General features: G+C 33.3%; 5 protein-coding genes across 9 annotated transcripts in view; 3 read left to right on the top strand and 2 right to left on the bottom strand.

Moving 5' to 3' along the window:
• The window catches only part of LOC124848455 (uncharacterized), a 20412-nt gene extending 1489 nt beyond the window's left edge, over window positions 1–18923 (bottom strand). For 2 of the 4 annotated variants that reach the window (XM_047326133.2, XM_088091775.1), the window contains exons 1-17: window positions 18805–18923; window positions 18644–18687; window positions 18478–18541; window positions 16970–17084; window positions 16643–16716; window positions 16274–16371; window positions 13884–14055; window positions 12699–12918; window positions 11911–12034; window positions 3742–3851; window positions 3570–3662; window positions 2502–2630; window positions 2224–2357; window positions 1612–1701; window positions 1433–1504; window positions 994–1033; window positions 1–52 (exon numbers count right to left, since the gene is read on the bottom strand). The exon at window positions 1–52 is cut by the window's left edge and continues 199 nt beyond it. In XM_047326133.2, coding sequence (XP_047182089.1) covers window positions 1–52; window positions 994–1033; window positions 1433–1504; window positions 1612–1701; window positions 2224–2357; window positions 2502–2630; window positions 3570–3662; window positions 3742–3851; window positions 11911–12034; window positions 12699–12918; window positions 13884–14055; window positions 16274–16371; window positions 16643–16716; window positions 16970–17084; window positions 18478–18541; window positions 18644–18687; window positions 18805–18870 — 1697 coding nt within the window. In that variant the 5' untranslated portion in view covers window positions 18871–18923. Of the gene's footprint in view, window positions 53–993; window positions 1034–1432; window positions 1505–1611; window positions 1702–2223; window positions 2358–2501; window positions 2631–3569; window positions 3663–3741; window positions 3852–11910; window positions 12035–12698; window positions 12919–13883; window positions 14056–16273; window positions 16372–16642; window positions 16717–16969; window positions 17085–18477; window positions 18544–18643; window positions 18688–18804 lie in introns of those variants that run through there. The other 2 variants (XM_088091770.1, XM_088091774.1) reach the window with 2 other exon arrangements.
• A 1713-nt stretch (window positions 18924–20636) lies between these two features.
• LOC124848454 (Nop53 protein) lies at window positions 20637–24591 on the bottom strand. Of its 2 annotated transcripts, XM_047326131.2 has the most exons (12): window positions 24284–24590; window positions 23366–23538; window positions 23158–23194; window positions 23040–23065; window positions 22850–22930; window positions 22641–22751; window positions 22409–22500; window positions 21776–21895; window positions 21571–21693; window positions 21306–21372; window positions 21134–21207; window positions 20637–20825 (listed from the first exon to the last, which is right to left on the bottom strand). In XM_047326131.2, the coding sequence occupies exons 1-12, from the start codon at window positions 24450–24452 to the stop codon at window positions 20819–20821; spliced, it is 1080 nt and encodes a 359-aa protein (XP_047182087.2). In that variant the 5' UTR covers window positions 24453–24590; the 3' UTR covers window positions 20637–20818. The 2 variants fall into 2 exon arrangements, with proteins under 2 accessions (XP_047182087.2, XP_087947886.1); XM_088091760.1 differs by lacking the exon at window positions 20637–20825 and having other exon boundaries at window positions 21130–21207; window positions 24284–24591.
• Window positions 24592–31732: 7141 nt separating this feature from the next.
• Window positions 31733–36401, top strand: LOC124848452 (uncharacterized). Its single transcript, XM_047326129.2, has 3 exons — window positions 31733–32266; window positions 32843–33923; window positions 35923–36401. The coding sequence occupies exons 1-3, from the start codon at window positions 31899–31901 to the stop codon at window positions 36211–36213; spliced, it is 1740 nt and encodes a 579-aa protein (XP_047182085.1). The 5' UTR covers window positions 31733–31898; the 3' UTR covers window positions 36214–36401.
• Window positions 36402–41405: 5004 nt separating this feature from the next.
• LOC124848451 (ubiquitin-activating enzyme E1 1-like) lies at window positions 41406–48858 on the top strand. Its single transcript, XM_047326127.2, is given in 8 exon segments — window positions 41406–41598; window positions 41829–42199; window positions 43157–43374; window positions 44525–45319; window positions 46361–47226; window positions 47331–47763; window positions 47990–47996; window positions 47999–48858. Coding segments are annotated over 7 exon segments (3264 nt in total). The 5' UTR covers window positions 41406–41598; window positions 41829–41841; the 3' UTR covers window positions 48586–48858.
• A 2762-nt stretch (window positions 48859–51620) lies between these two features.
• Window positions 51621–53164, top strand: LOC124848453 (uncharacterized protein At5g39865-like). The gene has a single exon (XM_047326130.2). The coding sequence runs from the start codon at window positions 52121–52123 to the stop codon at window positions 52925–52927; it is 807 nt and encodes a 268-aa protein (XP_047182086.1). The 5' UTR covers window positions 51621–52120; the 3' UTR covers window positions 52928–53164.
• Window positions 53165–72089: the final 18925 nt, after the last annotated feature.

Genomic DNA, 72089 nt, shown 5'->3' with positions numbered 1-72089 from the left:
ATAAAATCTTCAAAAACAGCATTTGGATTTGCTGCTTTAAATGCTGACATGTCTAACATTATCAAAGCAAATTACTGTTTCGTTATATGACATTATTATCATATCTAAGAATCCTGCATTCAATATTATAGCAATTCTTTTCTAAAATACATATTTATAGATACAGTCTATTCATAACAAAATAGGGTCAAGAGAGGATTTCGTGAGGACGGGATACACTGTCACTAACATCACACCAATTAAAAAGATTTTACAGAACCTTTCCTTGCCAAAAATACATTGAAAACCAATTTTGTTCGTTAGTTTATCTTAAAAAATTAACATGCAACAGTTGAAAATGGAATAGAAAATGAATGATTTCATTCAGTCTTAGAAATGCGCAAGTTGTCTTAAATTGGTAGATATGATCCACAAATAATACGTGTACTTCAATATTAGGTACGTGAATATCTTCTTCCTTTGAATATATTAGAGATCTCACGTCAACTATATAACAAGTGAGTATAATCCTCACCTAACAAACCGGTTTTACAAGGATGAATTAAGTTCAAACTTACAACCTAATATAGTATTAGAATCTGTATTAGCTGAGGTTTGATGGCCTATCAAACCACCACAATTATCTAGTCGGTTTTGTGAGAATAAGTTAGATTTAGAATGACTACCTTGTATATTTAATGATGATGGTAGATCAAATCTTTACAGAAATGTCAAAGCAATCATCATCAATTATTCTAAGCATTTAGATTTTTTTGACATATCATAGCTCTAAATCCAGATTTGACATTTTTTTCTCGAGAAAAATATATCCGTAACATGATTATAAATTATAATAACTAAAATAATAGTGATTTAAAATAAGGGGACAAGCCTGCCCCCGTGATTTAACTCCTAATCCAAGCAGCTTACATGACAATAAAAGCAATCAAAAGTCATTTGATTCTATCCAATAATGGATTTTAAAATTAAGTTAGACGCCCTTATTACAGTTACCTGAAGCTAATGTGTCCCTTTCCACCAGGGTAGAGAAATTCTGCAAAAAGAATAACAGGGAATTGTTAGCAACAATGTAATATACGAAAGGTCGAATCACATGTGTATGGCATCTACTTTTTGAATCCTGAAGTGTGTTCTCTTTACTCCTAAAACTGAAAGCAAAATATGCACAGGAACTAAGTCACTACTCACAACATTATCTATACAAGTGTGTGCTTAGATGGGTGCTCATAAAACTAATTTTATGATAAAAGAAAATTAGTATTAAAGTTCCGAGTAATTCTTCTTATCTAATACAAGCAATTCAAAGTTGATTCAACTCGGAATCATTTCTGATTGTCTTCCCTTTGAAATATGTAATAGGAGGTCTTTGGTCTACCACTCACATTTTAGAGTTAACTAATATTATAGGCATTGCATAACAACTTAAACATACCAATGAATCGCTTAAGTCTTCAACATCCTGAGGGCACTCCTCATGCATGTCTTCTGTCATAAGTGATGCTTCCTGCGGGATAGCAGACAAGATCCAAGATATCATATTAAAAAACTGTGAAGTAGAACACCACACAAATTCAATCTAACTACAAACAACAGGAAAGCAAAGTTTGTAACCTCAGTCATATACTCAATTTGATCTTCACTACCAATACAATCTTGATGATCTTCATTCATTTCGTACTTCTTCTCAATGCATACTGCAAGCTGAATAGCAAAGCGAAAAACAGAATCCCCATCTTAGGTATATCACCATGTATTCCATACAATACAAACACTAATATTTAAAAGCTCAAAAAACATTTCTATTTGACCTAAAAACTACATCGAAGGTAAAATAGAATTTCAATTTGGCCACATCACTAGAGAAGAAGTATGAAGCAGGGAAGTTAAGGATAAAAACTACTCAAGCTTTAAACCAAAATTGTCAACGACTAAGGCTTTCTGTTTATAATACACAATAATTAACGATGATAAAAGAAAAAACAATAAATTGATTAAAAAAATGGAGCCCATATTCAGAGCAAGTAAATATATAATTTATCGTATTAAAAAAATGCACGGCAATTGAAGAGAAATAGTTGATACAAATTGAAAAACGGTAGTTAAGAATGTTCTAGGAAATTAAGATTTCAAACAAAATTTCACATTAAAATATATGTAAAATAAACAAGAATACGTGAAACATATTTCATCAAATATCCTTAGAGATTATTAAACAAAAATTACCATCTGAAGTTTTTGGTTAATCAAGCAAGTGGAAAGGTCAATTGAACCATTTGCTGGCATTCGAGGGATTAATTGTGACTCTTCCCAACACCTCCTAACCTTCCGTACAAACTCTATCCATAGGACAGCAATAGCTGATATACAGACCAAAATGAAGTCATGCAACTGAAAATATACAATACAAGCAAGATATCTCAAAAATTCAATCCAAGCATGGTGGTCAGAATTTTGCTAATTTTTAAGGTTAGCACCAATAAAACTCTCACTCTGGTACATACCTCTAATGTTGCAGTCACCAAACCAAAGAGAATGTAAACAAAATTGTGCAAAGAGTGATTCAAGAGGTGCGCCTTTTATAGCCCCCAAAGTCTTATTTACCCCATAAGCAGAGTCTGTGACCTGTACTCCTGTAGATATTATGGAATCAATTTTATAACAAAATAAACAGTGATCTACTTTGAACTTTAACATCCAAATAACCCTGCATGCCATGTTAGGTATCCCAAGGATACTTGGAAAATGCAGCAATCAGATATAAATCAAAATCCTGAAAATAAGTTTCATGAATCATATGGTAAACAAAAAGAAGATGAAATAAGAAAACGCACCAAAGTGTTCAATAGATTGAAATATTCTCTAACTTTTTATGATCTGCATGTAAAACAACCAAGGGTTGTTTTCAAGAACTTCAAATATAGCACTTGTAAATTTCTTAATTGTTTGGTAATGAATTCATAATATCCTTTTGTATATATCTATGTAGCAATAGTGGCCCTATTGACTACTGCAACAAGTTGGATAGAACAAAGCAAACAGCAATCCAGTTCCTATGCAACAATAGAATCACTAAAGTAGCTTTGAAACAAGAACAACAAATTTCAATTTCATTTACCTATCCATACACGATTTTTTTTGTAAACCTTCCCTGTATTACTCAATCTGTTTTTCATTTCTGAGAAAACACTCTACCTTCTTAATGATGATGTATCGAAATACCAAACAAATTAACTACCTTAAACACTACTAAATAAAATCGTAGTAAATATTCAATCTTCTATTATTCAAGACAAATCAGCACAGACCATAATCAAAGGAGAATTTGACATGCCTAATGAAAGCTACTTTCTGTCTGTTCTCCTAGTATAATTTGTGCTTGAATATGATAAAATATCAATTTGGAGGTGAGTTCTACTGTGCTACCATGGCATTCGCACCTTGCCCTGCTGGCAGATTTAGGTGCAGAATTTATAAACTGCCAACAATGCAAGATGCAAGTGAAAATGGTGCTCTGAAGCATTCATACAAATGAGAAACAAAATATAGAGGAAGGGGGAAGAACTAAGTGCCTTCTTGAAATAGCTCTTTCAGCACTTGATCGCTGACAGTTGGTGGCGGTATAATCATTGAGGAATGCAAATTCTCAGAACCAGAGGTATCGTCTGCCACAGGCCAGAAGAAAGAAAATGTTGAACTACTATAGCAAAATATACTAGTATATACACCAAAACAAATTCAAACCTGAAACAAAATTTTCCATAAATTGGGCCTTGAACGACGTTTTCAATGCATCAACTAGAATATGCAACTGGGATGCAAATCCAATTTGATTCCATTCAGAACCTTCAGGCCTGTATGATTGAACAAAATATAATAATAACTAGCAAAACCTATTTAGATCTCATTCAATTCAGCTTTTATTTCAAAGAAAAACATTCTTATTTTGAAAAAAAAAAAACTTTTAAAATATTTGTGTTTTTCTAAACTTTAAAAAAGCCAGAGTAAAAAAAAAGGATTTCTGATTATTGAGAAGTTATGTCAGGAACCAAGAATTGAAAAGAGCAAGAAAAGAAAAGCTTTTATTGAATATAATGAAAAGAAGAAATAGGAGAGCACCTTGCCCTTCAAGGACTTCCCCTTCGCAAAGAGCTAAAGCTCAATCTACAAAATCTCACCCCCTTTCCCTCTCCTCTCCTTCTTTCCTACTTCTCTTCTCTGTGTATCCTAACCAGTTACTTGGAGTAGCTTCTTAAAAGAAGTTGTGATTAACTAATTATAACTAATATTTTACATAAAAAAAATGTTTTTACAATTTAATCCAACAAAATATAGCTTCAACTTCCCATAAACTATCTCAGAACAAATCACATTTTTTAAAAGCTTGGATATATGAGCCACTGAGAAGTATTAGAAACTGATCAGATTTCAATAATAAAATCCATTCGTAGTTGCGTGAAAAAAAAAATAATAAATTATATCTATGTATTGTCAGTTGCTGCTACCAAATATTCTTGTTTTTGCTTAATCGTGCAATTCTGCAAGGAACCATAGGTAGTGCTCTAACATAGAGGAAACGAAATTCACGGATGGTAACAATTGCCTCGTACAATTACAAGTTATAACAAAAAACATATGTAGAACTACAACTAACCTATCCATTATAATTTTACAAGTTTGTAATATTGATTCATATGAAGGAAAGTGAAAATTCTGAGCCGATGTATTTTTATTTAAACTAAGTTTATCAGGAGGAAGCAAAAATAGACGAAAATTTATACTTGTACATCCCTGGTTTTATCAGAACTTGACTTAAAGTTAAGTAGAATGGAAAGAATGGAATGGTTGTGCTCAGCTCTCAAGATTAAAATCAGGGAGGTTACATTACAGGTCAGAGACAGGAAAATAAAGAACAAGTAAAAACAAAGAAAAATCTCCCTCCAGGAAAGTTGAAACTCGTGACTCTTCCTCTATTTTATCCTCCACAACTGAACCAACTTTCTCTCTCTCTCCTGTTGCTAAAACTTAACTAACTGACAGAATCCTAGTTGTCATTCAACTGACAACTGTATTAACTAAACCCTCTAATTCCCTCTACTGTTTAATCCTTTCTAGTATACAGTATACACTCTCTTACGTGGGGTCTGGTATCCTGGTGGCGTGAGACCATGCTAGATGAACTAAGTACCCTAGAGAATAGTGGAACTTGGGAGCTCGTCCCATTACCGTCTGAAAAATCTGTTGTTGGTTGCATGTGAGTTTTTGCTGTCAAAGTTGGTCCAAATGGTACTATTGATTGCCTCAAAGCCCGTCTTGTGGCCAAAGGTTACACAAATTTTTGAGTTGGATTATGGTGATACTTTTTCTCCAATGGCAAAGATGGATTTTGTTCGTTTATTTATAGGCATGGCTGCTCTTCAACAATAACCTCTTTATCAACTGGATGTCAAAAATGTGTTCCTTAATGGAGATTTGTAGGAAAAGATTTATATGGAGCAATCTCCAAGATTTGTTGCTCAGGAGAAGTCTTCTGGATTGGATGTCGTGTTCGCAAATCTTTATATGGCCTAAAAAGGTCACCTAAGGTCTGGTTTGGAAAATTTATCAATGTTCAACAATTTGGTATGAAATGGTGTAAGCCAGATTATTCAGTCTTTTATCATCACTCAAGTGCTAGATATGTCTACGAAATAATATATGTTGATAACATTGTTCTTATAGGCAGTGACAACCATGGCATCTCCCAGATGAAATAATATCTGTCACTATTTTCAAACCAAAAATCTTGGAAAACTCATATATTTCTTGGGTATTGAGGTAGCACAATCTAACGATGGTATTGTTATATCTCAAAGAAAGTATGCATTGGATATTTTGGAGGAAATTGGGTTGATGAATTCAAAATCTGTTGACACACCCATAAATCCTAATACCAAACTCCTACCAAATTAGGGGGAGCCTATGTCAGATCCTAGGCAATATAGAAGATTAGTTGAAAAATTAAATTATCTTATAGTTACTCGTCCTAACATTTCCTTTGCAGTCAGTGTGGTAAGCCAATTTATTAATTTCCCATGTGAAGATCATTGAAATGCAGTCATCCGTATATTAAAATACATTAAAGGATCTCCTGGAAAAGGGTTGTTATATGGTTCCAATAATCATACAAGAGTTGTTTGTTATTCAGATGTTGATTGGATAGGATCTCCTTCTGATAGAAGATCTACCTGTGATATTGTGTCTCCATGGGTGGTAACTTGATTTCTTGGAAAAGCAAAAAACAAAGTGTTGTGACAAGATCTAGTGAAAATATGGAGCTATGGCCTTAGCCACTTGTGAACTTATTTGGCTTAAGCAATTGCTTAGAGAGTTACAATTTGGATATGTCACTCAAATAACACTTATATGTGACAATTAGACTGCTCTTTATATTAGTTCTAATCCTGTATTTCATGAGAAGACCAAACACATTAAGATTGATTATCATTTCATTCGAGAAAAGATTGTAGCTGAAGATATACTTGAGATAAAAATATGTTCTCTTGAGGGCTTAAACACCTCTACACTTACATTTATAGAAAACAAAGTAACTAACCACACTCCTTTCCAACTCACTCTTAGTTGGAACACACTTGAACACAACTCATACACAATAACCAATAATTCTAACACTCCCCCTCAAGCTGGAGCATACAGATTGTATGTACCAAGCTTGGAACAAATAAACTCGATCCGAGGTCCCCTTAATGACTTAGTCAACACATCTGCGAGTTGGTCATTTGATCCAACAAACTCGGTACATATTTCTTTTCACAATAACTTTTCCCGAAAAAAATGACAATCAATTTCTATATGCTTAGTCCTCTCGTGAAACACTGGATTTGATGCAATGTGAAGAGCAGCTTGGTTATCACAATACATCTTCATACTCTGGATGTCACAGAAGCTAAGCTCTTGGAGGAACTGTTTCACACATATAAGTTCACATGTTAGTGACGTCATTGCCCTATATTCAGCTTCCGCTGTTGATCGAGCCACTACATTTTGTTTCTTACTTTTCCATGAGATAATGTTTCCTCCAAGGAAGACACAATATCCAGTAGTAGATCGTCTATCAATAGGAGAACCTGCCCAATCGGCATCACAATATCCTGATACCTGAAGCCTTCCTTTTTCTTCATATAACAGCCCTTGCCCGGGAGCCTTAGAATGCGAATGATAGCATTCCAATGGCCAACACATGGAGCTTGCATGAACTGACTAACCACCCCAACAGAAAAAGATAGATCTGGCCTTGTAATAGTGAGATAGATTAGTTTTCCAACTAGCCTCCTATATCTCTCCGGGTCGGAGACTAACTCACCTTCTTCTGTTGTTAATTTTTGATTTGGGTCCATGGGACTCTCAACCGGTCTACAATCAATCATGTTTGTTTCTTGCAAAATATCCAGAGCATACTTCATTTGGGAGATTACAACTCCATCTTTTGGCTGAGCTACTTCAATGCCTAAGAAGTATTTGAGGCTTCCAAGATCCTTGGTTTGGAAATGTCTACACAAGTAGTACTCCTTCAATTGAGATATTCCAGCAGTATCATTCCCTGTAATAACGATATCATCAACATATACAATTAAGTAAACACATTTCCCGAGAGACGAGTGATAATAAAAGACTGAATGATCTGCTTCACTGCGTTTTAGCCCAAATTTCTGAACAATGGAGCTGAATTTTCCAAACCAAGCACGTGGTGATTGCTTGAGCCCATATAGAGATCGGTGCAATTTGCAAACCATACCAGACTCCCCCTGAGCAACAAACCCAGGAGGTTGCTCCATATAAACTTCCTCCTCAAGATCACCATGGAGAAAGACATTCTTGATATCCAATTGGTGAAGTGGCCAATGACGAATTGTTGCCATTGCAAAGAACAGACGAATGGTAGTCATCTTGGCCACGGGAGAAAATGTGTCACAATAATCAAGGCCATACACCTGAGTGTACCCTTTTGCAACTAGCCAGGCTTTGAGCCAATCAATGTCACCATTAGGGCCAACTTTAATTGCAAAGACCCATCGACAACCAACAGCCTTTTTGCCTGGGGGAAGTGGCACAAGCTCCCAAGTATTACTGTGGTCAAGAGCCTGCATTTCAGCAATCATGGCTTGTCGCCATCCAGGATGATCAAGTGCTTCTTTCACATTTTTGGGTATAACCATATAGGACACACTGAGGATAAAAGGGAATAAAAGGAGGGCGACAATCTGTGATAGCTAAGAAAATTATAAATGGGATGAGGGTTTCGAGTGGAACGAGTACCTTTTCTGAGAGCAATGGGTCAACCAGAATCATCTTCACCAGGAGGCGTGGCAGGAGGCGATGAGGGAGAAGAATCTGAAGGAGGAGATCCACCATTTTCTAGAAGAGGACTACCCATCAGGGTACTGTGTCGGAAGATGTCAATATGTGGAGAGGAAGGTTCGGGAGGACCTTGAGCATGACTTGGATTGACATTGACATTAGAGATATTGGACTCAACTACTGGAAGAGGAAGGACCTGTTGGAGGATATGGACATCTTGAACAGATGGAGAGAAGAAAGGTGTGGAGAGAAGAAAGGTGTCTGTTCAAAGAATGTAACATTGGCAGACATGTAGTACTTCTTGGTTTCAGGAGAGTAACACCGGTACCCTTTTTGAAGCCGAGAATAGCCCAAAAAGACACATTTGATCGCACGAGCGGAGAGCTTGTCTAGCCCTGGAGACATGTCGTGAACAAAACATACACAACCAAAAACCCGAGGAGGGGTGTGAAAGAGAGGATCATTGGGAAAGAGAATGGAGAAAGGGACTTTATTATTGAGAGAGGAGGAGGGCATCCTATTAATAAGAAAACAGGCGGTTAAGATGGCATCCCCCCAGTGATGGACAGGTATATGGACACCAAGCAAAAGGGTACGAGCAGTTTCAACTAAGTGTCTATTTTTTCTTTCGGCTATACCATTTTACTGGGGTGTATGAGGACAAGTGAACTGATGCAAAATACCATGGGAGCTAAGGATTGCAGAAAAATTGGATGAGAAATACTCTTTAACATTATCACTTCTTAAGATTTTAATCACTTGACCAAATTGGTTCTTGATTTCATTCAAAAAGGATGTGAAGATGGGTAACAATTCAGAGCGATCTTTCATTAGATAAACCCAAGTACATCTAGAATACTCATCAATAAAGGTAACAAAGTACCTAAAACCAAAAGAAGAGACACGACTAGGTCCCCAGACATCAGAATGAATAATAGAAAAACTAGAATTACTCATTGATTGAGACTTTTTAGGAAAGACAGATCTAACATGTTTTCGTAGTTGACAAGACTCACATTCTAAAGTCTGAAGACCACTAAGTTCAGGACACATCTTTTTTAACTTTGACAAGTGAGGGTGGCCAAATCGGTCATGTAACACTTTAGGGGGAAGAGCTGCAACACAGGATACCCGTGGACGAGATCCAAAATGGTATAAACCTCCAGCTTCATATCCTTCTCCAATCTGTCTCCCCGAGCCACGCTCCTGTATAACAAAAGATTTTGAATTGAAAGTTATTGAACAATGTAACATTTTGGTTAAGTGACTTAAGGAAATTAAATTGAATGAACAATTAGGGACAAAAAGAACAGATTTCAGAGTTAGACAGAGAGACTTGACTGACTCCCTTTGAACAAGTTTTAGAGCCATTTGCAAGAGTAATGAAATGGGGTTTTTCTTGGAGGGAAAGGGTTGAGAACAATGAGGTATTACCAGAGATGTGATCAGAAGCACCCGAGTCAATTACCCATGAATTTTGACCTTCCATGGATTGAGAAATGCAAGTTGTGGATGTACTTGGGGATTGAGATGATTACGCCAAGTTGTTAGACTTTAACCGCAGATACTCTTGATACTCTTCCTCAGTGAACTTGGAGTTGGAAGTGGGAGTTTCAGCCTTAGAGATATTGGCTGTTTTTGAAGGAAAACCATGCAAAGAGTAGCAGTTTTCTTGGGTGTGACCCATCCTCTTACAGTAAGTGCACTGTGGATGTCCCCTACCTCCACGTCCTCCTCCTCTAGTGCCCCGTCCTCCTCTTCCCCGCATAGAAACCATGATAGATGGTTCCATTGTTTCAGGAGCTTCCTGAGATTGAGGCACTGGAACACGAAGAAGACGTGTGGTCAAGGCTTCCAAGGAAGGGACCTCATGACTTGTCAGAAGTCGATCTCTGATATGATTCAAATCAGGGTGTAAAGCACAAAGGATCATCACCATATAATACTTGTCAAGCTTCTTCTTGATGTCTTTCGAAGATTCCACTTCCAAGAACATTCTCAACTCTTCCACAGCTGCTTGGGCTTCAGTCATGAAGGAGACCATATCATGGTCTGTCATTTTGAGACATGCAAGCTTGTTTGCTGTATCATAGAGACGTTGAATATCATTAGCATAAATGCTTTGAGCTTTCTTCCAAAAAGAGTGACATGTTTTGAAGGCTCTAAGAGATATCAAAAGTCGGGGTTCCACAGATTGCCACAATAGGGCACACAATTGGAAATCTGCTTGTTTCCATTGTTCAGCTTTTTCAGAAGGTACTTGGCTTCCATCTTGCTCAAGGTAGTCATAATGTCCTTTACCGAGAAACCACATTTCCACGGCAGCAGACCAAGAGAGGTAATTCTTTTCGTTTAGCTTTTCGGAAGTAATTGAGGGACTTCCAGAGAAAGAAAGAACACTTCCAGACGCCATTGTTGATAAAAATAGGAGAGAAGCCAGAAAACCGAGAGGAACTAGAAAACCCTAGGGTTTTCTTCAAGGGGAGCTTCTGGACCTCACTGAAGCAGGGTTTTGAGGGGCAGAGCAGAGAGAGGAGGTCCAAGCGACGGCTATGGAGGTGTCGCGGTGACTTTCCGGCGGCCAGAGGGCAGCACGTGAGCTGCACGCGCCTGTTCGCATCGCACAAAGAAGCGGCGCGTGGCGGAGCGTGGGGAAGAATCAGACGCCGGCACCGGTGGGGTTGGTCGTCGCGTGAAGAGGCGAACCAGATCCAGTGGTCGCCGGACGGAACAGTGACGGCGGCGGACGGCAGCGGACGGTGGCGGACAGATGCGAGATGGCAGAGAACCAAGTTGAAGAGCTTCAAACTGCAGTTGACAGCAGTTGACAGCTGCAGACAGTGGCAAGACAACCGCGGACGGCGGCAATGGGCACCGGACAGATGCAAACAGCAATGACAATGCTGGTGGACCACTTTAGGACAGAAACCAGAGCAGGATGAACCTGCTCTGATACCAACTTGAGATAAAAATATGTTCTCTTGAGGGCTTAAACACCTCTACACTTACATTTATAGAAAACAAAGTAACTAACCACACTCCTTTCCAACTCACTCTTAGTTGGAACACACTTGAACACAACTCATACACACATAACTCATACACAATAACCAATAATTCTAACAGATATATTAAGTCTTTATGGGGACTGATAATTGATTATATTTGTTAGATATATTATCTTTATTTTTTATTTATCTTTTATCTTTAGATAGTTTGTTATTATTTCTTAATAAATATAAAATAAAGATAATATATCTAATAATATTTATAACAAACTTGGTACATACAATTTATATGCACCATACAATTTGTATGTACCAAGCTTGAGGGGGAGTGTTAAATATCTTATATTTACATTTTATCTTCAACTTATCTTCTGTTACTTTGTTATTATTTTTTAGTTTATATTTTGAGTTTAATTCATATTTCCTTTATTATAAATAAAGTACCCTATGTTACAGAAAGGAGATTAATCTCATACATAATATTTTAATACATTCAATACTTAGTATTGGAATTTTGGTTATCCGTATTCCAGTGAAAAAATCGTACAGTTTTGGAGCACAACTCGGAGAGATCAACCACTTCTCAGCTTCATAAGGTGAAGCATTTTCCAGTTCAGCCATTTCCAAAGAGCCTTCAACCATCTTTGACCATATCGCAATCAGCTCAAAACCTGTACGCAACCTATTCCTATATTAAATGGAAGTGGCATTTACATTTTACAATAAAGAGTGACATGGAAAAAATAAAATGAAGCTTGCATAGCTTTTAATAATTAAAAACCAGAATGAAATTTTGACATAAAAATTACAAAAAGACAGACGTAACCAAACAATATTGGGGCAAAAGTTCTCATTATAGATAGACATGCATAAAGAACAAAGTAGATATAAATAAATATGGGCTTTAAATTAATACCGGGTACACTGGAAATGGCAAGAAGAATCACAAGAAACTTATCTCAGTGATGAGAATTTCAGGTAGCACATGAAAAAGGCACATTTTCAGGAAGGCTATTGGAAAGAGTTAAAAGCATTTAATGTACTGAATCTTTTTTTCTCGTGTATGAAAATAATCCCATCACACCTGGGCTTCTGTGACTAACAGTGTAGTCAAAGACACCAAAAGGCCATTGGGCTTCTCTGGCTCATAAGTGCGAAGATATCCAAGAGAATTAAGGGGGCCATTCCCGTTATATTGTGGTTTTTTCTATATGCTAAGCGGCACAAATATTTGAAAACTTGTTTTAGTCTTAAAACGTGCTGTATCTAACAAAAGCATCCATGCAATGACCTAAAACTACTTCTACCTACATGTTCCCAATCCCAGGGATTTACCTTTAACAGGATCTTCTGCAGAATACCACTCACTCCAAGGACAGTCATTATCCCACAGTGTTTCATTGAAGGTTTTACCAGTAAGATTTTCTCCAGAATTTGTATTTTGAGCATCGATGGCTTTCATATTGTAATCATCATGAGCAAGCATTTTATATGTTAGCCTCATTGCAAATTGCACTTTGAAAAAATTAGTTGGAAGATCCAATGTGGAGTATACCTTCAGTATCAAATGGAAATTAATTACTACAGGGAAAGTTCCAGCGACACTGCTGATTAGAGTCAATTCAGCATAGAACTTATCACCTCAACATTTAAACAGAAAATAGAAAGGAGAAAGAGAATAGATTGTTAATTTCGTACAGCAGACTGTTAATTCTTTCATGCAAATATAAACATAAAATAAAACATTAATTAAGAAAAGTGTAGCATTACCAACTAAGGGTGTTAACTCTTGAATGATAGATATTTCTTCATTTATTGATATACCCATTTATCATATTTTATCTCTAGTTACCCACTCCATGGCACAGGCCACCCTTGGGAGAGAGTTTAATGAATTGGTAACAGTTACAAGTCCCTCATTGAGTAGGAACAAAAAAAATATATATACGGATACTTAAACAGTGAGGCTGTCTCACTTAATGAACTAGTCTTTTTAGGTTGGGTTCTACTTATGAACTCTAGTCATAGCAGTGACCCACTTGTTTCGGATCAGTAATTATGATAGGTTTCTGATAAAGAAACCTTATCTCTCACCCAACTAACACACGCAACAGAGCACAAGTTCTGTATAACCTCTGACTTTATTGATCTCCAAGAAAGAATACAAGAATGAAGTAATCTGAGAGCCTAATCTCCCCCAACAAGACTAACCGTCTGTTTATACACTTCAATTGCCAAAAGTCCCTCTCCTCTCCCCATCTCAACAATTTATACAAAAGTATATTCCCGCTCTTCCTAACTGTTAACACAGTTAGGCAACTAACAGTTAACTAACCTCTCCTCCTCCTTGCATACACTCTCAACTTCCTATCAAATTATGTCAGCATCAGTTTAAGAGAGTGAATTTATGGAAGACCAATGCACAAAGAGTATAGTTGATTAAAAATTTATTGCAAAGCCACAAAAATTGAGAAAAAAATTAAATAAATATTTAATAAACAGCATGGGTCAGGAACTCACAAACTTAGACACAAACAATTCATACAAGCCTTCCAAATGCATCAGTCTTCTCGGAACCTGACTACAAATCCAATCTGCTTCAAACCTTCTAGTAAATACAGTACCCATGTTCTGAATTCCAATGTATGCTTTACGTGAAGGATCATGAACTGGAACAAATGCTGGCCATAAACTACATAATATTATAAGAAACTACACCAAATAAAATAGTAACTTTTCCAATAAGAATAATAGAAATTACACTCACCCTTGTGCTTTACTCTTATTACACCTAATAACCGTCATTTCTATATTAATATATAAAGAGGATACTAACTATTATGACTGTTTTGGTCCACACATTTTTTACAATTTTACCCTTTTATTATAGCTGTTTTTTTGTTTTTTCTATAATGGTAATTGTTATTTTAATTATGTCACCAAAGTGTGCAACATCGCTCGTGTTCCCACTAGTTTAAAAGTATAATAAATATATAATTATAATTGTGTAAATCCAAATTAAAGTCACATTTGTTAGAATTGTCCAGATAAAAAATTATAAATTATTGTTATTATCAAACTATTAATGCTTTATAGCTTAGATACTTCCTCAATAAGTTATGGGTAAAATATCCTAGGGATATTAGATGTGGATATGTATGGGAAACGGATACACGATAAAATTGAAGTATCAGTGCAATATAAACACTTGAAGAAAATTAAAAAAATATCTGATGGGTCGGTTCACAAGAGGTACAGGAAGGCAAAAAAGATGCTGTCAGCGAGTGGGTCTTGCCAGAGAAGTTTCATGCATGGATTTGGGAATGAAGGTTGGGCCATGTGGTAAAATTGAGTGCTCAGAAAGATTGATAAATTCACAGGCGAATTCAGTGATCAAGTTGTCGTGTCATCAATTATGAATTATTTGTATTGGTTTACACTTGTATACTTACCAGTATAACTCTAGATTTTATTTACTATTCTACTTTAATCTTCTTTTTGCACAGTATGTGGTAGGAATCTGGGTAAGAATCCTAACTATCTCACTCACTCACACACTTCAGTAATCTCAAAGCAAGAATTGGGTAAAGAATTGTATGGTATTCACAACAAAAGAAACAAGAATACAATGGGATACCAGGAGCTTAACCTCCTTCACCAGGTTCTGAACCGGTCTACACACTCAAGAATCATAACTGTCTACTGAAAACAATAAAAGAGGTCCTTTTATAAAGACCCTTTCCCCGCCCCACTTAACTGTTTAGCAGTTAAGTACTCTTCCTCACCTTTCTCCTCTCATATACCTTCCATGTCCTAACAGTATGCTTCTTTATTTACTTGCAATAGATAATAAATCCTTAAACTTTAAAATCATTCTACTTGCAGAAAATTCTTATTTTTTAGGAGGGACTCAGATTTAGAATGGAAAAGTTACAATAAATTTGTTGAAGTGTTTTTTCCAACTTTTTTTCAAATGTGCAGGCTTACAATTATGTGAGAAGGGTATGGCCGAATTGCCACCCTTACATAGTATGCCCCCCCTCCGCTCCATTAAACAGCACTAAGTTACAGTTCTAATTTCAATGACCAAATTATCCTATATTTTTTGTGCAAAACCTAGGGTTTCGAAAAGGGAAACGAGGATTCTAGGCTTTGTAGGAGAATGTGTTGGCTTGGAACAAAGATGGTCATAGAGGAAGTTTTGCAAAGGAATGTTAGAGAAAGCATTGTCAGCTTCCTTTTCCAAAGTTTTATTTGACATCTAGAAGAGTTGCATCTGAAGGAAATGTTGACTTCATGGTTGGGGTATGAGCAAAAAGTGGATGAACTTGTGGGATCAAAATCATATTGCAAACTTTTCCTTATCTTTACGTTCTCCACAGACTAATACAAATTTAAACACATTAGCTTTTTTAAGTTTAAAGTGAATTAAATGAATTGAATCTCAACGGTTGAAAATCTTGAATCCATGTGTTATTCTCAAATTAATTGAACTTTGAGATGTCCATTTTGTTTTCAAGTGAAGGGGATTTGAACCAGGAAGAGGGTGGGGGCCTTTTAAGGTAAAAGGTCATTATAAAAAATGTGTTGATCACATGTAAAAGTTTGTTAATGTAATAAATATCGTTGGGTCCCAAGGGGTGGAAATGGTAACAGGACACAAACAATTAAGGGATTTTATGTTTGTTGAGAAAATGGAGAGTCACCGGTGTAGCTAGAGAAAAATACTGAGAGGGCAAGTGTAATTTATTTCAAATAAAAGAGACTTAATAAACCCAAATATCCTAACACTTTAGTAACTGATAGTAGTCAGACATAAAATGCAAATGCAAAATAGATGTACCCATGCACACAAGTTATTATAAATTTCTTAACTAATTAAACATTAAAAAACAAGGAACAATAGTTACCTTGAACAATTTGACAAAGCAATTGCAACAGCACTCAGTAGCTTGCTAGCCTCTGGTGAATCAAGAACAGCACTGCTTGCACTTTTACGAGAAATCACCTAGTGTTGTTGAAGGTAATGAGTGTTTTCTTAGTGAAAGCATTAAATTTTCAACGAAAGGCTAACATTAAGTGTATAATGTTCATGCAGTGAAGTGTAAGATAGTTTTACACTGTCATTTAATCACAATTCACAGTTACTATAACCTTTTATGGTATTCATTGTAAAACTCAACAGACTTATCATACTCGAAAGTTTGTGATTGGATAGCAGGATAAAACTAAACGACATTGTCAGTGCATAACCTTTTTATTCAAACATTAAAGCATACCAAAAATTCCTTTACACCAAAACATAATTGCAGATCATGAAAACCAGACCTCCAGTCTGCAGTGCCAGGTTTGCCTGTGTCATCCACAAGACCCAGTTAGATTAAAATAAAATTTAATCAGCCCACCCCAACATCAACCCAGTGCACAAGGCTTCCACCTAGTGGGTTTGGGGAGGATAGATCAAATGTTCATGGCCTTACCCTACAAGCAGAGAGGCTGTTTCCATTATCTAAACACACAATCTCGAGTCTAGATAAAACAGTAACTTTACCCTAGGGTCAATGTTCACCTTACACGATTGATTAGCAAAAGAATTTCTATATTACCATTAATGTTGGTCTCAAAATAGTACTCCATGCAGTAACTTTTTGTGCCATACTTCAATTCAGATTTGACCTTGTACGAATATTTGGAATACACTAATGCAACTGCACCTTTATCCTAGATCAAAAGAGAAGATGTTTAATAAGTTAGATACAAATAGCATAAAAAAATTTAAAGGAGAGATGTAACTTTTAAGAAAACATGTCACTATGTACACTAATATTGCATATTAAGACACTACTGTAGCAAACACAATTGAATTAAGGACTTCATTATTTTCAGATCAATATCATTACACGATGTATAAACTTTTCTTTATCCAGAAAGTAAGGTAGAATAGATATCATGTGAATTGTAATGTATTTGTTTGCTTTACTATCCAAAAAGAAAATAGAGTAAGAACAATGTAACAAAATATTTCCTTGCATTCAGCTCTGATAATCTGAAGATTACTTAACAAGAAATCATCATGAGGCAGAAGGGTAGATGATTCACAAACTATCAAAATCCAAAGTTAGAGGTGCAGAAGAACTGAACTTAGTTCTTTCTGCCACCAACAACAACAACAAATTCAGCACAACACATAATGAGCATAAAACAACTCTTCTATTCATGAATGAATAAGCATAATAGGACATGATGATTTTTGCTTCCCATTTTATAAAGATGACCCTAAACATTTTAACTGAGTTTGAGTCAATGACAACAAGCATCTTCAATTACTGATCTTAGAAAGTAGATTTAAGAATAATAAACGTTACAAAATTGGCTTACAAAGTGAAGTTCGCAACCAGTTATACTATAATTTGATTATATCTCCAACTTACGTGAAGTCTCCACAACACTCCCTTACACCAAGGACTAGACTAGCAATTAGATAGTAGGTAATATACTAGGCCCAACAAACCTAATTAGAACAAACTTTGGTATCATCTTAATAGGCCTCACAAAACCAACTAGTAAAGTGATATTAGGGTCAAACTTAACAAGATTTGTGAGGCTGAGTTAGGTTTAAAACTCACTACTTCAGATAATATTAAAGTTTGTTCTAGCAAGATTGTTGAGTTATGATAGGCCTAAATCCTCTTTATAAGAAATGTCATATCTCAATAGAGTTGGTGATTATTGAATAAAATGGAAGAAGTCAAAAACCCATTTGGGGAAATAAACTAATAATATATCTGGGAACCAAATAAAAAAGTCTAGAAAAAGAAAATAAAAAAGTAAAAATTGAATTGAGTATCTACTTTAACTTAAAATTAACTTGTGTATCTCAGTCTTTAGAGAAGTTCAATGAAAGAGTTTCTATAAAAGTTAAGTGTACAAGTTGATTTTACATTATAACGAAGCTCAACTCATTTTGTTGTCCAAGTGCTTGTGAAATATTTCATTCAGACAAACCCTAAATAATATCCATACTAAGAACAACTAACTTGCATTCCTCAATAACAAAATCAACCCAAAAATATTAATTAAAGGATAAATTTATCTCGAAACTTAGCAACCATACCAATAACCTCTTTGGACTATCAGCCATCCAATCCCGACAAACTGCCTCTATTTCATAAATAAACCTGCTTAAAAAGAATAAAGGTATACTCCGTTAACCATTCCTCTCACAATTTACACGATAAGCATACTATGAGCAGAGGAATTGGTATTAGGAGAACGCAAACCTTTCCCATGGAGAAGCAATAGTGAAATCGTCAAAATTCTCAAACTGCAATGCAAGGAGAGGAAGTAAATAGGCATTGGCTCTAATTCTATAATCACAGTGAAGCAACAGAAACCAATGAATAACTAAAGAATGCAAAAGATAAGAAAAATGAAACACTACTTCCTCTGCGACACAGTCGTCGTCGGCATCAGGTTCCACCTTGGTGGAGACGGAGAACGAAGCCATGGAAAACGGTATACAACACAAGGGAATGAGTATGAGTGTCTTAAAACACCATAATCAACTGTCTTAGTAAAATAGCTGAAGTACTTTTAACATAGGGTAAATCATTTAAAATTTTAAATGTCACCCTTATAAGTACTTTTTACATACAGTAAATCTTTAAAATTTAAATATTTTTTTATGGTAAAAGAAAAATGTTAACATAATGTTATAGATATAATTAATACTATATTTAAGACCCTTGTTTCTATTTATCATTATTATTGATAAAACTGTAAAAAAAATTAAGAAAGAAATTTAGAAAATATATTTAAAATTTTATAGAAAAATTTTACACTTTATTACAAGATAATTTGTGAATACTGTGTAAGCAAAGGGTCGATAATCAAATTTTGTGTTTCTTTTTCACGTGTCTTGTGATCAGAAGTGTAAATTAAGTAAATTATGAGTTTATTGTTTTAAAGGAAATTAAGTAGAAAGACGCAGTAGTGATAAGATATCATTTTAATTGAGTTTGACAATATTTTTAATCTAAAACAAAAAAAATTAAAGAAACGGATTAATAATTATTATTTTTATATCATTTCATTTTTTTCATCTTACTCAATGTTTACCCTTAAATTTCCAAAAAAAAAATTCTAAAGCATTATAAGTTTATTTCCTCAAGTTCAAGTTGAAAATTTTAATTGTATAACTTTAATATTTGAATTGATAAAATTTAAAAGTTGTTTGATTTGTTAAAGAGTTACCGTAAGTTAATTTAAGGATGTTTTCTCCAGGTAGCTAAAAGATGTTTCGATTGAACTTTTTTTGTCAAAAAGACATTGGATTAAATAAGTGAAAATTTCCAAAGTTTAATTTAAAGATATTCTTATGAAGGTTAATTGAAATGTTAAATAATATTAATATATTAAGGGTAGTTTAATATGTATATTCTTATCATGTTTATATATTTGTTATGTCTTGTATCTTTATTTGAAGTAATATCAGAAATTTTATTCTTTTTTTCCATGTTTTCTTATGCTTAATTTCTATTTTCATCATAAAATAGAAGTACTTTATAGGTACTAAATTCTTACTTAGAAGAATTAAAATAATGATTGTTAATTTTAGAGGAAGAAAAGTAAAGAATATTTTCTATAAAAACCAAAATTAAAATTACTTATTTTTCTTGAACTAAAATTATATTTAAATCTTAACATAATTAATTTTACATCTATTAATAATTTAACTTAATTTAAAAATTTGCCCCTAACTAATTATTTTGCAATTAATCTTTTTTTCTGCATTAACTAATATAGTACATCGTTATTACTGTACATAACGAGACAATTTGGTAATCTCTTCTTGGAATACAACTATAGAATGTGAAGTGTGTACTTTTGTAAGTACAAATTAATATATAAACACATATGAGAACGTTAATTTTCTAGTTAATAACAAATATTCAACATTTTATTTCACCTTGCAAAATTCACTCCCTAATACTTCAGAGGCTAATAATGAAACCCTTATTTTCTAAAATTTACTACAAATTATTAATTAAGTTTATTCCCATTTGCTTATAATTCAGTCAGAACCAAATTATTTTGCTAATTAGCTTGATGAGAAAAAAAATATAACAATAAAATTTTCTTTTAGTTAGCAATAATATAAAAATTGATTAACATCGCTATTTTGTTACTCAGGGCCAAGGCTCAAATTGATCAAAATAATTAAGAAAATCAAGTGGTTAGTGATATGATATACTAAAATTATTAAACAACAGGTGAAGAAATTCTTTACTAATATTATAACATGCATAATTAAGTTTGTTGTAATACATGTAGGCATTTCACTTTCTAAATTAAATTGATATAAAAAGAATACACAAAATTTGTCAAAATTAAGCCAAACATGATCTTCCTTAGAACTTTTGGAGTGACACAAGATGTAGCTGATACTGGGAATTCTAATTCCTGTACAATGAATACACATAATAAGATCAGATCTTTCCATGCATAATATCTCTTAACACAATGTTATGAAATGAAAAACAAGAATTAGTTTTGTTTTAAAAAACTGCACTGATCCATCGTAATCAAATTCCAAATGAAAATTGTGCAGCAATTTCTTTTGTAAAATCATATAAACCCTACTATGCAGAAATAAGCAAAAGGATAAGACAGCTCAGAAGAAAGTAACAACACAATCCATATTTATCCAAAAACAAATGCAGATCCTTCAACCAAATCTGTTTGACAAAATGACAGCAGCTTGAACTTACCTTCTTTTTGATGGAAGAATCAATCCTCTCTTCTCTAGGCTTTTATATCGATCCTTCATAAGGGTGCAACAGCCCTAGATAACAAAAACAAACATAGGAAATTTTACTTGCATGTTCACCAAAACTGAGATACCATAACAATCAAAATCAGAGCAAGAGAACACAAGTAGACCTTCAGCTTCCGAATTGATCCAGTAATTTCTTCACTTAATAAAACTTGAACAGGTGCAGGCTCAAACCTGTTATGAAAATAGAATTGGTAAACAACATTCATAAAAGTATGGAACTTCATTTAAGGCACAAGTAAAAGAGAAATTCCACTAAATTTAATTGTACAAAACTACAAATGGAGTCATAATGATTTACTAGTTAACAACCCAATCATCTACTGAACTGTGGAAGAGAAGCAAAGTAAGATAAAATAAAAGATTACTGACTTGTGCTTTCCTATGCGTGGTGGGCGTGTCTTTAACATTTCCTGTTTGGCAACTTTTCGCCTAAGATGTCTTTTCTTCTTTTCCTCCTCTTCTTGCTCAATTTCCTGAATAATGTCAGGTATGCTGTAACCAGAAAACAAAATATGCTTAAAAAATCATTTTTTGTTGTGAGACAGTGAGAAATGAGAAAGGGGGATGATATTACCTATCAATTTCCTTTGACAATTCCTTTATCTTCTTAGCTTCTGCTTCTTTTTTCAGTTGTTCTTTCCGCCTAGCTCTCTTATTCAACTCAACTTTAGTCACTCTCTTTTTTTTAATAGGCCTGTCCAATGATTTTTCAAACAACATGAGCACACCAGATGTCCATAAATTATTGGTTCACAAAATAAAAAAACTACACACTATTATTAGGTTCAAACATACTATGTAGATATAAAATAGTATTTAAAAATGGAGATTGTGTAAGAAAACAGTAAAATTTAGACACTGTATACCAAAAATGGCAATGTGTAATGAGTATAATATATTATGCATCAAAGAAAATCAACATTAGCAAGAGAAACTACTGAGTACATGTTAAGGACCACAATGGCAACATTATAAGATCACAAATAGACAGACACTTAAAGACAGTAACTAACATAAAGAAAGTCTAACTTCAAATAATCACGGAAGAATGACTGGAAGATAAAGCGAAAAATATAATGTAGTTCATAAAAGAGAATGGCTGGACAGGTAATGCATATTGCCAAAAAAAATATGGAGAAAAATATAATGTGGTTCATAAACGATATTTAAACAAAGGCAGTCCAAAAGTAAAATTTATGATACTAACTTTTTCTCTGATCCAGCATCTTCATTTTCATCGTCATCTTCAAGATTACTATCATCATCGTCATTCCCATCATCCACATCAAGAAAATACATCTGACAAAAAAAGTAAATTGTTGACAAAGCATAACCAATCACAGAAGCCATATAAATTCAAGTACCTCTATAAAGCATAATAAATGTATCACGCATTTTTTAACTCCAATAATTATATAAATGAAGATAATGAGACTCACATCTTCTTCAGCAATAGCTTCACCAGGAACAGTTAATGGCACAGGTTCTGGGCCCAATTCCTTTTTGTAGACTTTTTGCATTTCTTCTGCAACAGCAGAAGCTAATGTATCCTGGTTTAACAGTAAAAAATTTAAAATTGTCAAACAAGATTCATGACAAAAAAAAGAATAAAAACAGCAGGGGAAAGTGTCATTTATTCTGAAACTACCTGGTGACTTTCATACGAGGGATTGAAAGAGCATCCTGGAGGATCAACCTCTACTGCTGGAATGAGAGTAGCCTTTGATAGCTGTAAAGAAGGTAGCCATCATATTATCAACTAAAGCACAGAAAGTATAGGAAAGATAGAATGATATATGAAATTCACAGATTAGAATCAGCACTGCTTGAAAATATACCTTTTTCACTTGCTTGTTATCCTCACCTGCATGATGATATCAGATAAAACCGTGTTTAACATAGATAAATATCACAAAAAGTAACCAAAACTTTAAATGATAAAAACGTAGAAGGTACCTTTATCATTCCATAGATCAAACATGGTAGAATCCTCCTGAACAATATGTTAGAAACAAGTAATATCAATAAAACAAATTCTACATGGGGTTTAAGACGAAAAGCAAAAAAATAAAAATAAATAACCCCCCCTTTGTGTCTACACAGATTTGCATAGCCAACTCCTACTACTCCTCCTCCTTTCTGCATTAATGTACAACATACTGACCTTATTATCATCTTGATTGACCACTTTCACATTAGAGACAGTTTTCCGGTTTTTAGAACACTTTTTCAGAATAGAAGATGGGACTGGCTTAACAAACTGGTTCTTCTGTAGCAGGCTATCATAGTGCAATACTCTCTCCCTGTGCTTCTCGATCTTCTTCTTCACCGCAAGATCTAGAAGTTTAATCATATCATTACATTAGGCAAACCCAATGTATCCATGGATGAACAAGAACTATTAGCTGTAAACCCATTCTGATGGAAAAATACAGTTTTTTTCTATAACAAACACCCAAGCAGAAGCACTATAAACATAAATCCCCATTACATAAATAAGAATGGTAGTATGTATCGTTTAACAAGAAATTACTAAGAAATATGTCTAATGTATACTATTTAAGAAATCACATTTATCCTCCAAAGGATGCCATCTTGTTCAAGTTAATAGAACAATCCGTGCTAATTAATACATAATCAGTGGAGTCAACGTTAGACTTCAAATTAAAATGAAAATTCTACCGATTACATATGTCAAGTTATTTAAACTTTAATCTGGTGATAGAAACCACGTCCTACAGTGTATACTATCATGTAGTTGGGAAGGATGGTGGGAGAGGTTGTGGGTTCGAGTCTACAGTGACAAAAACTAACAACTAACATTTGACGAAAAAAATACTATAATGAAACCTCAATTTCAACAAAATTAAAAGAAAACATCATATGATAATGCACGATCTTATGCAAATCATGGTAAGATATTAATAATTATAATCGTTGATCTTCCAATTTTTTGTTTTGTGTACTTTAGACGTGACCACTCACATAAAAAACTAACAATAAAAAAGACGATTTTCAGACACAGGCCAATGGGTACGATAAAAATAAATACCCATAAAAGAGAAACCGAGAAAGAAATTACCTTTGGACTTGTCTTCATAAAAGAGGGAATCACTAGAAAGGGCTTGAAGAGAGCCACCAGAAAGAGCGTCCTTCGTTGATTTCTCGAAGAAATCTTCTATCTCTTCGGTGCTGATGTTAGCCCTCCACGCCTTCTTACCCTTCCTTGACCCTTTTGCTTTCTTACCCATTATCAACGCAGCAATGCAATGGCTTCACTTCACTTCAAGTTTTTGCTGGTGAATCTCAAAGACCAGGGTTTTCGGAAAAAATCACGAATTCACGATCCTGCGTGAGGCGGCAGAACAAAACGAGGTTTATGTGTTAACTTGGTTTGCAAAAGAGGCTAGCAATGTTATCAGGCTCCTTAAATCGGGCCTAAAAATAAGCCCAGCCCAATATGTTAACATTATCTTTCTCTCGCTTAATTTATCACTCCTTAATAATATAATATATAACCATAAAAATAGGATAAATATATTTAAAAAGATAAATAAATATATATATATATATATATATATATATATATAAATTAAAAGGGTAAGTATATAAAAAATAAAATATAACCTATGAGAAAAGGTGAATTCAATTACACCTTGGAAAAAAAATATTATGCAATCTCTTGAAACCATGAATGACATTGAGCTATATCACCATAAAGAAAAGCAATTTTTTCCCAAATACCACTTCCATATCTTTTGTATAAATATTATTTGTTTAATCACCCTTAGGTTCATAAAACATACTGTTATCTTATCTATACTGATATCGAATCTTATCTTATCATTTATAATAACCAACCTTATACAACTGAATTAGACTAATTAATTTTTAGATAAATTAAAACATAATTTTGGTGAGCTGAATTAAATAAAATTATTCTCGATTATTATGAATTTATATAAATTATTTGAATATAATATTTTATCTTAAAATATATTTTCTAATACTACAAGTTAAGACACGGTTCATACAGTTTAAATAAATAAATCAGTTTTTAAAAGTTAAACTAAAATATAAGGTGAATTAACTTTTAAAATAATTCATTTCATACCCTATTTGGTTCTATGCAAACAACAGTAAGAAGCAAAAAAGTTCACTTGGATTTTATCCCTTTCTCTTATCTTAGAACGATCAATAACCCACACAAAATAATCTGGAAAAAATAAAAATTATCGAACTTTTGACCATTCAATCTCTTACAAAATAAATTAATGCATTCATAGAAATGTAACCAGATCAAAATTATTTAAGAACAGCTAAGAAAATAAACTTACTCTATTTATAAAACTAATAAGTTGATTATGTTGTCTTCCTTTATATCAAAAATATTATGTGAGTTTGAATTTTAAAAGAGATAAAAGATAGAATCAGAATAGTAGAAAAAAACACAGAAAATTTAAAAAGAAATTTTTAGAAAGTTGGAGTTTTTTATAAAAATGAGATTTGTTTTCAATAGAATTTTGTTTATAATTTGATTTTCTAATAATAAAATATTGAGAATTATTTATTACAACTTCTCAGAAATCATGTTTTTAAAATTATTTATTACTTTAGAATTGTTTTATAATATTTTGACCTAAATATATGTCAGAACCATTAAAAACGCATCCAAAAACCGTCTGAACGGACGCCAGGTGTCAAGCGGAGGTGATCCGGAAATCAGATAGTGGAATGCAGTTGTCAGCAGATGAGCGGACGTTCGTTTTAAGAAAAACTGAGTTTTTGGAAAGTTTACGTCACACTCTCCAAAACTCTGATATTTCTCATTTCTCCTCCTTCTCACTAAAAGCTCTCCCTTCTCTCTACGAAATCTTACCTTTTCCCTTCTCCGATCACCGTTCAGGCACCGTAGAAGCACTTCCAGCGTCAAGAGCTTCAGATTGAACTGAACGGTTTCGAGTTCTGAACTGGTAAGTTCTTCTTGTCCTTAGTCGTTCATTCTCTGGTACATGCAAACCAAGTTCTGGTTGCATGATGTTTGAAGAATTTTTGAACGTGAGGGTAGAAGAAATTGTAGTCAGGCGAGCCTTAATTCTGCCTTTAGGACGTTCGTTCATGCTCAGAGGTAAGGGAAGCTTATTTAATTTAATTTGGTATGTGTACTGTAATGCATGAACGTTCGTGATGGATGATTGGAAATGACATGTGATTGTGCTATTTTCTGATATATGAAATATATGAAATTTCTATGTTATGGATTTTATGAAGTATGAAAAATTGATTATGATATGAATTGTATAAAGTTATGAAACTATGTGTTAAGAAATGAGTTGAATATGAACGAATACTGGATATGAAATTTCCCTATGATGGTGTACGTTCGTCACTGAACGGTCCTTGACTGTTCGGTAATACTAGTAACCTTGGTAAAAATTGGATTCTTTCATTTGGAAAAAATCCTAGTTGAGAACGAGCGTCTTCGTGTGGTAATACTATGCTTGAGCGTTCGGCCAAGCGTAGTTGTATCTGAGTATTCGGTGAAAAACTTAAATTTGTAAATATATGTATTTGTATATTTTAGTTATTCTTAAACACTATTCCAATAGTATCTTATTATATTTATTAAGCTTTCTATTTATAAGATTAGTAGTGCTCGGTCTCACACCAAGCGCTCGTAATGAGTAGTGCTCGGTCTTATACCAAGCGCTCGTACTCGTTTCTTGTATGACCTATCTTGATGAAAATAGCGTTCGTCCAACTTCAATAGAATTTTCTTTCTACCGTGTTCGGTCATTGACTGGCATTCGGTTTCTAAATGTGAATCCTTCTAAGTATTTTCCTCTGAAGGTCTTAAAGTGTATACATCCATTTGGTTTCGGCTTAGAACCTTAGTATTTGGCATGATTCTTTCGGTGTTCGGTTAGAACTCTCAAGAGTCAGTTCATTTAATTGGCTCACTTTGTAAGTAACGTTCGTTCTAATCATTCTTGCGATATATAGTTGTACTCGGTTTCTTTCGTAACCCGACAGTAAACCTCTCGGTCTTATTCTATTATGGAACTGGAGACCTCTCTGTCTTGTTCCAAGTGTTCGTCCTCGTTCTGAGTGAGGATTTAACGTTCGGTATCTGGTGTCTTTATAAATCTTTGAACAAAGAGGAAATTAAAATGATTGATAATGAAAGATGAAATTGAGATGATGAATAATGAAAGATGAAACTAAGATGATTGATAATGAAAGATGAGGAGAATATGGTATGAATGAAATGTGTTGGATTATGAACGAGCGTTCCGGGGAGGAACGACTCATGAGTGAATATTGGAATTTGTAAAGTATGAATGTGGTTATGCTAAGCTGGCGGTTCATCCTGATGTTTCGTGAGTATTCATCCTCACGCAGAGGATGGTAGGTCATGTGTGGGAACGACAGGTGGTCCTAGTCCTTAGGGGTACTTTGGACAGATAGGACTAACCTCGGGTGGCAGCTGATTAGTATATTCTAGTTACTACATCACCCGGGTGCACGAATGTCGTAGCTACACAGATTTCATACAGTCCGGACAGTCAGTCTAGTATTAAGCTTTATATGAAACGTATAACGAAATATATCTTGTGTGTATGATTTAGTGAAAATGTATGTTTATACATGAATTAAATTACATAAGCTTACCCTGTGTTCCTGTCTTATCGTGTTTTGTATGTTCGTCTTGTCATTGCAATGATCATCCGTGTGGATGTGAGCAGAAGGAGACGAACGATTGGAAGATGCGCTAGAAGAAGAGAACTTGGTCGAGGTAGAAGTGAAGACCGAAGAGTAGGACGTTCGGTCAGTAGTCTAGTTATTGTAAAGTAGTTGTTCGATCACCTTCCCTTTTTGTTATGTATGACCGTTCGGTATTTTATTTTGTAAACCATTCGGTCAGGTTTGCTTATCCTATATAGTTTATGGTAATTCTTTTTGTAAGGCCGTTCGGCCGTAAAAATACGTTCGACTTTTAGTGTAAAGACTGATCTTAATTATTAATTAATGTGATTATTTTATTATATAGTTTTGTACTATATTTTTAGGATGTTACAATATACAAGATTAAAATATATTTAATACTTAGTTTATGGTTTATTTAATTTTTAAGTGATTAGGTTTTTATAGATATAGAAAATTTGTTGTAAATACCGACAAATAAACATGAATAATTTATTTTATCTCTTGAAATAAGCCTCGTGTTTGTGAGTTTTTTTTATTTTATTTATTATGATTCATCTCACTGTATACAATATATAAAATATATTATATAAATCCTTAACCTGGTTAATAATGTATTTAAAGCAACTTTTAAGATTAAATTTTCTAATTCTTATTAATAAGATTTTTAAGTGGATTTTTTTTCATATGATAGCTATCTATATCTGAAAATATGTTTAAAATTCCTATAAATCCCATTGATTTTGATTCTAGTTTATATGAAAACATTTATCTGGCTTTCATCTTTCAAAAAAATTTTGCCCGGTAGTATATAACATTTATTAATGATTTATTGTTTAGTCAAGAATCAAATATTACTTAAGTTAAAATATATTAATATTTAATATTTACTAAATGTTATGATATGATGTTATCGCTTAAAAAAAATATAGCTTATCTACCTTAAGATATCTTTAAAAAATTGAATTCTAAAGAACAGATTATAAAGACTAAAATAATTTATTTAAAACTAAAATCTACGCTGATAAAATATCAAAACTTTGTATAACTTGTATATTTTATTGTTTAAAATTAAAAATTTATAAATTGAAAATATTAACTATTAAAACTTTATTTAATAAAATTTAACCGCAAAAAGAAAATTTTCCACTTCTTTTTAGATTTTCGAATTAACTACTTATGTTATTTAAGATTCAGACATACCATATAGAATCCAGGGCAGAATATCTTTATTTACTTTTAAAATATCTAGAAAATTAAATAATATAAGTTATGATTACTTTGTGTTTCGATCTCAATAAAATATCTTTATTTAGTTTTAAAATATTTAAACAATTAAATAATATAAGTTATGATAATTGTGTGTTTTGATCTCAACAAAATTATTAAAAAACTTAATGTTTCATTATTATTTTTATAGTAATATTATTGTTTTGATCCCAAATCTATTATAATTGACTTTACGGCATTGATTTTTTTTAGAAATGAGTATTTAAATTATATTTGATTTCAATTTATGTGAAGTTATTATGATTTTTATAATAAAAAAACATTCATTTAATTTGTTGGCAAAGAATTGTGACTAATTTAAAGAATATTAATTATAAGTAAAAATTATTGATATTTTTTTACAATAACATGATTATTTAAAAATATCCATAAATTATATTTTGCTGTCCGTTGATTTTTAAATTTCTATTTATCATTCCTAGTACGTCAAACTTACATTCTCAAACATGACATATTAGAGGTAAAAACCAAAGATGTTTTCAGAAACAATATTGCAATAAATAATTAAAAATGTTTTCTGATATGCAAAAGAATAAACCTAGTTGAAAGTTAAGATTATTTATTGTTCTGAAAAAGTATTGGGGAAAGTGATTCATTGTCCGGAAAGTGGGCCCTTTGAAAAGAAAACGAAGAGGAAACAAAAAGCAAGTCATTTGTCACAAAATTGATTGATTCCCCTAATTAACGGGCCAGATAAAGCCCATTATTAATTGATTTATGAACAATGTGGGCCACATGGCAGACCAGATACCAACAACTTAGGCCTCCTATCAAACCCCTTGGGCCCACATAATTCAATCAATGTGACCATCTATCATCATTTATTTTGCCACCTTCCACTGTAATCAGTGCATTCACTCTTCCCTTCTCTTTTCTTTCAATGAATTTTCACAAAAGTAAAACCTAATAGAAAAAACTACACAACTCAAATTGCTGAAAAAAAAAATAGTTAACAACCAAAATTGTAAATTTAATAAATATTAGCACCCAAACTAGCATTAAAAAATAAAAAAATGTTAATAATATTCACATTAATACAGAAAAGAAGAGTATGTTTTAAAAAATATAGTCAAACATTTTATCCTCTTATCTTAATTTCTTAGTTTTCTGTTCACTGGAGGAAAAGTACGAATATGGTTAAGGCTGGAGAAGAATAATCCAAAAGCACTTATAGTATATTTATTTCCTGATATAAATTTATGGTAACTGTAATATAGGTTTATTTCTCCACATGCAGCCAACCAAACATGACTTCTGCACCCTTAGAATTTGACATTCATAAAACTTAACACTTTTAAGATCAAATCTAAAGCCAACATGTTCAACTAGTTTGACAGAATCGCTTTTTAATTGAATTATTTTTCAGGAGCAATAAATTGGTTTTTTTACTATCTCTGACTTGAAAGTGAAACTGTTGACAGAGTTAGGAAATTGATTTTAAGTCATTGGGATGTCTATTGGAATTTACGAGTTCCTGCAATGCTAGAATTGGTTACATTGTCTATTAGAATCAATTATACTTAGCTGAAATCGATTACGCCTTCCTAGGAATCAATTTCCACTTGTGTTAGATGTATGGTGGAATAGGTTCCACTTCAAGAGAATCACTTGGATGCATGCACGTCAACAACAGTAAGGATAAAAAAAGTATTTTTCAAATGTTCACCCAGCTGAATTTAAAAGAGATTAAAAAATACTCCATTTTTCATAACCTCATCATATATTGCTTTTAAATACATATATCCAAACATAGTAGTCAATATTATTTGTTAATAATATTTTCATCCTAAACAAACACAATATTAATTAGATTGAAAAATATTATTATTATTATATATATGGATGATGCATATTGGAATTGATTCAAAATTAAATTAAATTTGATTCGGTAATATACCTCAAAGTTGAAAATACTTCACTTTAACTTTCATATTTAAAACATGGATAAGAGCCTTTAAACTCCAATCCAGGCACATACGTGGTTAATTGAAAACGAGAAATGAAACACAAATAAACATAAAATGAAATCGTCAACCCAAAACAACAATTAAAATGAACACACTTTAAAAAAAAAAACCCTTTTTCCAAAAAAGTAAAATAAATAAGGATAATAATATTTTCACAATATGTTTTTGACAACATTTTAACATCATCTACCTCACAATATTTTTTTAATAATATTTTAACATCATTTACATATCATTTTATAATTGATCCAAAATTACTTTACAATTAATAATAATAATCATAAATATCAACGTACTAATGACATAAATAATATTATTAAAATGTTGTAAAAAATAAGTTACCCTAGTATTATTATTCAATAAATAAAAACCATTTAGGATGAATCCATTAAATTCTCTTGAAATCCATATGATGACTCCTGAATCATGGAACATGTTTTTCTATGTTGTTAGACTTGGTAAAAAAACAGTGAGTAAAAAAGTGTTAAATAGTAGACACTATGTTAAAATAGAAATGAAGATAGTTGAAAAGCATATGTTATTGTGTTGCAATGGCACTGAAAGAAAGTCCTTTTGTTTTCCTCCTTTGTTTGTTCAGTGATTTATTTACCTAAAAAAGTTGTCATGAAAATATCCGGCGGTTACATTGCAAAATGATTACACTCATTTATTACTCCTCATCACTCACTCTCCGCATCTCCACCCACCATCTTCTTCTCTCAACCCAATCCTACAATGGCTGCAGCTTTAGAGTGCTGGTCCAGCCGCGCCACCTCCGCCGCCGACGATGACACGGTGGAGCAGGTTCTCATGCGTACCCATCACAGATCTGAAGGCCCGGCTTCCACCCCTAAAGACCCCTCCTCCATCCCCAACGTCCACAAGAAGTTCCAGAAGCTCACCCGCAACGTCTCCGAAGCCATAGCCTCATTCAGAAATTCGCTAAACCTCGATTCACCTCCTTCCTCCAAAGCTGATGCCTCTTCGCGGAAACTTGCCTGGGGAAGTGTCGTTCGCAACCTCACTCAGCTCTACCCCGGAAGCCAACTCCCCGAGAAACTTATGTCCAACATTCGCAAGCATTATGATTCCTTGCCCCTCAGGTCCCAGAAAATTAATGCGGCCCAAAGTTTTTTATCTTTACTCGCAGTTTCGGTTTTTATGGTGTTCTGGGGAAGTTCTAAATTCTGTGCGTTTGGACGCTTTGATGTGTCTGGAGCTGATCGTGGATGGAAACTTTGACATTGTGGCTGAACTGGGATTGGGTTGTTTTTGAAAATGTTGATGCCAGTCGCCCATTTTGTCAAGTTTCGATCTTGTCGTATCAATGCTTGATCTTAGTTTCCGCTTTTCGTTTTTTTGTCGTGGGTTTTGTTATTTTTCATGCCTCACCCTCCCGAGTTCACTCAGTGTTTTAAATTGTGGCTGCCATCTTGTTTTTTTTTTTTTATCACATTTACTGTGGTTAAATGCAACCGATGCAGTCGCAATTGAAGTTGTAGATACTTTAAAAACCTGGATGTCGTGCTAAAATCGCGGTGGTGGACTTTTTTCAAAGTAGTTTGAGCTTTAAGCGACTTAAAAGACACAACAGATACTGGTTGTGGAATCATGGGTGTTTTTTTATTGTTTTTTTTTTTTTGGTTTTAACAAGATTTTTTTCTCTCGACGTGTTGCAGTTATGCACAGGCTGAGTTTGATATGAAGGACGTGTTTCTTCACATAAAGTTGATGGAGCAAGCTTCGGAGACCGACCAGCCTGCGATTTTGATTCAAGAAGATTGTGATGACGAGGTTCAAGGTTCTGCTCTGAAGCTCACGTTTGCTTGCAACTCTCCGATTTCCTGGCCTGCGATGTCAGGGGCATTGGATAGTTCCTCCATTTGCTGCAAGAGGATGCAGATCTTTGAGAAGAAGGGTTTCACCTTGGGAGTTGTGCTTCTTGTGGTTCAGTCTGGGCATGATAAGTTGGTGAGGACCAGGGTTGAAAATGCTTTAAAGTTTGCAATGAAGAAGCCTAAAACTGGTGCTGTGAAGCTCCCCTTCGGGCTCTGTGGGTGCCAGGAGGAAAATTCTAAAGGGAGAGATCTTGTGGAGATTGAAGAAGAATACGGTGATGGTTACCGTGGAAAGGAGTTTGAGAATTCAAGTCAAAGGATTCAGCTTCAGGTGCCTTTGCCTTCTTCATCTTTCGTTGTGTCAGTGGATGAATGGCAGACCATACAGTCAGGTGGGGATGAGATTGAGAAATGGTTGTTGAACTCAGATAGCGTGGAGTTTGTTGAGCAGATTGGGCCAAATTCGTACAAGGGTGTTTATATGGGGAAGAGGGTTGGGATTGAGAAGCTGAAGGGGTGTGATAAAGGGAATTCTTACGAGTTTGAGCTCCACAAGGATCTGCTGGAACTCATGACTTGTGGTCATAGGAACATTCTGCATTTCTGCGGTATTTGCGTGGATGATAATCATGGGCTGTGTGTGGTGACCAAGTTCATGGAAGGTGGATCTGTTCATGACCTGATGTTGAAGAACAAGAAGCTGCAGAATAAGGATATTGTGAGGATTGCAGTTGATGTGGCAGAAGGGATCAAGTTTATGAATGACCACGGTGTTGCATATAGAGACCTTAATACACAGAGAATTCTGTTGGATAGGCATGGGAATGCTTGCTTGGGAGATATGGGTATAGTCACTGCCTGCAAAAGTGTTGGAGAAGCTATGGAGTATGAAACTGATGGTTATAGGTGGCTAGCTCCTGAGGTTTGTCCCTATTCATTCTCACTCGTTCTATTCATCAAAATTCTTGTTTCAATTGCGTAAAATTGGTCTCAGGAATATGTTCCATAGTCATATGTAGTTCTGTAGTGTCTTTGCCATGCATAGTCCGTAATATTCTCCAGCTGACCATCAACCTTTTCTTTATAAGAAATAAAAAGTGAAGAATTAGATCACAATTTGGTATCTATCCTTTTTGAAAGATAGGGTCCCTCCTTCTCAACAGTACCTAGACCTACACACCTAACCTAAATCCTCATGGCTTTTAGGTAAGGTGATGGATGAAAATGCGTTCTATGCTTTTTACCTACTGCTAAACAAAATCTTTTGACACGGAATGGTCTGTTTCTTCTAAACATAGGTGCAAAAATACTAATGCTCATATCCTATGCTCATGGATTCGCTCTATGCTTCCTCAATCCATGAAAAAATTTATATGCACCATCTTTATTCTCAACGATTTGATAAGATTGAAATCTACTCAACATGGAAAAGAAAAAGATTTTCTGTATTTTACGCTTATTTGGCCAACCTGCTGTACTCCTATAAGAATGTTAGAACATTACCTACGAACCAACATTGTAGCACATAGTACACAAGCAATTACTCAGCCCTTTCTCTCTTTCCCTTCTTACTCTGAACAAACAGTTTATGTCATTACTGATTTCATTGTTAAGTTTAGTGCCAGTAATCTTTTCATTGTCCTAAATAATGTTTCAGCAAAAGTAATGTATAATCATAAGATCAAATTGTAGTTTGAATTTTCTTCTCTCGTTCTATTTGTCCTCATATACACACTATCTAGTTCGGTGACAAATTCCAGTCTAAAGTGTTTTAGCTCTGTTATCTTTTTTGTCTGTTCCTCATGTTTCAGTACACCTTGAAAATGACATACTAGATGTTCAACTATAGGCAATTTAGAGTAACTTTTGTGTGCTTTGTTGTCTAAGAGAATGCTGTTTAGATCCATTGTATGTAAAGCAATGCTGAACTATCCTACATTTAAAAGAAACTTTACGTCACTTGTCCTGGCATCATTGTTAGAGCATGCCTAACATGTCCTAATAATTGTTTTTTTCCTTTCACTTTATTGTGTTTACCTTTATATGGGCACTCGTGCATATGATTAGGAAAATAAGTGTGCTTGTGTGATGCCTATTATACCAGAATTAATTCCTTGCTGGAGCCCGCATGTCCTTAGGCTTTAAGCCTTTAGCATGATCTTTGCCCCAGCACTCTAGCTCTTTGTCCTACTGATAAAGGGTACTCTCAAAGCCCTCACACCTCGTGTGCAGGCAGAAAAACACACACAAAAGCTATCCACTAAAGCCATTCATTCAAAGAGAAAAAGTGATAACTGAATAGAAAGACATGTAAAAGTTTTCACTCACAAGAGTGATTATTTGGTTGTTGTCCATAAACAAGTTGGTTGTCATACTTTATTATCAAGTCATCTCGTTACACATCACTTACAAACACACCAGTTCACGTGTGTAGGTGACAAACATTCATCTTGCACAACCACACAAATGAGTGATATGACAAGTTGCCACTAGAATACATGTGCAGTTGTGAACTGATGTGTGTCCTTTTGATGTTTATCGGACTCTTTTTTTTTACTTTTAGATGTATGTTATTCTCTTAAAAAATGAAAACTGGTGATTAATTATTTTTAGAGAAAAAGACTATTTATCACGGTTTTGGTTTTTTAGTACACATTTTCTAGAGTTCATTTTTTATGTATTATCAGTGTATAATGTTTACACTCTCAGCTAATTAGAAATCATCATTTGCACAAATTTTAAGATAACTATAGTAAAAGTCAATAAATTTATCATACATATCAGTCTATATAGTTAGATGAATCTTTTACACATTCAGTGCATTCACTATTTACTCTCTCTTTTTTATTTAAACATGACAACAGTTTCATTGTCTTCATACTCACTAGTTTTACCTTTTTTTGTTGTTGGGCTGAGAACAGATAATAGCAGGGGACCCAGAGAATGTGACAGAGTCATGGATGAGTAATGTGTATAGTTTTGGGATGGTAATTTGGGAAATGGTAACTGGTGAGGCAGCATACTCTTCATTTTCACCTGTTCAAGCAGCAGTGGGCATTGCTGCCTGTGGCCTTAGACCAGAAATCCCAAAAGACTGCCAACAAACTCTAAAATACATTATGACAAAATGCTGGAACAACGCCCCTTCCAAACGCCCTCAGTTCTCTGAAATCTTAGCCATATTGCTGCGACCAAACTGCAACAACAGATAAACTTCCACATATAGCAAGTTCATGGACAAGGAAATGATATGTCCATGGATAAACATGACCTGTGTCCCCCTTTTATGGCAGTAATGAAGATGTAAATTTTCTGCTTTTCACAATCTTGTATTTACTGTCATCTCTTGATGACAAATCCAAATGTCTTTGTCATCATAATCACACTGTTTTCCATTTCATGATTGTCTGAAAATGAAAATATATTACAATAGAGAAAACAGAAACCAAGTACTGATATTTTTTACTAAGTAGTTCAAAATAAAAGTAAGTTAAACTAGTTTTACTTCGGATGGTGTATATGGATTAACATTCGGTTACTTTCAGCATGAAATATTTTTTTCAAATACGAAACCTTAAAATTCAGACATGAGTACCCTTTTTTGTGCTGTTTTTCTTAATTCTAAAGTAAGTTCTTATCTTGAACGTTTGAATAATGAAAGCTGATGCTACTTATTACCATCAAGTTTTTCCTATTGCAACGAGGTTAACATTTATAAGAGGTTATCTAGGAGCATTATGTTGTGAAAACTAGGATAATGTTGTGAGGAATATGCTTTCTGGGGCCTGCTAAAATGGTCATTTTTGTTGGTTCTTCCTTTGTTTGTTCTTCCTTTGTTTTTTCTGCAGTGGCTATCCAAAGGGTATCAAAAAGGGGTCCCTTTTGATCTTGTGTTTCCTTAGTGGTGAAATAATCTAACCCTTTAAGAACGAAGTGACGTGTTTCTTGCAAGTGCCGGGCACAGTGATATTTACACACATCTGTTCCCATGGTTGAGCCTATTGATGGAAAAGTTGAAATGGAATTGATCTGTAGAACATGAACCAGATTCCTCAAATTACTACATTTTTCTACTATTTTTGTATGCATGAACCTGAAATCTTGTGCATGGGACAGAGCATTTCTTTACACGGCGATTAGGAATTTAGGATAAAGAATCCGTTGACAATGTCAAAAAACTTTTTTGTTTTTTTATGTATGAAAGATTTATGAAAATGTGAATCTATTCTATTCATATAAATTGCAAATGTGGATTTATAGTGGAGTGAGGGATTTGGCTTTAGGGGGAAAGATATTTTTAATTTATAGAGGTAAGCTTTATTCCTTTCTATTTTGTATAGTTTGCTATATTAAATGAGAAAGTTGTCTACCTTAAATGCTAATGTTGTCTATAATATTTTTTATGGTTAATAATTTATTAAATTTATAATTTTATAAATACTGGTTTCAAGTTTATATGAATTTAACTTCATATTTTATATCATCTATTCTCTCAAGTGCTCTAGATTTAGTAACCTTTTCCCTAGCATTTTTATTTATTTACCCTCTTTCATTCCATTTGTTTTTAGTGTTTTAATTTCCATTTCCATATTATTTATGAGATGGATTCAGACTAATATAATGATTTTTTAATTATTTTATGCAAAATTATAAATATTTTTTTTCTTAGCTTTCTTATATCACTTTTCAATTCAAAATTTTCAATATTATTATATCCTATTGTTTTCATAACTATTTATAAGTCTATAATAAATATTATGAAAAATTACTTTTGACATACTTTTACACTAATTTAAAATATTATTTTTATTTTTTCAATAAAAAAATTTATGTCAAATGAGTGTAATTATGTCAACATACTATAGTAGTAAAAATTAAAAACAAATCAAATCACCACACATACATTAACTTTATATGAAAAATCAATCTCAATGTAACATTTTCTTTAAAAAGGAGTTAAAAAGTGCAAAAATTTGATTCCAACAAGTTACGATAAAAAAAAAACTCAACAATAAAATTTGAAAAAGATATATTGTAAAATTCCATAATGGTATTTTAGAAGTAGTTGTAGTCTAAAAGTAGTAAGACTCGATTATTTTAACGTTAAATGATTTTATTATAAATAGTTTTGTTATAAATGATTTTCATTATTTTAAAACGTATAATCTCTCTATAAATCATTTTTCTAGAGTTCTCTATCTTCTCTCTGAGAGTTTTAACTCCCGAGTCATCTCTTTGACGATCAGGAGGTACCTAATCGATCATGGCAACGAGGTCTACGTTTCTACTCGATCAGTTTCTTCAATATAGCAAGTAAGTTTTGACTCCTTTTTCTCTTTCCGTTTCCAAATCTGTTTTAGAGGAATCTTGTATTGTTGCATGTGTAATCATGTCTCTCCTACTCGTTCTTGGTTCATCTAGAGTTCTAAGGACTTTGTCCGTTTTCAATTTGGTGTTTTATAGGTTCGTCTAGGTATTCCCTACAGTTCAAGTAATGGGCAAAGCGTTTTTAGAGTTGGGCAGTTTATTTGAGAGGTAAGGAAAGCTAGGATTCTTGCTTTAGTTATGATTATATTAATAATTTGGTATCTCTTGGAATTCTTGTTAATTTTGAAGAAGTTATTATGATTTGATGTCTTATAAGTGTGTTTAATTGTTAATTTGGATGGTATGATGTTGAGAGGAACTGTATTTGTGTGATCTTAATGTGTTATACTGTCATGAATGTGATTGGTGAAGTTGTGTTGTTGTTAGAAACTGAGTTCAAAGTGGTTGTGATGAGAAATGATTACATTGTTGAGTTTTAAGCCTAAAAAGGAAAGGTTTTCAAGGGTGAGTTTGAGAAATAGAGGCTATTGAGAGTGGACCATTGTTTAGGTACTGTCATGAGGTAGATTGAGATTTGTTGGGTATATATTGGAGGTTGAAATACGAGCTATAGTGAAAGTTGAGTTTATAGTTGAAGTTTGTAAGTGTTTTGAAGGAAATAAGATGTTTTAGATAGTGAAATGGTGAGAGAAGGATGGTAAACTGGTTTGAGCCATTTGAGGTCTGTTATGAGATGTTTTGTGACTTGTCTACGCATTGAAATGGAGAAAATTTGATGTAAGAGTGTTTGGTGGTTGATAAGTAAAGTTTAACTTGGTTTAGAATTAGTTTTTGAGGGTTTGGACTAGTAAGAATTTGAATTTCGGGTTATGTGTTTAAATGATCATTTTGGAGGATGTTAGTAAGTCATTTGGGACTTGTTGGAGTCCCTAAGTTGTTTAAAAATAAGCTATAAATGGTAGAATCCAATTTGGGTCTATAAAGTGAGGTTTTAGTTAATTTTGGATTGGAATCTTGTGATCAACCACTTTAAAATGAGTTTAGGTTGGTTTAGATACATTTGTTTAGGTCCATTTGAGTGTATAATACAATCTAGGAGTTTTAGAAGATGAGAAAGATGCATATAATAGGTCATGAGTGGTTGAGGGGTGCAAATTCTGCAGTTTTGGTGTTGCAGAATTATGCAGTCTAGTTGAGCGAGCTCCCCGCTGAGTGAGTAGAACACTTATAGCTGAGCGAAAGTCTCACTAAACGAGAAGTGAACAAGCAGAACCCACTGTTTCTATTTTTGCACAACGAGTAATCCATAACCTGTTTTGATTATTTATTTATTTATTTTATGATAACTTTGAGCTATGCTTTGACTTTGAGGATGGTGTAGAAATATCTGTAGTATTCTATGGTGATTTATTCTTGAGGTGTGTATGTATTTGATGTATGTAAATGTTTGGATACAATGTGATAATATATGGTTATAAGTATGGTTTCACGGTTGGTAACATGGGTCCCACAGGAAACTCCTTCGGTATGGTTTTAAGTATTTTAGAATGAATGCAGGGAGCTCAACATTGGGGGTTATTCTAACACTCTAATGGTCTTTCAATCTCAAATAGAGAAGATTGATACATGTGGTGAGAGTAGTAGGAAGTCCTAGTCTAGGTGCTACCTAGAGGCCTATGACGCGGTAACAGACTAACCTTATGTGGGTGGTGGGTGAAACCCATTGACAATGGCTTTGCAAAGTAGTAGAGGCCACCACAAGTGCACAACCCGCCATAACTCGATATTCATTCTAATTCCGGACAGTCGGTTTAGGTCTTTGCATGTTAAGATGTTTGAATTGGATTAAATTACATATAATTCTTATATGAAATGCTTTAAACTTATGATGTATTATTTTGGATATAGCTTACCCTTGCTTTTTATGTTGTGTGTTGTTTCTCTTTGCGATGATCACCTTAATGGTATGGGTTTAGGAAAAACATCTTTTCGGGGATCCAACAATTTGTTGAAAGAGAAGCAACAGGATAAAGAATTTTGCTCTTCAAGGATAGAATCTTCTGCTCTAGTAGTCTCAGGTTTTTTATAAATTATCATGTATATATGTTTTATTTTAATAGTTTTATACTATTAAAATGTGATGTAACTAAAAAAAATACAAAATAAAAAGAGTAACACAAAGGAAAATAAATAAGGTGGATGCCACTTTAGAAAATGTTAGAATGAATATAATAAATTGGAGGAATTAAATATTTTATTTTTGAATAGATTAGGGTAACACCAATACAAGTAAGAGATCATGAAAATGTTACGTAATGATGGAATACAAATAACAAAAAAGAAGCCTTAAGCAGTTTTATTTTAATTTGTTATTTCAAGTAAGTTATTCAAGCCTTAAGCAGTTATTTGCAGTAATTGTTGCTTAAACGGGCTGTAATAGAGCAAACAATTCCAAACAAATTTTCTGAAATATATTTAGGACATGAAGAAAATAAAAATAATTAGAGTAAATATCAAGTAGTTATTATTATGCATGCTTTTTTTTTTCTCATTTATTAGGCTCTAACTTTTGTAATTTTAATTTACCATAGCCCAAAATTAATGTAATGATTTATTTTTTTTTCATTTCTATATCTTTAGTGATGAAAGAAATAAACATAGTGAGTTTATAAAAAATAAGTTAAGAACACACGCATATTTTAAGACAAAGCAGTGAAAAGAGTAACATTTATGTTAGGTTTACAACAAGTATACGATGTTGTGTGTTATATAGATGAAGTTATTTATTTATTAATGGGGAAACGTAGTATTAATTTCTGCTTTTGGAATTTCCACGCTGACATTGGAGAGGAGACCAAAGAAGAATTCGACGTCGTTTGGAGTGAAGGACAAGATAAAACGGCGACGTGGCATGTAGTCATTCCGGTGCATTCGTTTTGTCCACCCCGCTCAGGATTCTTCCATACTCACAGTAACAGGCCCACTCTCTCTCTCATTGCTGCAAGAGAAGACAGAGAGAAATGGTAGCGAGTAAAGCAAAAACCCTAGGTGCGTAGAACAATTAAGAAACCATAATTTACATGCAAATCCATAAATACCCTTCTTTTTCTTCTTTCTCTCTCTTTCTCTTATACCCAATCTCATCTCTCACACACACTCACTTTACATCTTCAAACCCAGCTTCAAAGAAACCTAATCTCTCTCTTTCTCTCTCTCGATTCGCACACTTCAATCTGATTCCATTCCTTCCTTCTCTTAAGTTTCATTCGGTACGTTCGCTTCCTTCGATTCCGTTCCACCTAGATTCAGATTCGTCTACTTCTTCCTTCGTCCTTCCAACCTCGAATCTCCTGCTACTTAGGGTTTTGCATAATTGATTTATTTATATATATCATCAGCTGCATGGATCTTGTTTGTTATGATTTTGGTTTTGGTTTGATTGATTGATTTTTGTTGTGGTGATAATTTCGATGGTGCGGTTGCGTTGCGTCTTATGCAGTTTACTGCACTATATGCTTCCTAGAAAGAGAGCGAGCGAAGGAGGAGTGGTAGTTGAAGGAGAGAGTGACGCCGCCACTAACAGCAATACTTCGAAGAAAGCTCGGATCGGCTGCTTTGCTGCCTGCTCGGGTGCAGAGGGATCGGCGGTGAACAACAGCGGCCGGGGATTCAGTGCCAGCGGGAGCGGAGGGGACAACAGCGGCGGCGGGAACTCGATCGAAGGAATGGCGTTCGGGGTCTCGGACCCAGGGGAGATCGACGAGGATCTGCACAGTCGGCAGCTCGCCGTCTATGGCCGGGAGACCATGAGGAGGCTCTTCGCATCCAGCGTCCTTGTTTCGGGGATGAAGGGACTTGGCGTTGAGATTGGTAATTGGGTTTTCTAACGCTTCAATTGTAATTTTTTTAATTTCTTTCTGGATGTCTTGTTTTTGTGTTGGTTTTCTTAGGGGTCATTTATGGGAATGACGGTGGAAATAGTTAAATCTTTGGGGTTTATAGGAGATGTAAGATTTATGAAACATGCTTATTCGTAAATGTTTGCATTCATTTCTGCATAATCACTTATGAAGAAGAACATAAGAAGGTAACTTGAATCGAGCTTCTCTCATAAGATAAAATCAACTTGGTGGATTTTTGTTGTTGTCCTGCCACGGGTTTCCCCTAGTCTACTGGGCCAGATACTATTACTTGTGCATTGAACTTCTATAGAAGCTTCTCTCATTTAACATTTGCAAAAGTTGAGATACATAAGTTGATTTTAGCTTTTAAGAGAAGTTGTGCATATTTACCCTTTTATTTTCTTCTATTATAAAGGGTTACAAAAAATTTATCCAAAAAGGTTCTAAATTAATTTAGACTAAGTGTTCGTACTAGCAGTGGTTTACCCTCCGCCCCCCTCTCTAAATTGAAGGAAAGGAAATTGTTTGGTTTGTTGTTTGATAGGATTGGTGCTAGGTGGATTGGTAATTTGGTCCCTTGTCCCCTTTGTAGGCTGAGAAATGAAGTGAAGGGGAGTAATAGACTTGTACAATTCACGAGCTTGTTATTTGTAGTACTTGCTTAAAATGATCACTAGTTGCTCACTATTTCAAACTTTATATTGTTGACTTGAGAATTGGGATTATATTTCACTGTATGAATATAGCTATAAACTGGTTAAAAGTCATCGTTGGATATCTTTGGGCAATTGTTGAATGTTTGTACTTATGCCTATTCTTTAGCTAGTTAAAAGTGGGACTTTGATGTTTTTAATGTTTTCTCATATAGATTTGAGTAGTGTAAGCCTTGTTTATTCTGTAACCAAATAATGTTTACTACCTGCAGCGAAGAATCTCATTCTTGCTGGGGTGAAATCTGTAACCTTGCATGACGAAGGAGATGTGGAGTTATGGGATTTGTCCAGTAATTTTGTGTTTTCAGAAAATGATGTTGGCAAGAACAGGGCAGTGACTTCCGTTAGTAAGTTGCAGGAACTTAACAATGCCGTGGTTGTACTAAGCTTGACAACTAAGCTGACTACAGAACAACTGGTTAATTTCCAGGTACTTTCAATCTTGATGTCTACTCCTTTTTCGTTTTTGGAACTTCATGTTTTCCTTAAATGCACTTATATGTACATCTGCGCCATATGAAGTGATTGTATGTGCGCTTTGGCATGTTTTACTGTCCATTGAATTTTTGGAATAAGGATTTTCCTTGTGCATATGTTGAAGGGCAACTTCTAATGTTAGTTATTTGTGTTCAATGCCATGTACGTGAAACTTCTCCATTGATGCTCATTATTTGCAAAACTGGGTGATTAACAATGGGTGAACAATATTGTGCCATTTTAAAATGTGATTGATGAAGGAGGGGGGTTCCTCTTAATGCATAGTCAGTGGTTCCACTTGAGATAAAAATATGTTCTTGAGGGCTTGAAAGACACCTCTCATGTTCTGTTATTTATATAGATAAAGAGTTGATACAATAGAGAGATAGAAGGTCAAGTCACTGTCCTAGACTGCTAGGTACAATGATTAGAGATAACCCAACACACTACCCCCTATTTTAGTCCTACTGACTACACTAACAAGTAGACTTAGTAATTATTCTAACAGTTCCTTTGTCTGTAATACTACTATGCTTCTATCTTGCTTTACATATGCCCGAGTTAATTGTTAGCAATTTAGTTGTGCTTGATTTCTGAATGTAATGAGGCACTAGGTTATTTTCTCTCAATTTTATTTGAAGTTAATTAAAATGTTTTTGTTGATAATTTAAATGAGGTATGCGCATGTTAAGTGATTATTGATGATTGTGATAGTAGTATGATATGTTTTCTGGGGTAAAGACGAGTATTGGAAATAATGTGGTCACCTGGTATGAGACAACTAATTGCATGTGTTAAACCTGATTAGTTGTGTACAGACAATTACTCAAAATTAATTACGATGGTCCTTGCAATGTTTGATAAATAATATTATTTGTAAAATTCTGAAGTGAAATAATGTTAGATTATATATTGATCATAAAACTGTGAGGAACATATTTGAATTTTCTTGACCAAATCAGCAAAATATAAACTTGTGAATTTTGCGACTTTGATGTGATTTAGATTGTGAAAGTTGGTCAATGGTGTTCTTTAATGTGAATTTATTCTGCTTTCCTGCAACATGAATCTATATATTTTTATTTATTTAAACTATTTTGTAGGCTGTTGTTTTCACTGAAATCAGTCTTGAGAAAGCCATCGAGTTCGATGATTACTGCCACAGTCATAAGCCTCCCATTGCCTTTATTAAAACTGAAGTTAGGGGCCTTTTTGGTTCTCTGTTTTGTGATTTTGGGCCCGAGTTCACTGTTTTTGATGTTGATGGAGAGGATCCTCATACTGGTATAATTGCGTCCATCAGCAATGACAATCCAGCTCTAGTTTCCTGTGTTGATGATGAGAGGCTCGAGTTTCAGGATGGAGATCTGGTTACATTCTCTGAAGTTCATGGTATGAAAGAGTTGAATGATGGAAAACCAAGAAGGATAAAAAATGCTAGAGCATATTCATTCACTCTTGAAGAAGACACCACAAATTATGGTAGATATGAAAAAGGTGGTATTGTCACGCAGGTCAAGCAACCAAAGGTTTTGAACTTTAAACCACTGAGGGAAGCACTCAGTGATCCAGGTGATTTTCTTCTGAGTGATTTTTCTAAGTTTGATCGCCCACCACTACTGCATTTAGCATTCCAGGCTTTGGATAAATTCGTCTCCGAGATAGGTCGCTACCCAGTTGCTGGTTCAGAGGATGATGCACAGAAACTTGTATCCATTGCCAGTGATATTAATGGTAGCTTAGGTGATGGAAAATTGGAAGACGTGAATCCAAAACTTCTACAACAATTTGCCTCTGGTGCTCGAGCAGTATTGAATCCTATGGCAGCTATGTTTGGTGGAATTGTAGGACAAGAGGTTGTAAAGGCATGCTCTGGGAAATTTCATCCACTTTTTCAAGTAAGTAATAATGTTCTTGGTCGTCACTGTATCATCTTTTATTTCGAAATGTAGTGTGGTGCAGCTGAAATCCAAAATATTTTTCTTGGACTTGGGCAACCATTTGGTTTGCGCATTCAGTTTGCTGTTTCAGTTGATGTTTTGTTCCTCTGAACTTTCTACACTTTGTTGAATTTGATTCATATAAATGAAATTTGATTTGGCTAAGATTTTTATTTTTGGATCGTGTTCTTTTCTTTTACGACAACTTGAACCCATTGAGCTTGAACAAAATTTCAGTTGATACCCCTCATTTTTTATTATATAGGAACATACCTTAATCTATATAACCACATAACACTATATTCTTTGCTACCACCGATCTCCCCCTATTTTTTTGCTGTTATATATGTGTGTGTGTGTGTGTGCATATATATATATCAGGGAGGTCAAAATAATGTCAAAAGCGGGAGGGCTATGGGGCATAATTTCATTAAACCTGAGGTCAAAATATAACAGGGAGGTCAAAATAATGTCAAAAGCAGGAGGGCTATGGGGCATAATTTCATTAAACCTGAGGGATGAGTGTAATTTTCCCATTGTTTAGTATTTGTGATTCTTCTAGCATTCAAGCATGACATTATACCCTATCTCTGCATAGCCCCTTAATACTACTTTGAACTGAAAGTTAGCCTTAACTTGTGGCATTACCATAGGTGTGTTACTGAAATCTCTGAAAAGCTTTGTGCTTTGGTCCACTCAAAACGTGTACATACCAAATTTTAAGCAAATGGTTTTATATATTGATTAGTTTGAATACCTATGTTCTAATGATGTTTGAATAGGGGATTAGGGTTCCAATACAACAGTTCCAAAATATATTGACTTTTTTTGTTTGCTTAGGATGTATAGAATAATAGAAATAATTTGAGTTAGGCTACTATATCTAGTCTATCTTCACTTTTTTGTTGGCCTACTTATTGGACACATTAATTGTTTTGAGCTTATAATATATGTCCTTTTTTGCAGTTTTAACTTTAGTTCCCTGTCTGATCTTTGCAGTTTTTCTACTTTGACTCGGTGGAATCGCTTCCTACGGAACCACTGGATCCTAATGATTTAAAACCATTGAATAGTCGTTATGATGCACAGATTTCAGTTTTTGGACAAAAGTTGCAGAAGAAATTAGAAGATGCTGAAGTTTTTGTTGTTGGATCTGGTGCATTGGGATGTGAATTTTTGAAAAACCTTGCTCTAATGGGAGTTTCTTGTGGCCAGGGAAAACTGACAATTACTGATGATGATGTTATAGAAAAGAGTAACCTGAGTAGACAGTTCCTCTTTCGTGATTGGAATATTGGCCAGGCGAAGTCGACAGTTGCTTCTTCAGCTGCTGCTTCTATAAATCCTCGTCTGAATATTGAAGCACTGCAAAACCGTGTTAGCCCTGAAACTGAAAATGTGTTTCATGACACCTTCTGGGAAAATTTGAGTGTTGTGATTAATGCATTAGACAATGTGAATGCAAGACTGTATGTTGATCAGAGGTGCTTATATTTCCAGAAGCCACTTCTTGAATCTGGAACACTTGGAGCCAAATGCAATACCCAAATGGTCATTCCCCACCTAACAGAAAATTATGGTGCATCAAGAGATCCACCTGAGAAACAGGCACCTATGTGTACTGTTCACTCCTTTCCACACAACATTGACCACTGCTTGACTTGGGCTCGGTCAGAGTTTGAGGGTTTGCTTGAGAAAACTCCAGCTGAAGTAAATGCATATTTATCTAATCCAACCGAATATACTAACGCAATGAGGAATGCCGGTGATGCTCAAGCAAGGGATAACTTGGAGCGTGTTCTTGAGTGTTTGGATGAGGACAAATGTCTGACTTTTGAAGATTGTATTTCATGGGCTAGGTTAAGGTATGTTTGTTTGATAATATATGCTTGCGTTCTCTTGTGATATCGTCAGAGCTTACTAGAGTTTTTTGTGCGGACTACACTCATACATGGTTTTTTATTCACAGGTTTGAAGATTATTTTGCTAACCGGGTAAAGCAATTAATTTATACTTTTCCTGAAGATGCTGCAACTAGTACTGGAGCTCCTTTCTGGTCTGCACCAAAACGATTCCCTCGTCCACTGGAATTCTCATCATCTGATCCGGGTCATCTGCAGTTTTTGATGGCAGGTGCCATATTACGTGCAGAAACATTCGGTATTCCAATCCCTGATTGGGGTAAGAATCCTAAGAAGTTGGCTGAAGCCGTTGATTCAGTGATTGTACCTGACTTTAAGCCCAAGAAAGATGCAAAAATAGTGACAGATGAGAAGGCAACCAGTCTCTCTTCTGCTTCTATAGATGATGCAGCTGTGATTAATGATCTAATCGCCAAGTTAGAGGTGTGCCGGAAAAAGCTGCAACCAGATTTCAGGATGAAACCAGTTCAATTTGAGAAGGTCTATTTTCCTTTCATTGAGTTTTTGCCCTTTCTGAATTTTCAGTGATGATGGATAAAGCCTTCTCTTTTGTCACATTGCATTTTGGTGGTTTTGAATTGGGGATTTTAGTTTGGTGAGGTTTTGTATTTGCTGGGAGGCGAATTCTTTCACCTGCATTTCATTTATTTATTATAATCTACTTTCATCCAAAGTTAAAAATGACCTTTGTGCTGGAAAATTACAGGATGATGATACAACTACCATATGGACCTGATAGCTGGACTTGCTAACATGAGGGCACGGAACTACAGCATTCCTGAAGTTGACAAACTCAAGGCCAAGTTTATTGCCGGGCGGATCATTCCAGCAATTGCAACATCAACTGCCATGGCCACGGGGCTTGTATGCCTGGAGCTGTTCAAAGCTTTGGATGGAGGGCACAAAGTGGAGGACTACCGAAACACGTTTGCCAACTTAGCATTGCCTCTCTTTTCCATTGCAGAGCCAGTTCCACCCAAGGTCATCAAGCATCAAGATATGAGTTGGACAGTTTGGGACAGATGGATCGTAAAAGACAATCCTACTCTAAGGGAGCTTCTTGATTGGCTGAAGGCGAAAGGTTTGAATGCTTACAGTATTTCATGTGGAAGTTGTCTGCTCTATAACAGCATGTTCCCTAAGCATAAAGAGCGAATGGACAGAAAGATAGTGGATTTGGCTAGGGAGGTGGCCAAGGTGGACATACCTTCATACCGGCGTCACTTGGATGTTGTGGTTGCCTGTGAGGATGATGAAGACAATGACATTGACATCCCCCAAATATCCATCTATTTCCGTTAGGTTCTTTTCGACATATCAGGTGTGTCCGAGACTTATCTTTAGTTAGAAACAGAATATGCTTGACTTTCGGTTCCATATTCATAATGGGTATACACATGGCGACACTGTCGACCATATATTTATATGAATTGAAAAGTAACTTTAGTTCTTTGTATGTTATCTCGTTCTTGCGACGATGAAATGATGTAATTTCTGAATATAAAAGGTCCTTGGCGACAGCGTCATTGTGGAAAATTTACTTAATTATGATGATTCTTGAGGTCGCTTGAAAAACTTTTAGCCTAATGTAGTTTATAGTATTGTCCAACACGTTTCTAAAATTTGAAGAAGCGTGTTACGCGATTTGTTCGGCTAGAGATAGTAAGTGCTTGAATAGTAGGCCGGGATGATTAAAGTTGAATAAGGGGAAAAGTGTCGATCGGAATGTAATCTGGAAAGTTGCAAGTTCGACAAGAAACGTGAATCGAGACTTCTCTCGATTGATCTGGTCACTCAAAGGTAGTTCAAAACTTGGATTTAACGTTGAGATTGATCATATTTCCGTCCACTTTTGGATCCTCTAATTTCTTAGATCTAATGCCTTCATTTCTCAATTCAACCATCCTTCGCTGCCTTTGAATACTTGATCATCAAAGTGGCCGTGTTTTTGGGTGTTCTGATAGATAGTCTCATTAAAGAAAATATTGACTAATTACATGGCTTTGGTTAACTAATATTGTCATTCTTTGAATGACAAAAATGATATCAGGGCATGCAGTTGTTTTGCACAATTTTTAATTTTTTCATCCTCCATTCATGGAGTCGACGTTAATTTATTTGGGAAGAGTCTTCACTCTGAACAAGAGGAATTTTGCGAGGTAAAACTTATAACACGTATTTTAGAGCACTTACTCTAATGATTTTTATTAAAATTTTGAATTGAGTAGATCTTAATGCTCAATAATAAAAAAATATTATTTATTGAATTCTAATTCAACTAAATTTTTAAGTTGTAAAGCTGAAGTGTAACTTTTCTGAAGTGTCGATTCTAGCAAGGTTTTAAAAATACGGTAGAATACAGTAAATTGTTTAAAAATTTATTTAATATAATGAAATCTATTTAAAATAGAATAATATTTTTTTTGTGAATTTGTTATAAGATTAATGTATGCGGATATTTTTATTACTTCATCGTCAAGGTTTTCAGTTAAATAAGAAAAATACTTATATTTATGTTTTTGATTCTTTTAGCCTAATTCACATAGATGATTTATTATTAAAAAACCACGTGCACGATCGGTCATCTTTAAACTGAAGAACTTGGTAAAGATATAAATATGAATTATGTTGTTTTTTTGTGTTGACATCGAAGTAAGGTCCGGTATTAATGAATTTATAATAAAATTTATGAATAATTATAAGAGTGTGTTTGGATACGAAATCAATAATTTAAAAATAATAGATTTGAGATAAATTTATAGCATCAAAATTTCTATGATATTAAGAACGGATATATATATATCGTGTTTTAGTATATATGGGTTTGTTAACTTGTGTGTATCGTGTTTTAGTAGACAAAAATATCTTTATATATTATGGATTTTAAGTTGGTCAAGGGTATTTTAATAATTTTCATTCTCAAAATTAAAAAATAATTTTATAATGAGTTTTTATTTTATAATTTTTGTCTTATCTAATTTTATCTAATTTTTACAAGCATAATGACATATGAAAGAATTAATAATTGGTCTAGAAAAAATCAGAAATACTAAACAATTTCTTATAAAAAATGATTTTATAATGAGTTTTTATTTTATAATTTTTGTCTTATTTGATTTTATCTAATTTTCACAAGCATAATAATATTAAAGGAATTGGTATTTAGCTTGGAAAAAAAATAAAAAACACTCGCTGTTAAATAATTTCTTACAAAAAAATATTTTATAACGAGTTTTTATTTTATAATTTTTGTCTTTTCTAATTTTATCTAATTTTTACAAGCATAGAATTAGTAATTGGCCTGAAGGGTTTTTTTAGAGATAAGAGAAGATGATGAAATTGAAGAGATCTTGAATGAACAAGATCTTGATTCAACATCTTCATATATCATTATGCTTGTGAAAATTATATAAAATTAGATAAGACAAAAATTATAAAATGAAAACTTATTATAAAATCATTTTTTGTAAGAAATTGTTTAACAACGTGTGTTTCTGATTTTTTTTTCAGTTGGGGCTACCATAAGGATGACAAAGAAAAGCTTGGAGAAACGAGGGAGGTGAGTAAAAGTTTGAGAGTTTCTTATTTCTTTTAGTTGAGAATGAAAATTATTCAAAATACCCTTGATCTTACAACTTAGAATCCATGATATATAAGAATATTTTTGTGAACTAAAACCTGATATACATTACTAAAATATACTAACTGAAAAAAACAAGAGCGTTCGTTCAAGTTAGCAAACTCTATATATATATATATATATATTATATATATATATATATATATATATATATAAATATAAAATTACATATTTTTATTCAGTTTCAATATATTTATAAAAACTTATTGAATTAGTATAAATTACAGTTTTTTTTCTTCAATTGTTTTTTTCGTTGATAAAAGTTTTAAACTTTTTAGAAATTCTAAAGTATTTTATTTTTTATTTAATAAAATAAACTAAATTATTAAAATATAAGAGACCATTAGGATTTTTTTTTTTTGTAAAACATTCTATTCCTTTTCATTTCTCAATCATTTTATTATGACTTTTTTTTATAGATTATTTAAAATAGGATAGAATGAAATAAAATTATTTTGCTCAATCTAGGGTAAACATTTTATAATATTAAAAGTATCATATATTCTATTATATCTTTGAGTAAATTTTTCATAAAACGAAAAGCAATAAATACAAGACATCCAATTAACACAAAAGGATAATAAATATAAAAAAGAAATTTAAATATAAATTCCATTTGTTATAATTAGAATACCAAAAATCTTAAATATCACAAGTATGGATAATTTATTTTGTCTAAACATGAAAACAAGGACCTCTTACTACTTCTTTGTCTCTATGAAATCCAATGAAAGCCAATCACAAAACAAAACCAACCAAACCCTAATTATTTAACCACATATAACTCTACCTCTCAACCCTAATTTCTCTTTCTTCAATTTCCATTTTTGTTCTTTCTTTCTCCCTCCTTTCTCTTGTAAAAAAAAAAAAAAAAAGCTGAGGACCTCCCCAAACTTTGCAAACATGCAAATTCACCACCACCAAAACCTAAATTTTAAGCAACCAAAATCACACCCATCTCTTTATCCACCAATTCATCACCCCCAACCTCAAAAATAGAAACAAACCCCATTTTTCTTCATTCCCAAAACCAAAAAAATCCAACCTTTACCAATTTCCCATACTTTCACCGCAACAACCATCACTCCCAAAAATCTCTTCTTTTTCCAAATCCAAATCCCCAAAATCCAAGTCAAGACAATTGAACAACCAAAAGAAAAGAAAAAGAAAAAAAAAGATTGAAGCTTCCCACCTTCAATGTGGCGATCATGGGGAAAATCAACGGTTCAAACAACACCCTCTTCCCCCTTCTCTTGCTCTTCCTTTAAAGACATCCAAACCCTTTGTCTCGACGAATCCCAACAACGCCAAAACCAACACCACCAAGACAAACCCTCTCCTTCTCCTTCTCGCTCAAGAAAACCCTCCGTTTTCCACCGAGTTCGACTCGCCAACTCGTTCCTTCGAACCTGGTCAACTCATCACCACTCACAACCCTCCAAACTCCACCACCGAACCCACTCCCACCCCGCCCCACCCGTACCCGATGTCTCACAACCCGAAAACCAACGTCCCATTTATTTCCCCGGAACCGAAGACCGCGTGGTGGTCTACTACACCACCCTCCACGCCGTCAGATCCACCTTCGATGCCTGCAAGAACGTCTTCTCCATTCTCTGCGGCTTCCGCGTTCTAATCGACAACCGTGACGTCTCAGTCGACTCCGGCTTCGCCAACGAACTAAACCACCTCATGGGCCTCCGACGGGCCGAGTTGGACTTGCCACGTATTTTCATCGCCGGCAAGTACATTGGTGGGATCGAAGACTTGAGATACCTCAACGAGATCGGCGAACTGAAGAAGCTTCTCCAAGACCTGCCCGCAGCGGATCCCACCGAGTGCACCACGTGTGCCGCTCACAGGTTCATTCTCTGCGACAAGTGCAACGGTAGCAGAAGACTCTTTGTCGATAACAAACTTGGCTTCAAAACCTGTCACCTCTGCAACGAAAATGGTCTTCTCAGGTGTCCTTCTTGTCTTTCCAATGCACCGACTCCATTATAATCCCACTGTAACAAAAAATTCCATTTTTAACTATTTAGATTTTCTTTTTCCTTCTGTAACAACATCATGTATAGGCCCATTTCCTGGGGATCGTAGATAGATAGATAGATACAATTTTTTTATGTATATGCGTGTTGGGTATGTGTTCATTCTCCTCTATCCAACACCACAACGAGTTCATTAATGGTTTCCAATTTAACTTTCTACCGTTAATATTACTATGCTTTATTTCTTTCTTTTTCTTCTTCTTCTTCCTATTACTTCACTGTCATTGTCAATGTCATTTTATTTGGGTATTCAAAACTTGTATTCATTGCATGCTTTTGATCTTATCAGTCTATACTACATTCTTCAATGGCAAAACTCTAATATGATTAACTTCACAACAAAAAAAAAAAAGAAAAACAACAAATTTTGCACCAACTTATGATCGCACCTCGATAAATGCTACTTTTGTTCATCAGAGATGATAAAGCCAACATGCTACTTCATTGTGTTTTTTCTGGGTTAACTCACAATTGCTAGGACCATGAGAACTGAATATTTTTTACTGTTTTCTATTTTCAATCACCAATATTTTATCTTTAATTTTAATACAATTTCAATATTTTTTTTTAAAAAACTGTCAATATTTCACAATTTAAAATATTAGTTATAAATCTAAAATCTAATTTATTGATTTAAATTTATTTATTTAATAAAATTTATATATTAAAAACTAGTCATTATTAAAAAAAAAATCTGTATTGTGGAATGCTTAAACCAAAATGCTTGGTACAATGTAAAAATAAGTATTACTAACAATAATTCAGGAATAGTTGCACTGTAGTGAAAGAATTGATAACTGGATTACTTTTATTAAAAACATTATAATCACTATATATAGATACATTAAAAATCATTATAAATGTATTAATATTTTTAATTTTGTTTTTTTATTCACACCTATTGTTGTTAGACATAAAAAATAACTAAATATGATTGACACTATACGTTTGTATTTTTTCAACCTATCATTTTTTTTTATCGTAAAACTTTTGACTTTCACGTGAATTAAAAAAATAGCAGTCCATGATTTTTGTATTGTAATAAATTTGATATATTATAATTACCTTAGATAAACCTTAAAGAGGTATTAACTGAGGTGATTTTTTTTTTTGATAAGATAAATATTTAGAAATTGTACTATACATGATCGGTTACATATCAATTTTATTAACATTCATCTCGTCCTAGGACGACAGAATAGAAATAGTGTTATTTTAAGTATAAAAAAACTAAAATAATATAAATGTTTAAATTTTAAATAAGAATAAATTTTAAAATATATCATAAAAGGAGTGTGGGCTAAAATGAAGACAGAAGGCCCATAAGACCAAGTAAATACTATGGATAAGAATTAATGAAGAGACCAAGTAATTACTAGTGAATTTTCATTAAATACATTATTATTTTTATTTACTGTGAATAAAAAATATTTATATGTGTGGATTTTTTTGGACATCTCTAATCTAGTTAATTTTATTGATAACCATTAATGGAATATAGGGCTAAAGTTGTGCTATATGATTGGAAAAATATAGTCATGAATTTTTGTTAACATGTCATTGAGTGGATATCTAAACTAGCTAGTTCCTAAAAAGAGTAGTGATTGATAGTTTCTTAATATCATTTTCATATAAGTGAAATTTATTACTGGTGACACTGAATGCAAAGGTGACAATAAAGAGATTCAAGATTTTCAAAGGTAATAATAAGATATGTACTATCTTGATTCATGAAAAAAAGTTTGCTATATTATCTTTTATTTGTTTATCAGGAGATAGAGTACATGATTATCTCTCTAAAAGCATCATAGAACATCATAAAATGATTTGATCATACTATCACGGACAGAGCGATTAACGAACCAACAAACCAAATGGTTAAAAGCCATAAACAAGATTAATTATCAATAATATTTAGGTTAATCTTAATTCAAGTCATTAGTGTATGAGCAGTAATTGGACTAGCACTAATCAGAAACTCATCACAAAAGTTTATAAATAAATGTATGATATTGAGGTAGTTGGTTACTTTTTATTACGCATTTGTTGCTAAGATATTTAGACAAAGACGAACTTTAACATTAAAGTGTTTTCCAGAAGTGACACCTGACTAGACCGAATGACATTAATGTTCTTTTGAGTGGATTTGAGGGGATTTGAAGATAATTTTTTTTGTCGTTTTTTTGAGCGAATTTGGAGGTAAATAAGAGTGATATTGAAAATAAAATTTGTGAAAATTAGTATAGAATTGTATTGACGTGACAAATTAAAAAAAATTATTTTCAAATTCACTCTCATTTACCTCCAAATTTGCTCAAAAAAACGACAAAAAAAATTATCTTCAAATCCTCTCAAATCCACTCTTAAGCCCAAGTGTTTTCAAGTAGTTGGTTACTTTTTATTACGCATTTATTGTTAAGACATTTAGATTAAGACGAACTTTAGCATTAAAGTGTTTTCCGGAAGTGACACATGATTAGACTGAATGACATTAAAGTGTTTTCAAGTAGTTGATTATTTTTTATTATGAATTTATTGTTAAGATATTTTGATAAAGACAGACTTTAACATTAAAGTGTTTTCCGAAAGTGATACTGACTAGACCGAATGACATAAAGAAGATTATAGTTCAAACTGTGATATAAACTATTAGAGTTTGAAAATAACAAACTTAGAGTTTGAAAATAACTCGTGAAAAAAAATTAATCTCGATTCCATAAATCAAAATAACGAATTAATATAACTAATTACTAAATAGAAAATCCTAGGATACACTTACGAAATTTAGGTTCATGAAGGGAAAAAATCTATACAGATACTATAAATATGTACTATTCACCCGTCACAATGTATGAGATTTAATATAATTATTAAATATTTATTGTCTATTAGGTATTGTTGATTAACTTAAATGTTATAGTGACTTTACATGTTTCTACATCTTAAATTAACTTGATCAAATGGGAAAGACAAATTTAGACAAATGGAAGTAAAATAAACAGGTGTGGATGATTCAAACCTTTAAACACAATATATATGTTTAATACAATAAATGCATACAAAAGAGTTCTTCTATGCATACACATATATTAATTATTTTAATGAAGTATACAAATACTGTGATTTAGATGATTGTTTTAAAAAAGTTTAAGTTTACTCTCTTAATGTAGCATTAGTGTTGAATTAATTGTTAGAAACTACTTTATTGAATGGTTTGGATGTAGCATAAAAGTTAGTCGTAATTACTAAGTCAGGCGAAACCTATAATCCAATTTTAGTAGTAATCTAGTTTAGGTCACAACTAGATTTGGTGACTGCATTAATTCAGATATTAAATTTTGGGACTTAGATAAAGAAAAAGGCAAGACTAGACTCAAAGTAGTCTATAGGAGTATTATCGTCTTCTGTGTATTGTTTATGCCCTATGCTATTCTTTTTCCAGCTCATACTTTTGTTTCCTAAGACTATTATTTTCGATCATGATAAGGTTGGATAATAGATTCATTCAGTTTTATCCTAGGTTGCTTTTAGGCATTTTAGAATTTTAAAATGAGTTTAAATTATATATTAAATAAAAATAGAAAAGTTAAGTATAATAATATAAAGATAAAAAGTATATAAAGTCATTATTTTAAGATTTTGCATAAAAGGTGGTCTTAATTTCTTATATATAACCGGACTCATATTTTATTACTTATGGATCTATCCAATGAGATCAAACATAAGTTTTTCTTTTTCACTAAAAAGATGCCTAGAGGACTCTTTTGTTTATGTTAAGTCTTTGAAAAAAGATGCATTCCCAAAATTCATATTATTAATGAGCCATGAGTCAAGTTAATGATTATATAATTTCATCTTTAATTTAAAATATTAAAATAATGAGATATTTTTTTATCGACTATTTTATTATTATTTAACATAAACTCAAATTCACACTTAATTTGCAATAGTATTTACCATTCTCCTTGCACTTAACGATATGATAAGATTCAGATTAAATTAGAGTGCATTGGCAGGTGAGATAAAAAAATAGTGGTGATATTGAAATTGCTTTCTATTTCCGAATATGGATAATCAATAAATATTAGGCCTTTTCCTTCATTCTTTCTTTCTAACTATAGCTGGATTTTGAAAGATAAAGAATACTTATGTTAGGTGTTGAAAGAATTTTTTCTTTTTCAAAAATTTACATATTTGTTGAGGATGAATTTCAATTGTCAATAATGAATAGATGTCTTGTATAAGAAACTCTAACACTAAGGTGAATATGTTGGAAGTCTCACATTGACTAGAGATAAGGTCAAAATATAATATATATGTGAAGTGCAAACCTCACCTTACAAGCCGGTTTGAGTTAGGCTTAAAACCCACCTTCTAACATGGTATCAGAAGAAAATTAATTCTTTATCACGTTACCTTTTGTTCTTGGCTTTTCTGCCTTTTCTTCTCCTTCTATGGCTACTCCCTCTGCTACTCTCGGATCGTTGCAAGATACAACACATGACTATTACATTCACTCTAACGAGAATCCTTCATTGGTACTTGTTTCCCCAATTCTTGAAGGTCACAATTATCATGGATGAGCTCGCTCGATGTCTATGGCACTACAAATGAAGAATAAATTTGGTTTTGTTGATGGTTCCATTCCTTGTCCAACTGATACAGGTCCCATGGTTCCAGCATGGAAGCGTTGCAATAATCTAGTTTTATCTTAGATCAATCATTCTGCTTCTGAGATTGCTACAAGTATTATCTGGATTGACTCTGCCGTTGCGGCATGGAAGGATCTCAAAGATTGTTTCTCCCAAGGTGATTCTGTTCGAATTTCACAATTGCATCAAGATCTTTATTCAATGCATCAATCTGACCTAAGTGTTATTGCATATTACACTAAAATAAAGATTCTCTGGGATGAACTTTGCAATTTTCGCCCTATTCTTGAATGCCAATCTTCTGCTTCTTGTTGTGTTGTTTCTAAGACAATGAAGGAATATCGTGAAAATGATTGTGTTCTTTGTTTTCTTAGAGGCTTGAATGATAATTACTCTGTTGTTCGCTCTCAGATCCTTCTCATTGATCCCTTGCCTTCTTTACCCAAAATTTTTTCGATGATAATTCAACATGAGCGACAATTACAATCAGGAATTCTTTCTCAACCTCCAGTCATGGCGTCACAAGTTTCTCAATCTAAACCTTCTTTTTCTACCTTCAATGGCAGAGGTAAACCCTCTCCTGCCAATGATCATGGCCGGGGAAGATCTTCATATCAAGGTTCTCAGGCTCGTTATCAAGGTTCTCAGGCTCGTTCCTCAGGGGGAAGGTTTGATGCACCTCGACAATGCACTCACTGTGGCAGGACAAACCACAACATTGATACTTGCTTTCTAATACATGGATTACCTGATCTCAAATCCAAAAGAGTCCACAATGTTACAACAGATTCTTTTACAGTAGTTCCTTCTTATAATAATTCTCTGGCACAATCATATTTCTCAACTCTAGGACTTTCTCAAGAGTAAATTCATGGTCTATTGACACTTCTTCCTCAATCTAATCCCACAGTTCCACATTCTACTAATCTAGTGAGCTCTCATAATGCTTCCACTTCTTCTCAGGCTCAAGGTAAAATCTATTCCCAATGGATTCTAGACACAGGTGCTACTGGTCATATATCCAATTCTTTGTCTCATTTTATCTCTTATCATAGAATCTCACCAATTACAGTATCACTACCCAACAAGAACTCTTCATTTACTCATTTTTCTGGCACAGTTTCACTTAGCCCATACCTTACTTTACATAATGTCTTGTTTGTTCCTAATTTTTCTGTCAATCTTATTTCGGTCACAAAGTTAATTAAATCTTTATCTTGTAAACTTAACATTTCTGAATTTTCCTATGAAATACAGGACAAGTCAACCCTGCAGATGATTGAGAAAGCTAAAGAAAGAGATGACTTGTATGTCATGACAATTCCTGCACCCACACCCCTTGGTTCACCAGCTGCTATTACTTCTGAGAATTCTATTGCTTATTCTACAATAAGACATAACTCTATAGATATTTGGCGCTATAAACTAGGGCATCCTTCTTTTTCTTGTTATACCAAATTACGCAATATGTATGCCACTTTACCCAATACAAAATACACTCATTGTGATGGTTGTCATTATTCTAAGCAAAGAAAATTGCCTTTTCAATTAAGTACTACTGTTTCAAAAGCTCCTTTTGATTTAATTCATGTTGATATTTGGGGGCCCTATAATACTTCTTTTGTTGATTGTTTCAAATATTTCTTAACTATAGTGGATGATATGTCTAGATACACATGGATTAAATTAATGGCAAGTAAATCAGATACAAGATCACAACTTATTGGCTTTGTTTCTTATATAAAAACACAATTTGACATTGATGTAAAAGCTGTTAGATCAAATAATGGTAATGAGTTTGCAATGACAAATTTTTATAGACAAAAAGGGACACATCAATTATCTTGTGTTGAAACACCTCAACAAAATGGATTCGTTGAGAGAAAACATCAACACATTCTCAATGTTGCTAGATCTTTAACGTTTCAATCCCATTTGCCCATAATTTTCTAGTCTTTTGTTGTTCGTTATGCTGTGCAACTCATTAATATTTTACCTTCCAAAGTTTTGGCATATTTTTCTCCATCTCAGTTGTTACACAATGTTAAACCTAACATTACTTACTTACGAGTTTTTGGCTCACTTTGCTATGCTTCAACTCTTCAAACTTATAGAACAAAATTTCAACCTAACATTACTTACTTACGAGTTTTTGGCTCACTTTGCTATGCTTCAACTCTTCAAACTTATAGAACAAAATTTCAACCTCGTGCAAGAAAATGTGTTTTACTGGGTTTTAAAACAGGAGTGAAAGGCTACCTTTTGTTAGATTTCAACTCTAGGGAAATTTTTCTATCAAGGAATGTAGTATTTTATGAAAATATATTTCCTTTTCTTACTAGTGACAAGCACTCACCTATTGATACACAAAATTCCTTGGATTTTTTCACCAAAATTATTTCACCTCCATCACCTCTTTTCTCAGAAGTTACTTATCAACCCTCTTTACCACTTACATCTCCTCCTTCTATTGTTTTTGACCCTGCTATTTTCTCTTCTCAGCCTGTTTCTGTTGAACCTGTCACTGCTACTCCACAAAGGAAATCAACTAGGCCAAAACATACACCATCTTATCTGCAACACTATCATTGCAACATGTTATCTACTTCTTCCGCCACTCAGTCATCCACAGGTACCTTATATCCTATCTCTTCATATCTATCATATGATGCATTATCATCTCTTCATAAATCATATGTCCTTAATCTTTCCCAAGTTAGTGAACCTAAAACCTATAACCAAGTCATCAAACATGATTGTTGGAGAAATGCCATGGTTCAAGAAATTGCAGCTTTAGAAAATACCAAAACTTGGGTTTTGACTGATCTACCTAATGCAAAGCAACCTATCGGATGTAAATGGGTATACAAAATAAAGAGGCATGCTGATGAGAGTATTGAACGATACAAGGCAAGGTTAGTAGCCAAAGGCTACACACAACAACAAGGTTTATATTACTTTGAGACTTTTTCACCTATTGTCAAACTCACAACAGTAAGATTGCTTCTGGCTTTAGCAGCTTCCAAACATTGGTATTTACATCAACTAGATGTAACTAATGCCTTTTTACATGGGGATCTAGATGAAGAAGTATACATGTCTCTTCCTCTTGGTTATAAAACTGAAAAACTAGGACAAGTTTGCAAGTTGTTGAAGCCTTTATATGGACTCCAACAAGCCTCTAGACAATGGAATTACAAGTTGACAACTACTTTACTCTCTTTGGCCTACATACAATCAAAATCAGATTATTCACTTTTTGTCAAAAGTGATTATGCTCATATTACCATCTTACTTGTTTATGTAGATGATATAGTTTTGGCAGGTGATGACATCCAGGAAATCCAAACTGTGAAGGTTCTATTGAATGCAAAGTTCAAGATTAAAGACTTAGGCCAACTAAAGTATTTTCTGGGCTTAGAAATTGCAAGATCTCAACAGGACATTAATTTGTCACAAAGGAAGTATGCTCTAGAGTTACTAGAAGATGCAGGATTGTTGGAATGTCAACCTGTTTCTACTCCCATACAGCCAGGAACAAAATTTTCCAAGACAGAAGGGAAACCCTGTGCAGGCCTATAGAAGACTTCTTGGCAGGTTACTATATCTAACCAACACAAGACCAGATTTATGTTTCGCTGTTAGTATTCTCAGTCAATTTCTTTCCAATCCTTGGGAAGATCACTATGCAGCAACAATAAGAATCCTGAGATATATCAAGAACAATCCAGGACAAGGATTATTCTTTCCTTCCAACACAGAACATGCTCTCAAGGCTTTTAGTGATTCTGATTGGGCTGCTTGCCCTGACACTAGAAGGTATGTGACTGGTTTTAATGTGTTCTATGGTGCATCATTAATCAGCTGGAAATCCAACAAGCAAGGTACTATATCTAGATCATCAACCGAAGCAGAATATAGAGCTTTAGCTTTCACAACATGTGAAATTCAATGGCTTCTGCATTTGCTCCATGATTTGAAACAACCTCTACCACAACCAGTTCCTCTATTTTGTGACAATCAATCTGCTATACAAATTGCACAGAATCCAGCCATGCATGAAATGACAAAGCATATTGAAATTGATTGTCATCTCATAAGAGATAAAGTTCAAGCTGGTGTAATTAAGCTCCTGTCCATTCCTACTTCAGCACAACTTGTAGACATTCATACTAAAGCTTTGCATCCAGTACAATTTCAATCTTTGTTGTCCAAGCTGAGCATTAAGGATATATATGTTACAGCTTGCGGGGGATATTGGATTTAATTTATTTTCCGTTCATATCTGTGCATTTATGTTCATATATTTATATTCTATTTTTATATTTATATTCCGTTTATATATTGTTTCAAACAATTATATATATGTAAATTGTACTCTCTCCTGATTATGGAATAAGAAATACAATTCCTATACTTTCTTTTCTCATAATATGGTATTAGAGCCATAGAGTCTATCCTAGCGAGTTCTAAGTGGACATTCTATTCTTCTATTCCACTCGCTATCAGGCCGTTATCGAACCACCCAATTTTTACTATCACGCACGAAATGTCTATACCTCGACGTGAAGGGGGTGTGTTGGAAGTCCCACATCGACTAGAGATAAGACCAAAATATAATATATAAGTGAGGTGCAAACCTCACTTTATAAGCCGGTTTTGTGGGGTTGAATTAGGCTTAAAACCCACCTTCTAACATAGTAAGTCTTTAATATATAAATATTAGTTATATTTTTATTTTCTTAGCTTTTATATAAAATTGAATTTTTTTCTCTATCTCAAATTTTAAATTATTTTTATCTTTAAATTTTATTAATAAATAAATGCAGTTTTCCTAATCAAGATGTTAAAGATTTATTATATCTATATCTATGTGTTGATATCTGTGCATCCACATGAGCATATAATATATGTGATAATATTATTTGTCGTGAAGATTAAATTTATTCAAACTTTATTGATGATAAAAATATTTAAAATTTAAGATAAAAATAAAATTTAATTTATATAAAAATTAAGAAATTAAAAGTATATTTAATCTTATTTTATTTATAAATTTACTGGATTTGTACTTGTGAAGCTATAGTAATATTGGATTACTGGCTATTTTCTGAACAATGTTTTCCCTCTTTTTGTTTCCGGCCAATTTGTATTCTACAGTGACGAAATATCTACTTCGTTAGTATTTCTCTCTGGTCATGAGCTTGATCAAAACCATTAAAAAAAATTTGTGAATAAAAAAATAAAATAAAATCAGTAATCACACATAAACCTATGAATAAAATCCGTTATAAATATTAAAGAAATATCTTAAATAAATATTTTGAAGTACAAGCATTTTAATTATTGGTTATTTGAAGTAATATATAGAAGTATTTTAATTAACCGTTAATGTAACATCCCAATATATAGTGTAAACTATAATAAAGAGGAGCAACATGCATGATAAAGTAGTACAATTATCCATCTAAGACATAAAGTGATACCTTTACCGTCATCCATAAATAACTATAAATTTAAAACTTTATATACAGACTGAAGACTATACCAAAACTATATACAAGGCTCTAAAGAACAAAATAACTACTCAGCAGCAACATCACTTCCATCCAATGCTTGCTCCAAAGATACCTCTTCTTCTGCTGCTCACATCCAAAGGATGATCATCGCAAAAGAAGAACAACAGAACATACAAAACATAAGCACACAACAGGGTAAGCTAGTTTAAACAAAGATAAATCATACAACAATTTATTTCAATTCATACAAGCATATTATACATTCCCATCCTTTAAACTTTTTACACCTAACACACACTGACTCAGACTGTCCGGACTTAGAATGATTGTCGAGCTATGGCGGGTCGTGCACTCGTGGTGGCTTCTACTGCTTTGCAAAGCCATTGCCAATGGGTTTCACCCTACCACACTCACGAGGTTAGTCCGTTATCACCACCTTGGGCCATACTGAAAGCACCCAAGACTAGGACCTCCTGCTACTCCTCACGACATGGATCAATCCTCTCTACTTGAGAATGAAAGACCATTGGAGTTTCAGGATAACCCCCAAGACTAAGCTCCTGCATCCATTCTAAACTTACCCGAATCTCAACTAGAGATTCCACTCTGAATCACAATATAGGGCACCACCATGTCTCCTCTCCTTGAGGATCATGGAATTACGTCCATAAACCACACTGGAACTTTACAATTTTGATTACAACATACCAAAATCATCACATATATTACATGATACAACTTCAACTTACTTCATACAACACTTATTGATACATATCAAACAACATAAGAATACACAAGACTTGAGCTAGAACGTACCTCTCGCACAGCGCACACATTTGCATAGCGAGACCATAAGCTTCTCGCACAACGACCTAACTCGCCTTGCGAAAACCCTAGACAGAGACCAACTACTCTGGATCTCTCGCATAACGACTAAACTGGCTATGAGAATAAAATTGTAAAATGCAACAGACCCCAACCCCTCGCATAGCGACCCAATTCGCTACGCAACAACCTCATTGAGAGACTTGATCCCCCAAACACTCGTAGAGCGAGACCCACTCGCTGATCGAATAAAATGAAAAAATGGCTCCATACCCCAACCAGTCGCATAACGATTAGACTCGCTATGCGGATTGACAAACAAAGAGCAACCCTCTCAAAACACTCGCACAACGCACCGATTCGCTATGCGGGTACATTGGCAGAGAGCACCTCGCCAAGGTAACTCGCTATGCAAATCCATTCGCACAGCGAGTCTGCATAATCTGCAGAACAAAATTCTGCAGAACAAAATTCTGCAGAATTACACAACTCCACCACTCCTTACCAATTCCACTCAACTTGGCCAACTTCTAACACTCCTAATTCGATGTATATACTAAATTAGACTTGACTAAAGGATTCTAAACATTCCTAACATCAATCTAAAGTGTTTATGCACCAATCTCTACTCTAAAACCTCCAATTCATCAACTTAGAGACCTAAAACCAATTTTACCACTTGGAACCTATTTTTGACCATTTTGATGACTCAAACCAGTCACATATGACCTATCTATACTACCCCAGCAGTCCCTAACAGCCCTTGACCACTACTACTCAAATTCACTACCTCACTTCCTCTAAAATGCACTAAACCAGCCCAAAACACTTTACACTTTACTTCCTCAACACTACAACACATCACAACCAATAGAAATCACCAATTTGCACATATTACAGCATATAGATTAATCCAAATCAACTCATCAATCATAATTCACAGTTTCTACCATTTTAACAGTTAAGAACATACATTCACAAGCTAAAATGTTAACTGCACAGTACTTAATCACAGAATTCATTACATACAACCACAACTGATAATTAAAACACAACTAGCTTCCCTTACCTCAGAGATAACAGCCACACACACAGAAACGTTCCAGCCGTACCTTGCACAACAAGGAAACTCAACAAAAACCTACAACTCACCAATTGGTGATAGAGAACCACACTTAGAACCTAAATTGAGCTAGAAAAGGAAGAAATAACTACTAATCACATGCAACCAGAATCATTGCATTCTCACCACTCAGAGAAGAACGGACAGAAAAGGGAGACAACTTACCAGCTGAAGAACGAGAAATTGATCGGTCTAAAATCAAGCCCTCAACGCCAGGATCGCCTAGGCACTTCCTGATCGTTGAACAGATAACCCAGTAAGAAGAAATTTTAGAGAGAATTCAGATAACTCTGAGGAATAGAGTTCTAGAGAGATGAAATGTTCTTAGAATAATGAGAAGTGTTATAAAAATTCTATTTATATTATAAGATTATTTTAAAATAAAATAATCTATCTCATTATTCTAATACACCAATATGCTCTATAACACTCTATTTTTCAGGTCTTTACAATTAACAAATTATTGGAATTTGATTTTGTACATTTCTATTTTTTATTTCTTACCTGTGAAATTGAATTTTTTTTTATAAAAGATATTTTTTTTAACTTTTACTTTCTTATGTAAGACACTTCAATTCTTTTTAGAAATAAAAAATAATTTGCATTAATATTATATTATACAAACTTATTTGAATTGTACCATTTTAAAATAATTTTATTTAAAATAAAAAAGATAAAAATAAAAAATATTTTCAAATATCACAATTATAAGAAAGAAAATTCAGATATTTTTTTAGGTACCTAGACCTCCTTTCTCTCACCTCAGCATCCCTTTCTCTCTCTTTTTTACTTAAATATATTTCTGCTACAATTTATGTACAAGATATGATCTCTTTTGTAATTTGATCACACACAAATTAGTTGAATAACATAGGACATTTTCAATAATTCAAATTTTCAAACAGAGTAAATTCTTATTTACTCTAAAGATTTTTCATTTTCTTCCTTTTTTGTTTGGATTTATCATCAAATTTTTTGAGATTTTGTTATATTGGAATACTTTGTTTTAGGTGCCTAAATTTTGAATAATTATTCAGATTGAGTTGACAGTTTTTAAAGTAAGGAATTATAGATAAGAAAAATTATTTATTTTTTTAACATAAAATTTTACTATAAATTATAAGGTTTTGTTACAAGGTTAAGGTTTTGCTTTTTGTGTATGGATTATATTTTGTTTGAAATTAAATGAGAATGTTTTTTATGTTCTTTTTATTAAATGGGAGTACCAGAGAAATGAATAGTTTTTCCTATCGCAAGAGAAAGTTCAGGTTTAGAATCGTGGGCGAAAGGGAAGTTGGAGCAGGAGATGATGTCAAAGGATTAGTAGAGTGAGTCACAATTGGAGTTTGGATCTGTTTGTGGTATTCAAGCAAAGGGCGTTGAGGAGAAGTAATCATCTGATCCAAAACAGACGAGAGTTCTGAAGGTTCGACTATAATATTGACATTCAATATAGTGGAAGTGTAAAAAGGGATAGTCTCAAAAAAAGGTAACATCAACAAAAGCTATATAACGCTAAAGTTGAGGAAAAAAACAATGATAGCCCTTTTGAAGGCGTGAGTAACCAAGGAAAATACATTTGAGTGATTTGGTAGAAAGTTTATCCTTTACTCAGATTAAGGTCATGGACAAAGCATGTGCGACCAAAGACACAAAAAGGAATGGAGAAAATATCTTGTGTTGGATATAAGAGAGAGTGAGGAATCTGATTATTAAGGACTGAGGAAGACATGTGGTAGATCGGATAACATGTTGTTAGAATGACATCTCCCCATAAGCGAAAAGGAATATTGTGGTGAAGAAGAAGGATACAGGCAATTTCAACCAAGTGTCGATTCTTTCTTTCAGCGACACCATTCTATTGGGATGTGTGAGAGAAAGATGTTTGATTGAGAATACCCTATGAACTTAGAAAAGACTGAAATTGGGAAGACATAATTCACGAGCACTGTCAGTGCGTAAAATGTTATTAGAGGTGCCAAATTGAGTTTGATATTTAGTCGAGAAACTTTAGAATATAGAAAGAACATCAGAATGATTTTTCGTTAAGAATAACCAAGTACATCGGGAAAAATCATCGATGAAAGTAATAAAGTAAGAAAAACTCAAAGTAGAACTAATACAACTAGAACCCAAAATATCATAGGGAACTAAGGCAAAAGGTGATAAAACACTTTTATTGACTTGAGTACCATATGTATGACGAGTGTGTTCTTCTGAAGACTCGCATTGAAAAGACAAATTGGGAAGCATGAGACACATTTTGACAGGACTAGTATGGCCTATGTGTTGATGCTCAAGAGTTTAAGACGCAATGGAAATACAAGCAGCTGATTATGACAGATATTATAATCCTTGAGACTATAGTCCTACTCTAATCGTCTGTCTGATACACCGATCATGAACAAGAACAAAATTATTAACCAAAATGATAGAGTAATTTTTTGTGCGAGTGAACTTGCTTATGGAGATTAGGTTAAAAGAACAGTCGAGAATATAAAACATAAAATCTAGGGTAAGATTAGAAGAAGGTCATGTTTGACCAAAGCCATGAACTTTTAATTCAGAGTCATTTTCCATGGTAATAGAGAGTAAAGAATCCAAATAAGTCAGTTGAGAGAAAAGGGACTTGTTACTGAACATATAGTCAGAGACACTAGAATAAACCAAAAGTATGATCTAAAAATAATATATGGTCAAACCAATGAGCAAAGTTCAAACTAGGTAAAAATGTAAAATGAAAGCAACTATGTACAATGAATTTCCAATTAATAAAAATTACTTAAGAACTGAAAATATAACATATAGAAAGTGCAATAATTGTATAATAAAGTTATAAATGTGTATACAACAACATAATATGTATAAATCTGTTGCTTGAGTTTTATTGAATTTATTTTGATCTAATACTCAATATTCTTGAGTTCGGTTATCAATCTAAGTATTATATTGGATTAAATGATATTAATGTTTGGTGGGAGATAATTAATACATAATATTATTTGAGAAGACGTTAAGAAGACGTTAAATGATATTCTATTTGTTCAATATCCTATAAATGTCTTTATGACTTTTATATGGTGGTGTTTGATGAAATTAAATTGTTTTTGGATTGTTAATCAAAATGCTTCTTTTATATACGCCTTGCTTGTGTTAATTTTTTTCAATAGTTTACCTTTATGTATTGTTTATATTATGTATTGTTTATATTATGATATGTTATAATAGTATGTTATACACAAACATATATAAATATAAACAATGGTGGAGCTTAGTTACTCCACAAGAAGTCTTGGAACCCCTCCTTAATTTATTTTTCCATTTACTTATTAAAATATATAATATATTTTCATTGTTTTAAAATATAAGTCTTAAAAAAAATTGATTTAATTATAGTAAAACTTAATTAATTATTGAATTTAAAAACATCAAGAAAGATAATAATATTTATCATAACCTTTTTAGTTACTTGTTCACTTACTATTAATTAATAATTTTGTAACTTTCTTGCTAACATACCATATTCAATAGAATATTAGTTTAAAATTTTCAATCTCAGTATTTTATTGATAATACTCTTAATTATTCAAATTTGATAAATTTATCGATCATCTTTGAACTATATAAATCTTTAACAAGAGTAGGAACTACATTTTAATTTAACAAAAAGAATTCTTTTTTGTCAAACAAGATTGTGAAATAAAATAGAAGACAAATTTATTGCACATAATATATTATTTGTATTGAAAAAGATATAATTGAAAAGTTTAGTTTTAACTTATATAGATGAGTTCATTAAATTAAAAGAACAAAAAAGAAATATATTAGATATATGCATTTCTGTTATAATTATAATTATATTAAATTATATATTCATTTGTTGTATTAGTGGTAATGATAATATATATAATTTTAAGTATATTATTTTAACTTCAAAATTAATGCTCAAGATTTGCCATTAAATATAAATGCAAAGACCAATTTAGATTTTACTTTTATATATATATATATATATATATATATATATATATATATATATATATATATATATATATATATATATATGAAAACATGTCAATCAGGTATGGATAATGTTTATCTACTATTTGACCCGTATTAAAATATTTTACTCGTTAACGATTGAATACTTATTTAAAAAATACTTGCATGTATCTTAAAATATGTGGGTATTCATTAATATCTACAAATATTTAGAAAATGATATCTTATAAATTTATAAAATAAAAAGTAAATAAAATTACTAAAAGAAATATAAAATATAATATAAATTAAATTAAACATAAATATAAATTTAATTTTTAATTAAATTTATATTAATAGAAAGTATTTAATTTTAATTATAATTATATATAACTTAATAAAATATAAATTAAAATTTTTTATTTTTATTTTTTCAGATAATAGATACTTATGAGTATGGATAGTGTGATACATGTACCCGACCTGTTTATACCACTATCCATAGATAATAAATACTGTGGATACCAATTATTCATCGTAAATTTTATCTGCGAATATCTGTAAATATGGATATTTTTGTGTATATATATATATATATATATTTATTTATTTATTTATATTGTATGTTTAAGTTATATTTCAAAGCACTAAAGTTTTTATATAAATTATTTGATGAGTTTATAGTGAAATAAATAGGGTTATGAGAATGTTATGTTAAGTAGACTCTATGCATACTTACCTCAATTCAATGTCACCTAAACCATATGACTAATAAGTGTATAATTAGTCTTTCTTATACTTCACGATTCAAATTGTGTTTCACAATTTTTTTTTGAAATCATATATATTCTTGATTGTTGAAACAACACTCTCCAAAGATCTTTTCCCTATGCTACTCTTTATGCTTCAATCTTGAATCTTTCACATGTCCATAAGTCTTCAAATATTGTTATTTCCCAAGTATAATTAATGAGAGGTTGTGTTTATAGAAAACACTCTAACGCTCAAGTCAACCAAACAGATTAGATAATAATAAATGTTGTAATAATGTAATTTATGTATCTCGTAAAACATATTATTTATACTACTATTTATGACCCTTACATTTGAATGGATTGACCTAATTACCTTGATCTTTTATTTTTAATTTAATAATAATTTATTAATATCAACCGCCTGATCAATGTAGTTCCTTTCGTGTCAAATACACTTGAACTAAGTACATGTCAGTTTAAGAAATTGAGAGGTACTTAAACTGTAACATCCCAATATCTCACACTGGATAATTCATAATTTATATATGGTAACATTACATTTACGGTAACATCCCGTAATCTCACATTTAAAAATTCATAGTTGATATATGTCTATACATATTTTAAACTCAGATTTCAACTATAAACTCCTAAATATAACTCGAATTCTTCTAACTTATTCTTCGATCTCTTTCTTCATTGGTATTGGATCAGACGACATTCCTTCATCTACTCCCGTATAACGAATTATACGATCATCGTACATACCCAAACACAAACAAGTAGGGTGAGCTAACATGCAACAAATCATTTATAAAACATGCATAATTGCTTTGATACTAACATCATATAATAATTATGTCATACACCCTCAAACCATCATACCACAATGCCTATTAGACACTCGTTCCACAATACCCAAAAGACCCCAATGCCCAAAAGACACTCATCCGGATGATACGTTGATGAGCGGTCACGGGAGGTTATGCACTTGTGATGACTTCTACTTTTTCTTACAAATATACTTCCAAAATACTCCATACCATTCACAAGGTAAATCCTCAACACTATGTCCAAAACCGACACATAGACCAGGACCTCCTGCTCCTCCCACCACATAATTCATCCCTCTCTACTTGAGACTAGATGATTATTAGAGTATCAGGATAACCTCCAACTACAGGACCCTCAACATCAACATATACACAATTACCACATCATCACATAATCTCTCCACGAGACTCATACAATGCTCACATTCGTCAACTCATATTATACCATTACGAAATCTCCCCATAATACTCATATCATGTTCAGATGCATAAATTCTGTCAATATCGAATTTCGTCCGGATTGGTTTTTTGGCTTTACCGTAGACTGTTCTCCTTTGTTTTATTATTTACCCTGTTTTATTTTTATTTTTATTTTTATTTTATTATTTTCGTTTTTTTTTATTTCTATTTATTTATTTTCTCATTAGTTTATTTGTGTCTTTAGTTTTTGTTTTTTTAGTTTTTACCTTTTTAGTTTATTAAAGAAAAAGAAAAGAAAAGAATTAAGAAAAGGGGGCGTTTTTGTCTTTAATGAAAAGCGTAAAAAAAAAAAAGAGGAAACAGTGTGTGTGCGGGAAGGGGGGCAGGAAACCGTTTCTGCAGAGTGTGCGGGTGTGGCAGAGACGTTTTGGAGTCTACAGAATTGGACATACACGATTTGGTATACGGAATTGCAGAGTGGCAGAAAAAGCACAGAAAAGCATAGAGAAAGGGGGATATGGGGGAGAGCTACAGGGGCCTTGATCGAAAAAAAAAAGAAATCCATTGCTGGAGATTGGAGAGCAAAGAGAGGAGTGTGCAAGGGGTGGGAAGAGCAGAGGAAAAGCGAAAGCGAGTCCACAGTAGAGGAAGGAGAGGGCTAATCGTTTCATTGAAGGTAAGTATCCCTAATTTATGTTATCCGCATTCGTTCATAGTCATACTGGTATGAATTTTCGATTATCCTGCTGTTTCATCCACTATTCCTTTCATTTACATTCAATATTCATGCTCGCATCACCTTAATGCAAGTTGTGATCCCCCATTATACTGTCTTCCTTCGGTTGCTAGATCGAATAGGCTGTCATTCACGTAGGGCTCTTGCTCCAGCTTCCATTTCGCATCTGCATCGCTAGCAAACAACCACCATCGTCATTATCATATTTCAGCCCCTGAAGCACCCAAGGTCACGAACAGAGAGCACTAAAACAGATTCCATTCCAGCCTCA

The sequence above is a fragment of the Vigna umbellata genome, chromosome 1 (assembly GCF_029865625.1).
Source record: "Vigna umbellata cultivar VRB3 chromosome 1, Vumbellata_1.0, whole genome shotgun sequence".
Taxonomy (NCBI): domain Eukaryota; kingdom Viridiplantae; phylum Streptophyta; class Magnoliopsida; order Fabales; family Fabaceae; genus Vigna; species Vigna umbellata.
Note: the sequence above shows the minus strand (reverse complement) of the source record. Positions and strands in the feature narration are given on the sequence as shown.

Excerpts from the sequence above, each read along its gene's own strand:
- LOC124848453 (XM_047326130.2), top strand. The coding sequence starts at position 52,121 with ATGTGGCGATCATGGGGAAAATCAACGGTTCAAACAACACCCTCTTCC.
- LOC124848454 (XM_047326131.2), bottom strand. The coding sequence starts at position 24,452 with ATGGGTAAGAAAGCAAAAGGGTCAAGGAAGGGTAAGAAGGCGTGGAGG. Across the intron at positions 23,066-23,157 it reads TGATCTATGGAATGATAAAG|GTGAGGATAACAAGCAAGTG; the intron begins GTACCTTCTACG and ends ATCATCATGCAG. Across the intron at positions 21,694-21,775 it reads TTGTCAAAGGAAATTGATAG|CATACCTGACATTATTCAGG; the intron begins GTAATATCATCC and ends TTCTGGTTACAG.
- LOC124848452 (XM_047326129.2), top strand. The coding sequence starts at position 31,899 with ATGGCTGCAGCTTTAGAGTGCTGGTCCAGCCGCGCCACCTCCGCCGCC. Across the intron at positions 32,267-32,842 it reads TATGATTCCTTGCCCCTCAG|TTATGCACAGGCTGAGTTTG; the intron begins GTCCCAGAAAAT and ends GACGTGTTGCAG. Across the intron at positions 33,924-35,922 it reads ATAGGTGGCTAGCTCCTGAG|ATAATAGCAGGGGACCCAGA; the intron begins GTTTGTCCCTAT and ends GGCTGAGAACAG.